The 72,089-nt window shown below is 44.4% G+C and overlaps 1 long non-coding RNA gene across 2 annotated transcripts; it reads left to right on the top strand.

The window, feature by feature from the left end:
• Positions 1–27,068: 27,068 nt before the first annotated feature.
• LOC147114926 (uncharacterized) lies at positions 27,069–56,844 on the top strand. 2 transcript variants are annotated; one of them, XR_015079011.1, is made up of 4 exons: positions 27,069–32,028; positions 32,147–32,175; positions 33,715–36,950; positions 52,836–56,844. It is a non-coding gene; the product is annotated as an uncharacterized LOC147114926 (long non-coding RNA). The 2 variants fall into 2 exon arrangements; XR_015079010.1 differs by having other exon boundaries at positions 27,130–32,028; positions 33,715–33,870.
• Positions 56,845–72,089: the final 15,245 nt, after the last annotated feature.

Raw genomic sequence — 72,089 nt, 5'->3', positions numbered from 1 at the left:
TAAAGGCTGCAACAGCCGCTGTTCCCAGTGGAAATGATCTAGCATGCAGCAAGGGTTGGATTTTGTCCGAAAAATGAGGAATCCATTTAGCGTAGTATGCAAACAGACCGAGAGCCCGACGTAAAGAAGCCGGATTCTTAGGTGACGGGAGCTCTTGGAGCGGGCGAAGTCTTTCTGGGTCTGGCTTAATGATACCATTGCCTACGCAGTAGCCAAGGATGTTGATGGTCGGTTGCGACTCAACAGATTTGGATTCATTCAGGGTCAAATTACGGCGATGGAGGGCATCCCGAAATTTTTGGAGGTTGGAGTCGTGTTCCTGTTGATCGTGACCTGCAATGGTAATGTTATCAAGATAGGGAAAAGTGTCCCTTAGGTTTTCCTGCTTAACCAGGCCATCCATTGCCCGTTGAAAGACAGCCACTCCATTAGTAACCCCGAATGGGAGGCGACGAAATTGGTACAGCCGTCCATTAGCCTCAAAGGCTGTGTACTGCTTATCTGAGACCTTCAAGGGTAACTGATGATAGGCACTTTTTAAATCGTAAGTTGAGAACACTTTGTATTCGGCCAGTTTATTAACCATATCATCAATGCGTGGCAATGGGTAGGCGTCCAAGTCGGTATATTGATTGATGGTTTGCGAATAATCGATGCATAGTCGCTGTTTGTGAGGTTTTAGAGGGTTCTTGACAATGACGACTTGAGCCCGCCAGGGCGACGAACATGGTTCAATGATATCCTCTGCTAGAAGTCGAGAGATTTCAGCCGCAATAAAAGATTGGTCTTCCTGATTAAAGCGCCGCGATTTCGTTATTATCGGTTGGCATTGAGGCGGAATACTGGCAAATAATGAGGGTTCATCAAGTGAAGCTGCTGATAATGCACAAAATGGTAATTTAGACGGTATATTAGAAATAGTAAGTCCGGGTTTGGATCCACCAAACTCAATGGTGAGTTTCTTATGCTGTTTTTGGAAGTCCAGCCCTAAGAGGAGTTCACTACATAAGTCCTTGAGCACCGAAAGTCGGGTGGAGGGATACATACGACCATGAAGTGTCATATCAACAACACAAAAGCCGGAGATTCTGGTATTAAGTGATGACTGGGCCATCGCAATTGCCTGGTCCGATGGGAAGACATGTAGTTTCAATTTCGCAACAATCTGTTCCTTAATGAAACTATCAGTACTTCCTGAGTCAATTAAGGCATCTAAGGTATACCCTTTAATTGAAATGTTTGTGGCTGCATGAGACAGGTTCTGTGGGCAAGCAGCTGTAATTGGTGTCGTTGCACAGAGAGTGGCTAAAACTCTCGGTGTGCTTCTTCGGGAGAGAGCTCGAGAGGAAGCTTGATAGGTCCTAGCTGGAGCATCTTGATAGGCCCTAATTGGGGCAGTTCGGTAGGCCTTAGCTGGATTGGCCCTCGTAGAGGCCCTTGATAGGCAAACTTTAGCAAAGTGTCCTTTTTTCCCGCAATAACTGCAGATTGCATTGCGAGCAGGGCAGGTTTTCCTAGGGTGAAAAGCATCTCCACAAAAGAAGCATTCCTTCCTAGATTGCCAAGAGGCTGCTAAAGTGGGGTCGTCCTCCTCTTCTTCATCAGAATTATCAGAATTAGATTCCCCCATGATAGGGTTCACCTGAGACCGCTTGAATTGTCTGGTTGCAGCTACAGCAGCAGATCGAGATCTGGGCAGCTGATAGAGGTCTGCATTTCTCTTTGCCAAATCCAGTGAACAAGCTAGGTCAAAAGCTTTTTGTAGCTCAAGTGTTTTACTTTCTAGTAGACGCTGGCGTATAAATGGAGAGGCAATCCCGCAGATGAAAGCATCACGAATCATTTCTTGGTGGTACAGCTCAGCTGAGGCTGCCTGAAAGTTACAATCTACGCTGAGCCTGCGAAGTTCTTGCAGGAATTCGTCAATTGATTCCCCTGGCCCTTGTCGGGCTGTGGCCAGTAGATGTCTAGCATAGACCTCATTTGGGGTCTTCGCATACAGTTTCTTAAGTGCCCGAATCACCTCTTCGTAATTATCCCAGTCATCAACATATTCGAACACTTTTGGGGTCACATAATTGACAAGTATCTTCAATTTAGCAGGAGCATCCGCTTTACATTCATCCAGAAAATTCTCAAAAGTACGATACCAATGCTTCCATACCCTGCCAGCTGCTGGTGTATTCGGGTCCAAGTCCAGACGAATAGGTCTAAGGATTTTCTCCATGATGGGTGGTTCCCTGGATCCTTAACTTCCGAGTTTGTCTGAAGGTCTAGTATTTGTCAGTGTAAATACTAAGTTACTTAAATTGATGTAAGAAAAAGGAGACTTACCATCAAGTAACTTTAAAGTAAGCTTTAAGTAACTTATAAACACACTATATACAAGAGAGGTCTTTACCATGCCTCTGGTAGAAGCCTCTTACAATACTGAACAGACCAGTATTTATACCAGTCCAACAGGAAGTGACATATGACAGGAAGTGAGGTATGTACACAGTTCATAGTTCATAGTTCACAGTTCACAGGAAGTGATGACATAACTTCCCGGAAGTTATTATTTTTATCACAGGTAGCATTAGCCCCGGACCTTAAGACGGTCTAAGCCCAAGACCCCGTCCTAAAAGCAGTCCTCAGTGTAGTCGCTGAGGGAAAGGGAATAGAGGGTCTGTACGGCACAGCGAACCTCTCCGTTAGGGAAGGTATGCTGTTCCGGGGGGAACAGTGGGTTGTGCCGCAGCAGCACCGGAGGGAATTCCTTCAACTGGCCTATGAGGTTAGGAAAGGAGACGGTGGACTCGCCCCATAAATGGGCCGAGGTCCTACCGTTGGTTTTGATGGGGATCCGGGACAGCCAGTCTAAAAACACGGGGTATTCCCCGTACGAGCTAATGACTGGCAGGATTATGCGGACCCCCACCCATGTACTAGCCCCGGTGCTCACAGAGGGTCAGCTCAGGGAGGTAAACCGGGACAGGTTCGCCCGAAACCTCTTTGAGCACCTGAAGTAGGTCCATGAGCGGGCGGCTGGGAACATGGGAAGGCAGCATCAGAGTAACCGATTGCTGCTCGAACCAAGAAAGCACCACGAGTGGGAGGTAGGAGATCAGGTCATGGTGAGAAACTATGCCCGAGTAGGAAGTTTGGAACCATTGTACATGGGGCCCTACAGCATTGTAGATAAAGCCAGCCCCATGGTATACACCGTGAAGATGCCCTGGCGTACAAAATGGTTCCATATCAACCAGTGTAAGCTGTTTACACCTGAAAGGGGAGAACAGCCAGTTGGGGTAAGGTCTGAGGATAAAGATCCTCAGCCTGCAGCAGTTGCGAGTTCACAGACTGCACAGGCAGGCGGTGTGGCTTGCTTGAAGGGAGGGGCCATCCCGCCCATCGATTGGGACACTCCCCCACTCTTCTGGGATCCAGACAAGGGGGAGGGACCTGAGGTCGAAAACCCCACCCCGGACCCAGCCATGGGACCTGGGGGCGGAGACTCTCAGCTCGCAGCAGCAGGCTGTGAAAAGTTACCTGCCCCTGGCCCGGGTTCGGGAGAGGTCAAGCCTGAGGGAGCAGCGGTTCGGGTTAAAGGCCCAGCGGCCAAGAAAGCCCCACCCGCCAAGGCCCCCAGGAGGTCCCCACGGACGCCCCAGCCGAGAAAGCCATGGTCACCAGCCCTCCAGTTACCAAGGGCCGCCCCTTGAGCCAGGGAGAAGTCCAAGGACAAAGGTCCTCAGCCAACAGCCACGGGCTGCGAGGGACCAACAGTGAAGGATGGTGCGGTCACGCCGGGGGGGGTAGCGGCGAGCCGCAGTCCAACCAGGGATTAGCCTGGCCGCCCGGAGATGGGCGGCGGATGTATATAGTTTAGTTTAAGTTTGTGTTTATTGTTAAGTAATTATTTAGCTTAAGTTTGGGTGTTCTAGTTTAAGTTAAATAAGGTGATGGGTAGTTTTAAGTAAGTAATCTGCTAAGAATGTGTATATTTTGGGTCGAGGTCGTGGGACCCGACCACGCTTCACCAAGCCAGAGAATCTCTTGGGGACCTGGCTGCATGTTTTTGTATCTTTTACAGGAAGACTTTCAGGATGGAGGGGATCGTGATCCTATTCGCCCTGATTGGGATGGGCGTTGGAAGACGAGGCGACGTTCAGGATTCCCACATCTACGGGTGCTCGGGAGACAGGGCGCCCACAGCGATCGATGGAAGCGGTGAACGGGATGCGGAGGAGACCGCCGTCTACGTCCACGAGGGAAGGTGGCCAGGATGGCTGGGGTCCAATTCATTTCAGTACTCCAGCCAAACCGGATTCACGTACGGGGAGACCTCCCTCCTGTGCCCCAGGGTACGAGTCGTTACCACGAGGGTCAGCGTCACCGTTGGAAAGCGAATATGTTTAACGTGTAAAGGACACATTCCTCTGGATAGGTGGTGGTGGCTCAGAAAGCTGAGCAAAGATATGAGGAACCCCGAAGTTGAGTGGGAACGGTTGGGGAAGAACACCCACCGGACGATTACAGGGACTCATGGATGTTTAAGTGTGTGTTGGGACAAGTGGTGGGAACCGGACCAAGGGATTTATAACTGTATGTGGGGGTCAGAGGAGGTCTGCCCCACAGGCATATCCATCGTTTTCCACCGGCAGTGGCACGACACCGGGGAGGGGATGAGGTGGGATACCAGCCTGAAAGTGTGTGCGGTCCCATACACCCCGATCCCAGTCAATGCCACTGAGCTTGTGCCCCACCCACGGCGAAGTTACACAGGGAAGGTTGCCCCACCACTACCAAGGGACCAGGGAATGGGTTGGTACTAGTACCTACCGATCAGGTGCTGTACCAGGGGGGTACATTACGCGGTAGCCTCTGTGATTTTGAATCTCACCGAGGTACATTTACCAGAGTGGTGTCCCAAAGAAACAGAGCAGCTATACCAGGCCCTATTAAAGGACATGTTCAAGAAGTTTTACAAGTTCGATTTCGCCCATGTGGACAAAACCGAACTGTACACCACACACCGAGAGTTTTTGGGTAATGCAGGGAGGCAAAGAAGGGGTGTTTGGAATTATGTTTTTACTGCGTTTAACACTGGGTTCTCTGTCATCAACAGTTTGGATGACATAGAGCTGCAGACCCAGATAAACGGTTTAAAAACACAGTTAAAGACGATATTACTGGATGAGAACAGAGTAGTGGGCTCGGAGTTGCATGAGGACCAGGCCATGACTGTCCATTTAAAGGAAATCATAGCCGAGTTGGAGAAGCACGCAATAACGGTAAATGCTGTCATAAGGGAGGACAGAAATGCTTCTGACCAGGCTGCGCAGAATGAGGTGTGCATGCTATACGGGGCGTGGTTACTGGGCGAGGGCCGCAGTAATCTGGAGGACTTAAAACAGGGTTTAGTCCCCTCCTGGATTAGCAACAAGCACCTCGCAGCCCTCCACCTGTTTGAGAATGCATTAAGCCCGTGCCAACTCCGGCTAGCTTCCAAGGCCTACCCATTCCCCATGGATTGTGGGCGGTCCAACCACACAATCATGGGAGTAGTAGTTAGGATGCCGGTCATGGGTAGGAGAGCCCGACCCGCGCCGGTATACAGGGTTGAGAACATTGGAGTCATTCAAGGGGGTGTACACATTCGTTTCACAGCGGTCCCGCCTTACGTCATAAAGTGGGAGCACGCTATGACAGGTACTGACCTCTCAGGGTGCCGGAGCCGGGGAGCACACATAATCCTGTGTCCCCAGCACTTGAATGCCCATTCAAAACCGCAGTGTGGGTTGAGAGCTGCTGGCGCGAAACCTATAAATTGTACCATGGAGGCAATGGCACAAGGCCATGTTCCCCCGTGGGTAGCATATATAGGAGGTGAGACATATTGCGTCACCACCGGTGTGTCCCACTACCAGCATGGACAGCATAGCTGGTGTCCAGTCAGTGGCAGCAGTTTCTGTTTTAAACCCGAGGCAGAAGTTCAAGTGGCCCAGGAGCAAATTGTCCCCATTCCTGAACCCTCCACTGTTCACCTCACTGTGAAGGAGAATTTTACGAATTTGCAGAAGTATGTAGCGCACTTCGGCTACGAAATTCCCCCTCTCCCTGAACACCTTACCAAAATACTAAAAGCCGTTATAGTTTCGCAGAAACATTTTTACACTCTAGAGCAGAAAACAGTAGAGATAGGGACTAAGATATTGGATATTGTGATTCCACCCTGGTGAGACATTTTCAATAACATAGAGGTCCCTTCATCGATCAGACTGGCTTCCCACATTCTCGTGGTTTGTCAGATAGGGATAGTGTTGTATATAGTTTGCATTCAATGTAAGGGAAAGGGTCAGTTGTTAGGATTCCAAAACCAGAAGATCTGGAAGGAACATTATGTTAAGGTGGAGGGAGATACGCCTGTTTAAGTCTTTTTCCTTGTATATTTGATTAAAAGGTTGGTTTTTTTTGTGTTTGTTATTTTTAATAAAGGTTTTTTCTGTTTTTTTGCAATGCATTTAATAAAGATGTATGTGTACCAAGTGGTGCAGTGGTGTTGGACCCCCTCCATGCTTGGATGTGTGTAAAGTCTGTAATTTGCTCTCTGTATGCTGATGTACACTACATTTTTGCAGAATGGGAAGTGCATGTTTTGTGGGTGTATTAGATAGGTAATCAGAGGGGAAGGTTGACTATGGAGGGTCAGAAAATTTGGCTCACCTTGTAAAGAATGATACTTCAAGCAAGTTTTAGTATCACAGGGGGGAGTGTAAGATTCGCAAAATTTCTACATTTCCCCAAAGGTTATTATTAATAAAAGGGACCCTGCATGGACATTTTTTTTAAAAAGGGTACCCAAAGATGGCGTTCGCACCTCGTGGCCAAAAGCCTGCAATATTTTAAAAGCTTGGACTCTGTGGCACAGGCAGCTTTTGGGAAATCGAAACCAAAGCTGCAGTTTCTGTGAAGAGAGACTTTTGTATTTTGAAAAGCAGACAGGACTTTGAATTATGCATTAAGCCAAATCACAGACAGACCAAAACCAGTTAGGCCTATACTTAAGGCCATCAAGTTGTTTGCATAAATAATCGGGAACAGCTTAGGGAAGCCATCAAGGCTGGTCAGGCCGATTAAGATGCATTAATAACAAAACAACTTGATCATCAGGCCAGTAGGTGCGATCACCGGCCATCTAAAAACAGTTAGTTTAGATTGCTACAATTATTTAAACTAGCCCGCCAAGATTGGGACAATGAACTAACCTGATTTGGCGCGCAGATAAGGGTTATCGTGAGGAGTATAACTGAAGGCGGGTAGCAATCTCTCTCTCTTGCTCTTGCCCTTGACTCTGCTCTCTGCTCTCGTGGCTCTGGCCTCTTGGGATGCCACTCGTACTCGTGCCCTGGCCTCGTGGCGGGTTCTCTCCCCGGAGCAGATTTTCAGTAGCCAGTAACACCATACCAACTGCTAGGAAGGGGAGCGAGGCCCAAGTCCACAGCCATCCAGGATGCCCAGGCTGCAGAAAGGGGCGAGACAAAGTTGAGCAGGTAGCCCAGGACTCGTATAGTAGTCCGACGAGACGAGACGAGTGGAGACGAAGAAGACGATAGTAACTCGATAAGGGCAGAGCAGGGCAGCGAAAAAAACGTATCGATAAGTAAACCAAGCGCCTAGTTATAAGCTGATGCTTGGGGAAGAAAGTCCTTGAGGACGGTGAAGACAAACACCTTGTTGAACAATGCGATAACGCAGGTGTCTACGCCACAATGAATATACAGGCGTTTGATGCACGGCTAGTAAAATCTAAACGGTAACGACTGATGACTGTCCGATAAATATAATGTTACCGCCGACGACCGCCCGAGGAAGAAGAAGAGGAGAACCCATCAAGACGAGGTGACAACGGTAGCGGAGGGGAGAAGGTGTGTCGCAGTAGCTGACCCAGCAGCGCACCCCTGAAGAGCACGTGGCGACGGGGTACCTCGAAGGACCAGAAATCAGACTTCAAAACTCGCACTCGTTAACAGTTGGCTTTTATCTTTGGATTGGTGAGCATGAATTCTGGCCCCTCATAGCTTAATCTAGTTAGGTATAAGGGGTGGGATAAGGATAAGGGGATTGTTAAGATAGTTTGTTTTCCCTCGATGTGCCGTGTGTTCCCCATTCCCTGTATAAGTATATAGTTATTTTGTATTTGCCTGTAATTTTATTCTAGTAATTTTCATTAGATTGTGTTAATTTCTATTTCAATAAAATCCTGGTTTTCTCACATCCAAACCACCTGTCTACTCGAGTCTTTTCTGTATCGCCGCCTGTACCTAAGTCCGATGTCGAGAACCCAGGGGCGTGGGAGCAATTCAAACCGCTCATAAACAGTCAGAGGCATAACTGACTGGGCACACACGCCACCCCACACCACCCCCTACACTACAGAAAGCGGGGAGGGGAAGACACATTTGGTGGTGGGATCAAGTTAGAGCTCGCGAAAATGGTGGAAGATGATCTGGCGAATATGAAGACTGGTGAGGTGGAAGGTGATGGCAAAGATGATCCTAACATGGTTGTGAGAGGAAGGTTAAGGGCTGATTGGCAGAGCCAGTTGAGGCTCTTGTCTACCACAGAGAAGGGAAATCTTCGGTTGCAGAAAAAGGAGGATATTTCAGAAGCTCTGGTTTGAAAAGTGGCATCATCAGAGCAGCTGTGCTAGAGATGGAGAAACTAGGAGAAAGGAATAGAGTCCTTACAGGAAATGGGGTGGGAAGAAGTATAATCCAGATAGCTGCAGGAGTCAGTGGGCCTGTAAAGATGTCTGTGGAAAGCACGTTTCCAGAGATAAAGAGAGAGAAAGAAGTCTAGGAAGGAAAAGGAGAAGTGTCAAAGATGTACCATGCAAAGGTAAACAATGGGTGGAAATTTGAAACACAACTAATGATTTTATTTTAAATCAGAGCGAGAATAGGAAGCAACACTAACACAATCATCACTGTAACAGAAAAAGAACTGAGTAGGACTGTAAAAAAGTGTTCAACAAATCCTACAGAAAGACAGGCTTAGCTAGGATTCATGCATGTTCCATTAGTGACACTTTTTATTTGTAGGAGGCATATGGAGTTAAAGCAGAAGTTGTTCAAGGTGAGAAGTTTAACCAGATGGAGGAGGGTGATGATGGAAGCTGAGGGGTCACAGGCCCTCTAGTAAAGGGTAATGGAGTAGAGGGACTGTATATCCATGGAGAGAAGTTGGGACCAGAAAACGATAACTCATTAAAGTGCATAGGGCGTCAGAAGAGTCACTGATGTAGGTGGGTTGGGACTGGACAAGGAGGGGTGGGCAGATGGGGGGAATAAAATAGTGTCAACTTAAAATGAAATTAGTTCAATGGGACAAGAACAGACTGGTCTACCAGGACAGTCCTGTTTGTATATCTTGAGAGGAGATAGAAGTGGACAGCCCTATTTGGACAATTTTTATTCTTTTTTCCTACCTCTAGGTCAGTAACTACAGCAGTCATTTTGGGGATTGCAGCAAAATCAGCATGCTATGCTGCTTCAAATGTCTGCAGTTCTCCTAGCTGAATAATTTTATCCTTAGTATATGATAGATTGCAAGGTTTTTTATCCTTAATCTGCATTGCACTATTCCACTGTATTGAGATTTGTGACCAAGATCGCATAACAGGACAAGGCATGGCAAATTCCTGTATGTATTATCATTTATACAATAGAATGAGCGAGAGTGTGATGCACAGTTTATAGAATAAGATGAATGACGTTGCATTACAATCCATCTTCTATCAGCTGTAGTCTTGCTGTACAGTTACTTGGACAGGATGCATTAACATAGTTGCCAACTTAACATACTATTTAGCCCAAAAATGAATGCCAGTGAAACTGGTCAAAATGAAGCCTTCTCACCCTCTCTGTCACTCACTGGTTTGGCAGAGTACAGACACTTCCTATGGGAGAAATTTTAACCCCAAAAAATGGGTGGGTTGGGGTTGGGTGGGAGGTTAAAGAGTTAAAAATCTGAATCCCGAACTTCAACTCGCCCACTTCCAGTTTTAACTGAGGCAGGACGGGGTGGAGGTGGGGGCGCGAGCAGCCAAACCACTCCCAGGAGGCAGGTTGGAATATAAATATTATAATGAGGCTCCGTGCCTCATGATGACCATTGTAATGTATACAACATTAAAGGGACTACTTTGTTTTGCGGATGTACATCCTTAGTTGCGAGCGTATATAACAGACGCGTATCGATTTGTATAGTCAGTGCCGAAGTTCCAGTTAACCAGTAAAGATCACTTGAAGTTACTCTCAGTCGCTGCTGCTTTATTATTTTATGTAGTTGTGTATAGCGGTACAAACACAACAAATTGGCAACGAGAATTATGAACCTACGTCTTCCTATTCTGGTATCGCATCCAGAGAACACCGAAACTTGGAAGAAAGGAGGGAGAAGGCAGAGAAAATGGAGTACGCTTGCTAAGCTAGGCAGGGGATGCATAAGTCAAGTGAAAAGTGCACAGTGACTTGCATGACGCTAGCTAACTAGTAAAGAAAGAAAAACGGGTTTGGAAAAAAAAATGGTGATGATTGGCACTATTGCAGCATTTCATAGCAGCATTGAAGACTGGGCAACTTACATTGAAAGAGTAGAGTTGTACTGTGAGGCTAACGGAGTGGAGGTAGAAAAGAAAGCCACTGTTTTGCTGAGTGTTATGGGTGCAAAGACATATGGTCTGCTACGTAGTTTATTAACCCCTGAAAAGCCAGCAAACAAAACATTCAAACAAATAGTGGACACACTCCAAGACCATTTAAGCCCCAAACCACTGCTCATAGCTGAAAGATTTAAATTCCATAAACGGAACCAGAGCAAAAATGAAAGCATTTCTGAATATTTGGCAAAGTTGCGCAAATTATCAGAACATTGCCAATTTGGAGTGGGCTTATCAGACGCATTGAGGGACATATTTGTGTGTGGCATGCAAAGTGAAAGCACACAAAAGAAGCTCCTGTCTGAAAAAGACCTCACATTGGAGAAGGCTCTGAGTATCGCAATATCAATGGAAGCAGCAGCACGTGGCGCTTTAGAAATTCAACAAAAATCCCTGGAATATTCAACTACTAAAATGTCACTGAAACAAGAAAAGAAGTGTTATCGCTGTGGCAAAATGTCACATGACCACAATGACTGTTGGTTTAAAGACAAAGACTGCAGACAATGTGGCAGACAAGGGCACATTGAAAGAGTCTGCAAAGCAAATAAGAAGCAGAAAACTGATACAATACAGAGTAACAAGAAGGTACATCAAGTGACTGAAAACAAGAAACCTTTCAAAGAAAGATACAAGAAGGTACACCACGTGACTAGAAATGGTTCAGATAAAAAAAAAGTGACACAGACTCAGAGGAAGAGGAATTGGCTTGTCTGAAACTACACAGTGTGAAAGAGACAGAGGATCACAGAATAATATGGATTACTCCAGAAGTGGCAGGAGTTAGGCTGAAAATAGAGTTGGACACAGGCTCAGCTTTAACAGTGATCTCTGTACATGACTACAAACGACTGTTTTCACACATACCGCTAAGGCCAACTAAAGTACTGTTAAAGACATACACAGGACAAAGAGTGTGCCCCAAAGGTAAAATAAAAGTGACAGTGACATACAAAGAAAAAAAAATACCGCAATTGAACCTCTATGTACTGAAAAATGGAGGACCACCATTGCTGGGACGCGAATGGCTCAGGAAAATACAGTTGGATTGGCACACCATCCAAGCACTGTTTGTGTCAGCAAAGGAGGTCAGCAATGCCACTCCTGTGAGACTGTCACAAATACTCTCTGACTCTCAGGAAGTGTTCAAGAAGGGAATAGGAACACTTAAGGGCATGAAAGCAAAAATTAAGATTGAGGAGAACGCAAATCCAAAGTTCCACAAGGCCAGACCAGTGCCTTATGCAATTCGCCCTTCAGTAGAAGCAGAGCTGGACAGCTTGGAGCAGTTAGGGGTCCTGTCCAAGGTGGATTGGAGCGAATGGGCCACACCTATAGTTCCAGTGATGAAGAAAACCTCCAGCACAAAACCAGGAAAGCCAAGAAAAGTGCGCATCTGCGGAGACTTTAAAGTGACTGTTAACCCAGTCCTCCACACAGTACAGTACCCATTGCCTCGCATTGAGGACATCTTTGCTTCCCTGTCAAGAGGGGAATGCTTCACAAAGATTGACTTGGCCCAGGCCTATCTCCAAATGGAAATTGATGATGCATCAAAGAAGTACCTGACAATAAATACGCACAAAGGCCTTTGCCAGTACAATCGGCTGGTATTCGGAATAGCATCAGCTCCTGCAATCTGGCAAAGGGCAATGAACCAAGTCCTGCAGGGGATCCTAGGTACTCAGTGTTATCTTGATGACATCATCATTACTGGCAAGAATGACAACGACCACCTTTCCAACCTCGAACAGGTGCACATCAGGATACGGGAGTATGGGCTCCGAGCGAACCGAGACAAGTGTGAGTTTTTCAAAAAGGAAATCTCATACTGTGGACATGTGATTGACAAGGACGGTTTACACAAGTCTCCAGACAAGATTGAAGCTGTGATTAATGCACCAACACCTGAAAATGTGTCTCAGTTGAGATCATATCTTGGACTGGTGAACTACTATCACAAGTTCTTGCCCAACCTATCCACAGTGTTACATCCACTAAATGCACTGCTATAGACAGGGTCACAATGGAAGTGGAGTGACAGCTGTGAACAAGCTTTTCAAGAGAGTAAAAGACTCATTACTTCCGAAGAGGTGCTAGCTCATTTTGACCCATCCTTACCTATTCGACTGGCATGTGAGGCTTCACCACATGGCATTGGTGCCATGTTGTCACATAAGTTCCCAGATGGCTCAGAAAGACCAATAGCCTTTGCCTCAAGGTCATTGACTACAGCTGAACGCAATTATGCACAGCTTGACCGAGAGGCCCTCAGCCTTGTGTGGGGAGTCAAGAAATTCAACCACTACTTGTATGGTCAACAGTTTACACTGTTAACTGACCACCAGCCTCTCATTTCAATCTTCAACCCAAGGAAGGGCGTTCCAGTGATGACGGCACAATGGCTGCAGCGATGGTCACTCTTCCTAGGGGCTCACCTGTATGACATTGAATACAAGGGGACCAAGCAACATGGCAACGCCGATGGTTTGTCACGTTTACCACTGCCGACCTCAGAGAGAACTACAACAGTTAACTCAGCAGAGGTATTTCACACAACAATAGTTGAGCAGCTACCAGTGACAAACTCCCTCATTGAAAGAGAAACACACAATGACCCTACATTGTCAAAAATTTATGACATCACTGTGAAGGGATGGCCAGCGCATGGTGACTCATTGTTTCCAGCATTCTCCGCTAGGAGGGAGCAGTTATCAGTGTGTCGGGGAACACTGATGTGCGGCTCACGAGTTGTGATTCCTCCCAAGCTTCGTAACCGAGTGATAGATGAACTGCATGAAGGCCACTTAGGTACGGTAAAGATGAAAAGCCTTGCCCGTGGATACGTGTGGTGGCCGGGAATTGACAAACAAATCGAGGACCTGACAAAGAGCTGCTCAGGATGTCAAAAGCTCCAGAACGCACCACCACAAGCCCCTCTCCATCCATGGGAATGGCCCTCATCACCATGGCAACGTGTGCACATCGACTTTGCTGGACCGTTCATGGACTCCATGTTCTTGACTGCAGTCGATGCACATTCCAAATGGCCCGAGGTCATTAAAATGAAATTAACCACATCTGAAAAGACCATTTCAGTTCTGAGGACCATGTTCGCTAGAAATGGCCTAACAGAACAAATCTGCACAGACAATGGCCGACAATTTGTCTTTGACGAATTCCAAGGTTTCATGAGGAAAAATGGAATCAAGCACTACACATTTGCCCCGTACCATCCAGCTACAAATGGCTTGGCAGAAAGATTCGTACAGACTTTCAAGAAGGCCATCAAAGCAATGTACAGCGAGAATCTACCACTGCAACACAAGATAGACAATTTCCTCTTTGCTTATCGGAACGCAGTGCACGCAGCCACTAATCAGACTCTGAACAGGAACCTGAGATCTCGCATGGACCTTCTTAAACCGAATGTACGTCGTGATGTAGAGAACAAACAGTTCAAACATTTGAATGCTAAGCCAACAAGAAGCTTCAGTGTGGGACAGTCAGTTCTTGCTCGTGATTTCCGGATGGAAAAGTGGCAACCAGGGACAATATCCACAAGAGAGGGACCACTGATGTATACTGTGGATGTGGGAGAGAACGTTTTGAGACGTCATGTGGACCAAATTCTGGATGTCCAGGTGGAAAACACCCCTATACCTCGCCCAGACTCACCCGACATGGAAACAGATACTCCTGATTCATCAGCATCAGCACCAGCCTCATCCTCAGCTGAGAGCTCTACCTGTGCTGATAGCTCACCTGATGCACCTGTACCTGTACAGTCTCATTCCCCAAAGCAAAAGAGTCTGGAGAGACGTTACCCAGAGAGGCAGAGGAGGCATCCCCAGAGACTTGATTTGTAAAAGGGCTGCTGACAAAATAAAATGTTATGTTGGAATTTGAATTTTGTTACTTTTAGGAAAACAAAAAGGTTACTGTAAAGACAGGCTCTGTAAGTTAATTATCGAAATTTTGCATTAATATACTATTAAACTAAAGGGGGAGGAAGTGTAATGTATACAACATTGAAGGGACTACTTTGTTTTGCAGATGTACATCCTTAGTTGCGAGCGTATATAACAGACGCGTATCGATTTGTATAGTCAGTGCCGAAATTCCAGTTAACCAGTAAAGATCACTTGAAGTTACTCTCAGTCTCTGCTGCTTTATTATTTTAAGCTGGAGTGCCCGGCGGTGCCGAGGGTTTTTTGAGGGCATGATGTTATGAAAAAAGTAGAAATCATTTTTATATATATATAAATGAGTTTGTCTGTCTGTCTGTCTGTGTGGGAAGGAGAGAGAGAGAGGGAAAGAGAGAGAGACTGGGGGGGAGAGAGAGGCCCGGGGATCGAGAGAGAGACTGGGGGGAGAAGAGAGAGACGGGGGGGAGAGAGAGACTGGGGGGGAGAGAGCGACTGGGGGGGAGAGAGAGACTGGGGGGGGGGAGAGAGACTGGGGGGAGAGAGAGAGAGAGACTGCGGGTGAAGAAGGGCGGCCGCCATTTTGTGAGGTCGGCGGGAAGTTCCCTCACCCTCTCTCTCTCCCTCCCCCTCTCTCCGGCCCCCTCTCTCTCCCTGCCCCTGTCTCACCCCTCTCCCCCTGCCCCTCTCTCTGCCCCTCTCTCTCTCCCCCCCTCCCTCCCCGCTCTCTCTCCCTCCCTCTGTCTCCCTCCCCTCTCCCTCCAACTGACCACGGTACCAGAACGGAGCATGTCCGACACCGGGAGTCTGGGTGCCCATCGTTCCGAAGCGAGTCCGGGGTTCCTCATGGTTAATGCAGCGGGCCTTTGGACCCGGTTGGCCGGGTGGCAGTGGAACGCCTTTCGCTGCGGACTCCCGTGTCCGATATCGGTCGGGGACGGCTCGTGTGAAAGCCCCGGTTTTCCCAGTCCCGCACTCATGGCAAGAGAGAGAGGGGGAAGGAGAGAGAGAGAGAGAGGGAAGGAGAGAGAGAGAGAGGGAAGAAGAGAGCGAGAGAGAGGGGGGGAAGGAGAGAGAGAGAGAAATTTTTTAAGCTTCAGGCCCGGCCGGTCAGTAACAGCAGTTTGAAGGATTAGGCCCCACCCACAAATGCCATGAAACGCCCCCCGTGATGCACTGATTGGTCAACCATCAGGTCACTGAACTGTAGGATTGGTCAACCATCACGTCACTCAACGCTAATGAGCGGTAGGATTGGTCAACCGCTAATGAGCGGATTTTTTTCCATTTTTTGTCGACTGTCCGAACAATTTTTGTCTGACCAAAAAGTAAAGATGCCTAGTAGACTCCCCTAATCATAAGCTTTCTTTTCATATGACATATGTGTAGGTACGCTCTATAACTTTTGAGTGATGCCCAGACAGACAGACAAACAGAACTATCCTTTTATTCATTTATTATATATATATAATATAGAAGATGTAGTTGTGTATAGCGGTACAAACACAACAACCATCATTTCAAATTTAACTGTGGGCGGCATCGAGGAACGCAGCAGCTAAAGGGAGGCGAGGACTGCAGGATCCAGGAGGTGTGCCTTTCCACTTACCTGCTGGATTCAGCGTTCCTGCCTCGCCAAACCCCATGATCCGGCACCTCACCAACCCTTCGGATCTCCCCCCCCCCGACCTCCCCACCCCAGAAGCCTCTAATCTCCCCCCCACGAGGCCTCCGATCTCCGATTCCACTCCGGCCTTCGATCCTCGGTTCCCAATCCCCCCTCCAGACTTTGATTCCCTACCCCCGGCCCCTGACCACCACCTAGCCCCCAATCTCCCCTCTGTCCCCCAATCTCCCCTCCGGCACCCGATCCCGCCACCGGCTCCTAATCCCACCCATCCCACCCCCCAGCCTTTTGACCTCGCTCCTCCGGCCCACGATCACCCTGCGGCCGTCCGACCTCCGACCTCTGGCCTCCGATCATCTTCTGACCTCCCCCCTCCAGCCCCCAATCAACTTCCGATCTGCCCTCCTCTGGCCACCAATCACCTTCCGGCTTTCTGACCTCCGCCCTCTGGCCCCCGATCACCTTCTGACCTCCACCCTCCGTGCCCTGATCACCCACCGGCCTCTGATCCCACCCCGATCCCACCCTTCCTCCTCTTTGCGGCCTGGTGCCGCAGGCCTACCTGCCCGACAGCCAGCCAGCCATCAGGCTGGCTGCGGGCGGGAAACAGAGATTGTAAATGCTAATCAGGCCCTGCCGTTAAATTTGGCAGGGCCTGCAGGAAACCCATTCTCCATTCCCCCGGGTTTCTTGACCACTTTCCAGCCACCCCCCACCCCCTCCCGCCCCCCCCGCAACCCTCATTCCCACTCCCTACCCGTCTCCAAATTAAAATTCTGGCCCATATGTCTGAGGAGTTTTTTAGCAATTAAATTATTCATTTTCATAATGTTAAAAATGTAGCATGAAAAAGAAAAAAGTATGACCAGGACTCCACATACAAGCACACAAATAATGCAGAATGACAGTTAGAACACAATCAGTATGTTATAAATCAAAGAGACTAAGGCCTAGAAATTCAGTTGGTTGCGCCAGCGATTAGCACCTAAAGAGCCCGAGATTTGGGGCGTTACCCAATTTTCAGACGTGCGCAGAGATCCTAGCGCATCCTGCCATATTGAGTAGCCTGTTAGCGCCGGCGCTAAGTCTTTGCGCCCGCTCGCGGGCACAGCCAGATAATGATGTCATTTCATTGTGCAATGCCTTTTTGGCGCCCCATACCGGAAATTCAGTGGCGCCCCCCTCCGTTCCAACTGGTGCTATTAGTGACAGTTGGATGGAACGTTACCAGGTCCTTCTCGGACTCGGGGGGCGCTCTTTAAAGGGGACAGCACTAGTATAAAACCGGCAGCCATTTGGCCTGGCCATACTGCTCGCTGTTGTAGAGAGTTGCAGACCTTCAGTTACAAAGACTTGTTCTTATTGAGCCAGAGGAGCCTTGGGGCCTTCAGCCCTGTCCAGAACAGTTGGATCCAGAAAGCTGACTGCGTCTTACTCGTCGGCCAGAATAATGGGAACTGCTTTGGAGGGGAACGTCATCCTGGCTGAACAACTGGCAAGGGCACAGAGACGGAGGGAGAGAGGGCCGGGATTGGCCAGAAGGAGGAGGGCCAATGGACGTCGCCGAATCCGACCATATGCTGCCAGGGTTTTCAGGCAGCAGGTCTCCTACCTTACCATGTCGGAGGAGCAGTGTCTGTGAAGGCTCAGATTTGGTAAGGATGTTGTGACCGAGCTGTGTCACCTGCTTGCTGGGGATCTGCAGCCGGGGATACGGCGCAGGACCTCTCTGTCGGTGGCCGTGAAAGTCACTGTTGCGCTCAACCTTTACGCCAGTGGATCGTTTCAGGCAGCAGCTGGGGACATATCAAATATCTCTCAATTTGCGGTGCATTGCTGCATCTGGCAAGTGACAGCTGCCCTCTACAAAAGGAGGCGCGAATTAATCATATTCCCTGTGACCCCGGAGAAGCAGGGGGAGCGCGCACAGGGCTTCGCGGCTATTGCGGACTTCCCCGTGGTGCAGGGGGCCATTGATTGCACACACGTGGCTTTGCGGGCGCCATTACAGAATCCAGAGGAGTTCCGTAACCGAAAGGGGTTCCACTCCCTTAATGTGCAGCTGGTCTGTGATAACCGGCAGATGATCATGGCGGTGAACGCACAATTCCCTGGCAGCAGACATGACGCGTTCATCCTGTGGCAGACCTCAGTGGCTGACCTTTTTGAGGCCCTGGCTCACCCACGAGGCTGGCTTCTGGGCGACAAGGGCTATCCTCTCTGCCCATGGCTCATGACCCCGCTCCGTTTGCCCAGCACCCCGGCAGAAGAGCATTACAACAACAGCCATCAGGCCACCAGGAACATTGTGGAGCACACAATTGGTGTGCTGAAGCAGCGTTTCCATTGTCTGGACCATTCGGGGGGCGCCCTACAGTACTCGCCGGAGCATGTGGCGCACATCGTTGTTGTCTGCTGCATGCTCCACAACCTGGCCATTCGACGCACCCAGCCAATGCCAGCCGACCCTCAAGGTCCAGCAGAGCAGGCGGACGAGGAGGAGGAGGAGGAGGAGGAGCATGCGGGCGAGGAGGATCCAGAGGAGGAGGAAGATGGGAGGGCTCCAGAAACTGGAAGGGCCGTTCATCAGAGACTCGTAAGGACTCGGTTCTAGGCCCCTCGGACGGAATGGTGGCTGTGATTCGAACAGCGCCCTCCGGTTCGCTGTAAGCCTATGAAGGCCTCGATGATTGTAAATAGTGTACAGCTCGATTGTAAATAAAAAGTTTTCTTTATTTTCAAACAAGTGCTTCCTTCCAGCATGACAACGTAATGGTAACAGAAATCATAACTAACAAACTAACAGATAACTGTCTGGCAACCCGGCGAAACTAACCAAACCATAACAAACAAACACAGCAGGTGTGGACGGCCTTAAATCCAGAAAAAGAGACGTCTTAGCACCTCCCTCTACTGGTGACCCCTTGATGGAGACCGACTCCTCTTATGAGGTCGGCCCCTTCCCTCCCTGCAGCTCCTCCGTAATTGGACCCCAGTGGCTGCGTCAAGGCTGAGGGACGCCTGCTGAGTGTCTGGAAGCGCTGAAGCCCCTGAGGGACGGCCTGGATGACCTCTGGGCTTGGAGGTCCCGCAAGCAGGCTGCTCCAACTGGGCATGTCTGCTAGCAGTCTGCCGCGCAGGTGGTGGCAGCTGCTCTGCTGACGTGCCAGCGGTGGCATCAGGACTGCTCACATGCAGAGAGAGGACACCTGCACCGTGGTCGGCTAAAACACTAGCACTCTGATGGGGCCACACAGGATCATACGCCACAATCGACTGCTCCACAGATTCATGGCCTGCTGTGGTGCTGCAAGGGCCTGGGGTGATCCTGCCTGATGCAGCTAGGGTGGCAGCAGAGAGTGTTCGCGTGGCCTCAATTTGCGTGTGGATGAGGCCAGCAAGTGACTGCGTGGCAGCAGTGAGGACCTGCGTGGCAGGTGCCAGTGCTTGGGAAAAGCCATGGACAGTCCTTTCCACTACTTCGGACAAGGCCTGGACAGACCTTTCCACTGCCTCGGACAAGCCCTGGACAGACCTTTCCATTGCTGGGCCGAAGCCCTGGACAGACCTTTCCATTGCTGGGCCGAAGCCCTGGACAGTCCTTTCCATTGCTGCCCCAAAGTCCAGCACACTCTTTGCCAGTGTGTCGATCGACTCGGGCATCCTCCCCACTGCAGCCATCAGCTCAGTGTGCCTGAGCCGGGCCTGGGCGCTCATCTCGGCAAGGTTACGCACCTCCTCTGCACGCTGTGCAGCAGTCATGGTGGCCTGCCTCGCCCTCCGCGGTGACGGCCCCCGAGCGTCCCTACCCCCCAGGCGTTGCTGCAGGCCGCTGGTTCCTGCAACCGGCTCCTCATCAGAGCCACCCCCCCCCCACTCAAGGGAACTACTATCCCCAGTCTCCAGATGCGGTGGCTCCCCTGAGGCTGGCATGGATGGTCCGGCTTCCTCCTGGTCGTCGCCTCCGGAGGCACTGGCACTGGCAGCTTGAGGGGCCGGCTCCCGAGCTGTGATGCAGCATCTGAAAGCAGGGAGGTTGAAGAGTGGCTTTAGCAAAAGGACAGTTTGGCAGCAAGGGATGCAACAGTGCGGCAATGCTATGACATGGCTCCACATTGAGAAAGCATGCTGGCGGGGGAAACAACTGGAAGGTGACAGCTGTAATAGTAGAGAACCTTACCATCGCTGTGGACAATGGGGTCGGCAGCTGCAGTGGTGACAGGACCACTCAGACGTCCTCCCACAATCTGGTGGACTCTCTCCTCGAGATCCGTCAGAGGCTCCAGTTGAGGACGGCCTCCTCCGGTGCGAAACTGCTCCTTGCGGTTTCTCGCTAGCTTGGCCTGCAGGGCAAAGGACGGGAAGTGATGTTACATGATGCCCTGAATTATGATCTCATGCCCCCCATGGTGGAACAGCCCTTACATGATGCCCTGGGTTATCATCTCATGCCCCCCATGGTGGAACAGCCCTTACATGATGCCCTGGGTTATCATCTCATGCCCCCCATGGTGGAACAGCCCTTACATGATGCCCTGAGTCAAATGTGCATGTGTGTGACCAGAAAGGGCCATGGGTGCTTGCTGACAGATGGCCAGTGGGACATAGCGCACCCTGTAGCCATAAAGTCAGGTGCTAATGGAGGGATGCATAAGTTTACATTAACTCCACTCACCCTCACGACCCGAGTGAGGTTGTTGAATTTCTTCCTGCACTGCACAGGGCTCCTGGTCGCCATGCTGCTGGAGTTGACCCTCTGAGAAACATCCCTCCAAGCTCGTCGGTAGTCCTTATGATTAGGCCTCCTGCCATTGTCGGGGTAGAGGACATCTCGCCGGCGCTCCACTGCGGCCACCAATTCCTCCAGAGACTCATTGGTGAAGCGCTCTGCTCTCTGCCTCACCCTCTCCATATGCTCCAAGTTGTTTGCGCCAGAGAAGGGCCTGCGCCGATTTGCAGGCCTACAAGGCGCAGACTGTGGATGCTGGAGCTGCCTGACCCACCCCTTTAAGAGCTGGCCGGCACCTGGAAGTCTCGTGGTCATGGGTAATTGAGAGCACCTGCGCTGCAGCTGGACGCCCCGATATTGGGTTGCGCCGGCATGTTAGCGCCTTAGGTGCCCCGTGTAACGCCTGAACTCGCGCCTCAATCACCTTTGGGGCGCTGCAACCCAATATCGCACGAGGTGTCGAGAAGTTGCGTCTGGCTATAAAATTTGCGCTCCGCCAATTCTAACGCCCCCCAAGTGGGGCTATACCCAATTTCTAGGCCTAAACATATTCTGAGATCATTTTAGTGAGATTGTAAGTGCAGTCAAAAATATGAGACACATCAAAACTCAGGCTAGGAATTCATTATAGCCCAGGAATGGGTGATATCTTTAGAAAGTGTGAGAATTAGCGCCAGGTGCTAATGCTTTAGACTGCACACAAAATTAATTCTCACTGCTCAAAGAAATGATAAGGGCGTTAAATCAAATCTTAAAGGCCTAGCTCAGTGGCGTTACACTAAAAGGGTGGACCAATATCAGGTGCAGTCTAATCTCAACTCAACATTGCCACAGGCCTTTCCCAGTACTTAAAGGGGAGGTTCCTTGATACAGCAGCACCTCATTCTCAGCATTGCTGGCTGTGCAGCTGCCTCAGCAAGGAGAAGCACAAGGTGAAGGACCCGGAGGACTGAAGCAGGTGTGCTCATGGCAGATCCACCTCAGTCAGGTGGTCAGGGTGATTGAATGCTTCAACAAATGTTACATACCACCACCTGTACCACAATCTTCACACACTGCCCAAAGCACCACACCCCCAGCACTCACCCACCAACAATCTCTACCTACCAACACTCACACCCACATTTCACGCCTTGCACATAATAAGATATTCAACTATGGCAGGCACAAGGGTCATTAGTTATTAGAATGAATGTGATATGTGTGATATGTTTATGCATAAATTTATTAATGGAGTTTACAACATTTTCTGGTCTCCCTAATTTCACCTTTGCACCCAGCAGGACGCTGTGCTATGGCATGACGCAGGGATGGTATGATGGGCATGAGGTGAGCAAAAAGGACCTGGGGTTTAAGTTATCCTGGTGTGAGGCTGGAGGTCTGTTTGGAGGAGGTGGCAGAGTTCTGTGACCACCACCTTGGTGCTGCAGAGCCATCTAATACACTGCTCCTCGCTTAATTGAAGGTAGGAGATGTGCTGTCGGAATACCCTCGGAGGGTAAGGCCTCCTGGTGAGAGCCCTAATGTCCCTTCTCATCCCTCTGTGCACATGTTCCTGTATTTCTGGCTGCCTACGCTCCCTCCACTGTAGACCCTGTAGGCCGAGGTGTCATCCCAGTAGAGCCCCCATTAATGTTGCCAAGTGTAGCAGTTTGAATCTTTGAACAATAAATGTAGCCACTTTGCACTTGCCAGAAGACTGCTGATAAAAAAGCTAGAAATTACTCATACAAACTGCTCCACTGGCTGAAACTGGTAAGAAGCCACTGAAACTAACCTGTCTTAACAGCTGCAAGTGATTGATGCCTTTAAATAATGTCGCTGGAGCTGGGTTCCTGCAGCTGTGCGCCTGCTCTCTCTGTCACTGTCTGGTCGAGGTGCAAAGCTAAGTGGCGACAATACATTTTGCAGATGGGGCGCCCGGTGACCGTTGCATGCTCACTGACGTCACGAGCTGCATGGCGTTGAAGTCCCCGATGGTACCTCGTACCGGCGGCGCAACAGAGGGCCGGATTTGCCATGCGTCGCTGGATTTGCCTCGCCCCGACGCTACTGCATCAGCGCCCCATTACCGCCCTCTGCAGGTGTTAATGGGAGGCGCTAACCTACTAAATTTCCCCCCCTCCGTGTCCTCTCAAAAATCAGTCAACCTTGCAATGTTTGTCTCAACTTCACTTTGAAGTCAGGATTGTCTTTACTGTGTATCCACTTTAGGCCTCTGTTAAGTCATATCACTAATATCACGATCTGCACCTAAGGCCACGATTTTGCCAGCGCTCAGAGGGTGGGTTTGGAGGCGGGTCGGGAGTAAAAATCCAAATGATTGACAGTGGGAGAGACACTTAAGGCAGTTAACAGATTGTTAACTGCTTACATAATACCTTTTTAACTGGCTTTTCCCATTTTAAGAAATATTCAGCGGATTGCCTGTCGTCCGACAAACATGCCAGCTGATTGTGCCGGGTTTAGCAAGGATCTGAATTGTTGACAGCTGCTCCTGCAACATAAAAGTGGAGGTGCAACATGGCTGACTTTCAGATGACAGAACTTTGTGCTTTGAGGTTTTGGAATACATTTTGCAGGTCTTTTGAGCTTGTGAGTGTTTAAGCTGAAATCCATATGCACTGTGACCTCCTTGGAAGACACTCCCCCCACATTGACTGAGCGCTTATAACATCATAAATAGGGGTATTGAGTACAAAAGTAGAGAAGTTATGCTGAACCTTTATAAAGCACTGGTTAGACCACAACTGGAGTATTGCGTCCAGTTCTGGTCACCACACTTTAGGAAGGATGTGAAGGCACTTGAGAGGGTGCAGAGGATATTTACCAGAATGGTTCCGGGGTGGGGAACCTTAGCTACAAGGACAGGTTGGAGAAGCTGGATTTGTTTTCATTAGAGCAAAGGAGGTTGAGAGGTGATTTGATAGAGGTGTACAAGATTATGACGGATTTGGATAGGCTAGACGGGGAAAGGCTGTTCCCAATAGTTGATGGTACAGCGACTAGGGGCACAAATTTAAGGTTTTGGGCAAGAGATACAGGGAGGACGTGAGGAAAAACTTTTTTACGCAGTGAGTGGTGAGGATCTGGAATTCACTGCCGACGGAAGTGATGGAAGTGGAGACACTCAATTTTTCGAGAGGAGACTGGATAGGCACTTGAGGGAAATAAACTTGCAGGGCTAGGGGGATAGAGCGGGGGAATGGGACTGACTGGATTGCTCTACAGAGAGCCGGCACGGATTCGATGGGCCAAATGATCTCCTTCTGTGCCGTATGACTCTATGATCTCTTCCTCAACTGAGATATATACCAATGGAATGGGAACCATTTATACCCTCTCATCCTGGTCCTCAGAATCGTTGGAAGAGCAGCCGCGGCAACAGCAGAACTGGGCACAACAGCAGCAGCAACAACAGGAGCGTCAACCTCCTCCTCACCCACCTGATGCTGCACAGGGCAGAGAACGTCAGTGCAAGGCTGCTCCGCGGCGCCACAGGAGATATCCCCAATGCAGGGTTTACAGGCCGAGGATGAGCTTCCTCAACATGACTGAGCAGCAGTGCCAAAGGAGGCTGAGACTTTCGCAAGAGGTAGTCACTGACATCTGCACAATGTTGCACCAAGACCTGGAGCCCAGAGGAACGGATGGCCACTCCTTACCAGTGGCTGTTAAAGTCACCACCGCATTCAACTTCTTTGCTTTAGGGTCATTCCAGGGATCAGCAGACATCAGCGGCAACTCCCAGTCAGCCGCACACAGCTGCATCATGCAGGTTACCGATGCCCTCTTTGCAAAGTCGCACTTCTCCACGGATGAAACAAGTATAACTGCGCGTGCAGTTTGCTTTGCAAATATGGCAGGCTTCCTAAGGGTGCGGCGCGTCGTAGACTGCACACATGTGGCCATTAGGGCACCCCATCACAACCCAGCTGTATTTGTCAACCGCAAGGGCTTCCACTCCCTTAATGTCCAGCTGCTGTGTAATCACAGGAAGAACATTATGCATGTTTGCGCCAAGTTCCCTGGCAGTTGCCATGACTCGTTCATCCTGCGGCAGTCTACTGTGCCTCAGCTCTTCAATCCGCTAACACAACTTTCCGGATGGCTACTTGGAAAAGTGGCTAATGACACCGATGAGGAGGCCATCAAATGAAGCTGAGGACTGGTACAATGTGAGCCACATTTCCACCAGAAGCATCATAGGGCAAACCGCCACTTGCTCAAAATGCAATTCTGATGCCTCGGCAGATCTGGTGGAGCCCTACAGTACGCACCAGCAAGGGTCTCCAGAATTATCATGGTCTGCTGTGCCCTGCACAACATCGTCCAGGAGCATGGCTTAGCGTTGCCTGAGGAATAAGTGATTCAGTGCACAGCCTCCTTGGAATAGGAGGAGGAGGAGGAGGCAGCAGATGAGGGACGCCTTGCGGGGGCGGATGTACCAATTCCACCAGCACGCGAGCACATAGCTGGTCGTGAGGCAAGGGATGCACTTATCCATGCCAGATTCATGTAATTTGACGCATCAACCACATATGGCTGGCACATGGAAATTACTGTCTGGCCGACCTTCTTAACACACCATACACCATCTGTACAATAAACCGTGGTTTTCGATCACTCTCAGCACCATCATTACAAATGAAAGGCGCCCTGACTCCTCACTGTGCAACTTCCATTTTTGAACACAATTAGGCCAACTCTTTGAATGTTTGCCATCGCTTTTCTTTAATACATATATAACGAAAACAAACATTTGTTTCAGATGAAAACACCCAAGTGACTACGCTTGTGACTATTTTTGTGTTAACTTTATCTTATGCGTGCTTCTACATGGTTCTTCCCCTGTGGTTTCAGCAGATGTAGAGGCACCTTGCTCACTTCTATGCTGCGCCTGCTTTGACGCCTTTGGTGGGCGTCCTCTGGGTTTGCGAGCCTAGGAGGGCTCCGCAACAGTCTGCTCTTCCTGCGGCTGTGCAAAGGCTGAAATGGCCATCCCAGTTGGGTGAGGAATCTGGGGCTCTGCAGTGGCATGGTAGTGTGAGCGCTTGGAGAGGAGCCCACACTTCCTTGCTTACGACCACCAACATCCCTCTCATGGGTCACCCGCACTTCACTGCTAGCAAGTGGCTGGAGAGCACCTTGCTGCACATCAATGGGGCCATGAGGACCCGTCTCTGTACTTACAGTCCTCATAATGGGGACGTCCATGTACCTCTGGTTCCTCTCCTCAATAGATGCCCATCTATCCTCCATATCTGACCATCTATTTAGAAGAGTCACCATGCTCATTTGACTCTGGCAATTTATGTCCTCCATAGAGGTTGCCATCCTTTTCACGGCGGCACCTACATTAGCTATTGAGTGCACCACTACATTGCTCATGTTTGAGATGGACTTCTCCATTCCCTGCACACTCACAGTTACCATGGATGCAAACACTGTCAGAGACTCTTGCACTTGTTCCTGGAGTTCCAGCTCCGCTCTCTTTCTGGATGGCCCCAGAGGCACAGCATCGACATGCAGCTGAGCAGAGCTAGGAGCGTCCTGCGACCTCCGACGAGGACTCTCCACTGCTGTCACTGTCTGCACCATCTGCTGATGCTCACTTGTGAGCTGTGATACACCAGGTGACAACACTACTCTATGTCGCGAAGGACCCACCGAGGTGTGCGTATCTGCGCTGGTGCTGGATGCGCTGATTTCTGGTGACGCTGCTCCCTCAGAGGCTCCAGGTTCCTCTGAGGAGTCATCCGGCTCTTCCTCCTGGACAGTGGGGAGGGGGACTCTCGATGGCCCTGTGGGGGAGTAAAGGCATGAGTTAGACATGTGATATTTAGGTAGCAGAAACATCCTATTGTGCAGATAATCAGAACTCAATCTGTATGAACATCAGATGCCATTTCAGTCACTCATGAAATCTTAATGAGAGGGTTGCAAAGCTATTCTGTCACCAGCTTACTTGACTATGCCCGTCTCTCCATCCCTCACTTCCAACTCCTCTGTACCTCTGACTGTGTCGAGAGCAGCCCCCTCAGCATTTGTTAAAGTTGCGAGTGATGGTGGGCCTCCTCCTGTCCTCACTCTCTCCCTCTTATTGTGGGCTCTCTTTTCCTGTAATGAGGGACACAAGTAGAGTTTCAGCGAGATTGATGGAATGAGTGTAAAGATTCCATAACATAGAAGCTTAGAGGGAGACAAAGATGGAGTGAGGTGCCAAAACCAAAGTGCTTCCCCGTGCCTTGTTAGTTGTTGTCATTGCATAACAGTGAGAACAAATGTGAGCGGTGCATAGTAGGATGGTGAATTGATTCTGTACATAGAGAGGGATAGGTAAGGGTGCAAGGGAAGTAAGGGTAAGTTAGGATGTGGAGGAGTAGGTTGACAATGCTGAGTGCTGGTGATGAGAACAGATGGGAGGCAGATAGAAGGTAAGTGTGATGTTATACTCACTTTTGCTGAATGTAGCAGATCATTGAACCTTTTTTGGCTCTGCACTCAGGTGGGTGAACAAAACGACCTAGCACTTACCTCCTCAGCAATTTGCAGCCAGGCGGCCTTTGTCTGCTGAGGAGGCTTCCTCCGGCCATCGAGAGGGAACAGAATATCCCTGCGCCCTCTTACTCCCTCCACAAGAGAATGGAAGGAGTTTGTTTTTAATTTGTTTTCATGGGATGTTGGCGTCACTGGCAAGGCCAGCATTTATTGCCCATCCCTAATTGCCCTTCAGAAGGTGGTGGTGAGCCGCCTTCTTGAACCGCTGCAGTCCGTGTTGTGAAGGTACTCCCACAGTGCTGTTAGGTAGGGAGTTCCAGGATTTTGACCCAGCGACGATGAAGGATCGCCGATATACTTCCAAGTCAGGATGGTGTGTGACTTGGAGGGGAACTTGGAGGTGGTGGTGTTCCCAGGTGTCTGTTGCCCTTGTCCTTCAAGGCGGTAGAGGTCGCAGGTTTGGGAGGTGCTGCAGAAGAAGCCTTGGCGAGTTGCTGCAGTGCATCTTGTAGATGGTACACACTGCAGCCATGGTACGCATCAAATCTAGAAGCAGCCTTCGATCTTGCAGCAGTCATTTTTACAGGACCCGTTTTCAGGAGTAGCATAAACCAAATGAAATGCAAAAGCTACATGGGCCTCTTAAAAGCTCCTGAATGGAAGACGTCAGCAGGGGCGAGCAGCACACCCGGACCCACTGATTGAGCCGGGTAGCGCGCACGTCGGGCTTAATAAGCCCAGTTAAATTAAAGTCCTGATTTGGGAGCGGCTGAAGCCGGCAGCGGGACCGGAAGCCACCGACCACTCAACCCGACTCCAACCCGCCTCCGCTGGCAAAATCGCAGCCTAAGTGTTTACATACATTAGACACAATTATATAGCTATGCTCCACATTGACAAGGGTCATTTTCATACTGGTAAAATAATGTGGGGAGTCTTCTGATGTACTTAAATACAGTAAAGAATCAGGATCTATTACTGTAAGGAAATAAATCAATGTGATTTGTATGTGTAAACATCGTATTGTATAAATTAGAATACAGTAAAATGGAAACTGAGGTGTTATGTGATCATTTGCTTTCTCCGTTTACATTGATTTTGTGGAATTACATTCATATCCTATATTGATTATATAAATGCAAACCAGAAAAACATCCTGAACACCACTGGTATTGATTCAATTAATTATTATTACTGTACTTTTGACACCATATTGTCCTATTAATCCTTCAGGTTTTTGAGGGATTTTTTATGCTGCAAGTGCTTAAATCATTTGATAGACAATTGTTAATCAAAGAAATTAATGTGTCACATTGCCCACAGAACAACATAATTTAACTCAGTTCATTGAAAGTAAATGAAATATAATGAACATAACATATGATTATGTATGTTTTATGGTAATTAGGATCATCACCATGGTTAGCTTCGGTGCAGTTTGAATTATTTCCTCAGTTTGCTTTACTTTCCAGTATTACATTTTTTTTTTGCATTGCCTCTATTAAGTCTATATTGCTGCTCACTTAATAAGTGAGATTTTTTTAAAGTCTATCTGTACCCATTAACAAATATGTCTAGCTGTCAATTCTTGTTAAGTGAATACTTTTTTTGGCTCAGTTTCATATTTCCATCTCAGTTACATGCAAGCAGGTTGTGTCCTGCATGACTGGTGGGGTGCGTGTTATCATTAGACTTTTCACCCAATTACAGCAGGGACTGATTTCTGAATCACATCTACACTCTCTTTTTCCTCGCTCATTTAATTACTTATTCCAGCCATCATCAATGATTATTTGAACTATGCCCTTATTCTGACAACTCTTTGGTAATTTTTGGAGTCCTAATATAACAATTGTACTCATACACTAAGGTGATAATGAGTAACAGTGAGGGAATATGAAATACCTTAATAATTATGTTTCAAAGCATATAAATCATTGAGCAACTGACTGTAGCATAATTACCAAAAATGTTAGTGACCATTTCTAAAAGTAATTACATTTACTTTTGAACTATTTCTGTTTCAGTTAAAAATACATTGTAATATTGGTGGGGAACTCTTGTTAATATTTGGATGTGAGTTCCTCTGAAATGAATACAATACTCAAATTGACAAATACAATTTTGAGGCTCTTTACTTAAAGCTTGATTTGCCCTCCATTCTTCTTTTTAATAGTATTAAAATAAACTGCTGAAAACAAAATGCAAAATAGTTGTTTCAAAAATATGATTTTTCAAAACAAATTCAATTTACATTTTTTACATAAAGATTGATTAATTGTACCACTCATAGACCCAGGCAAGAAATCCTAAAATGGATAATACAGCTGCCTGATGAAACAGAGTTTATGGCCAGATTCAGAAATCACGCTTTCAACAAAAACACTTCACTTCTACATTCTCTTCTGTCATGCTGGTATGAAAGCTGACCCTGATTATATGGCTGTCCTCGTATGACGATGTTTCAGTGGAACTGACTGAATCCATTTGCATTCAATGTCCTTCCTTGATCGCGACCAGTAGGCAATCGATCCTTTCCCCAACAATAAAGAGGCAGTATTTCGTTATTGCGTGTTACTGGATAAAATTAATGAAGAACTACACATAGATTGGATCCTTTTTATTCCCACAAGGATTTTGCAAAAAGGTTTTTTTTAAACAAAAAAGAGTACACAAAAGCAGCTGATATGGTTACATTATTGTTAAGAAACCAAAAAAGCCAAAAGGTTTAAATAATAAAGTCACTATGTACTTGGATAACTCTGAAGTGTCGGACCCTCAAAAAAAATCACAGTAAGAAATGCTATGTAACGTAATGCGACCAAATCATTTAACCAAATTTCCAGCAGATCTTATAAAGAGCACAATGTGGGCCTTTTTACCCAGCAGCCAATTGAGATCATGGTTTATACTTTCCTTCTATTCCCATATAGGCAGTTTGAATTTAACGCAATTTTAAACTCTGACACTACTATTGCTGCATTGTGCATTCGCAAGATTGCTTCTATCCACCAAATTATGTCCTTTTCCTTGAATTGTTAGCAGGAAAGAATGCAGTACATGTGATATATAATTTGATTTAAAAAACACAGTTCAAGCACATCTTTGGAGTAGATCTGTGGCATTATTTTTTGTTTTTAAATGCAAATTATAATATAGATAAATCCTATCAAAGGCCCATCCTGCTGTATTCTAATGAACAGCAAATGAGTTCAGAGCTCCTGACTTTGACAAATTGCAGATGGGTTTTGTTCATTAACATGGTTGCTAATGTTTATTTAAATGCAATTTGCTGTTGCATTATTGATTAGCTGATGAGAAATTATCTGATAAGAAACATGTGTGACAAGAAAGTCAGGTGTTTTAAGAGATTTGTCCAGAGATGAACTCTACTTATTTAAGGCCGTAGGACATGGGTAAAGACTATTTGTTTATAGATAACCACAAACACTCAAAACAAAATAGAATTTAGATACAGAATGATGAAAAATGGCTTAGGATTAATTTCATTATTTTATTACACAGTTTGTGATGTGATAGTCAATGTTGGTTTAAATAGTTTCAGGAATGAACAGTGGTGTAAATGGATTGATACATTTGTACTAAACAGATGATTTATAAAGTAAAGCTTAATGAAGCAGTACAAAATAACTAATTTAGTGCAACTTTGCATTGAGACACTAAAATATGACCTTGAATAAATTCTTTATAATTTTATTTGTTATCTTTTTGTCTAAAGGATTATGAAGGTCACGTGATGAAGAGCTGTGAGATATATATCATCAGCAGGTTGATCTGCTAACTCATGAATAGCAAGTTATGGTCAACATCACAAGTGGGCTATCGAACATGCGTTCTCTTTATACCATATTTCAATTAAATAATTCAAATGAAGAATAATAAGTTAGATGTACATTTAAATTTTAAATGGGAACTAAATTGATGCATAGATTGTGGACTGACTCTAGTGACGCCATTATGGAAAATCTATTCTTCATGGTGCCATTTATTCTCAATTATGACATTACGTTGCTGACATGGGAAAAATATTTTATGGGCATTATGCCAGGACAAGTGGTATAACACTTGATTGTACACAAAGCATATTGCAATTCTAATTGTCTATCAGGTTTGGAACCACTGCAATTGGCCCTGTGAATGCTATACATTTATTGGAAGGTAGATTTGAGTGTTTAAGTACAAAACTAATGAAAAACAGTAACACATACTATATCTGAAATTTAGATCACTATGTACAATATACTAATGAAATACAGAAATTATCCAACATACTGCTCACGAAACAAAGCTAATTGCAGGAGATTTCCAGTGTCGTACAGTGAACCCACTCTGTACTGCTGTCGTGGAGGAGCCATGCAAAATGCATGTTATTATCAGAAGGATATTATTGAGAACATTTTCTCTGGTTTTAGAAACTGCAAACTGTGCACATTTTGTCAAGGATTGTGACAAATGTGAATGGCTGCTGGAGTTTCACATCTCACGTTAATCCAAGAGGAACACACTGCTCCAAAAAAAAGTCTGTATCTAGAATATATTTATCATTTACCTTTCCTGATATATTAAGGCTGTCATATATATGACAGTATAAAGTTAAACATGAATATAGTAATTGAATTTTTTTTATATATCAACAGACAACGACAATGGTGTCTCCTTAAAGAAGGTAACATTGAACCTGATGCCTCTTTTTAAAATTAAAACAGGAATTGAATAAACACTTATTGTATTGATGTTTATTTACATATACTTGAATGCAGACTACTGTAATTCATGACATCATCAAGTTTTCAGTGAGCAGGTTTGGATGCATTTTCATTGTTTTTCATTGTATGAGGCATGGTAACTTTAAGAAGACAAATAGCATCATCATTAGAATCTAAAAATAAGAAACCTTTGCATTTAAATTCCATGTTGAGAAAGTTTATGGCTCTTACTTCCAATGAAAGTTGCACAGACTACTAACGTGTGTTGCAATCATTCTTATTGGACCCCACCCCTCCCCCCAGTTTAAAAAACATTGCTGTGTTTAGAGACATGTAGAAGATGACGGCAGAATCCATTATTTAACTAGTGGGAGTGCACTAGTTAACAAAAGTATTATTACATTCCAATGTGATCAATAACTAAAACTGGTTACAAATATTTGATCACAAAAACAGGTATGCATTTCCCATAACGGAGATAAAATATCATCTGAGGTTACAAAAGAATCTAATACTTTTTTGAACCACTGGGTGAAAAAAATTGGACACCAGCTCCTACAAAGACAGCCCGTTAATCTACCCGCTGTTAATCCAGTCATTAGAATAACCCGGCACACTTTTGCACCTCATTTGTGTCATTTTCTGCATGTTTATTAAGCTGATTTTTTTTTCAAAGGATTTGGTCAGTGCTGCTCTGCCAGCTGTATATATGTCTGAAGAAAATTAAATAACCTCTATTCCTTTAAATTGAACCAGCTGCTTCTGTATTCCTTTGCAAGTCTTTGTCCTGGTTCTGCTCAACAATGGGCCCTTCTAACCATTTAAGGGCTGCAGTGATGCTTCTGCATCAAAGTACTAGAAATTTAGATTCTATTCAGAAAAGTTAGCTACAGAAATTTTTGAGTATTTCTGAAAATTGACTTGATAACATTAAGCACCATTCGCGGAAAATATATATAAGAGAAATCAAACATCTATGTGGAAATTATCCAGAACCTTCAGTTCAGACCTCCATTATGTTTAGGAGGTTCAAGGCCTAATCCTTCTGCGCCACTATTTGTAGCTCATTTGCCTTAAATCGGATGGAAAGATTGTAATGAAAAATAATAAATCAAAACCAGAAGTTAATGGATGCAGTCAAAAGCAAAATAAAAAGTGATGGTAGGAAAACAAAACTAGGAAATAAATGGCAAATCAGAAAACATGTACAATATTTCAATGCAGGGGAAGGGGGAGGTGCAATGGGGTATACAGGTGGGGCTATCATAGAAAGTCTGCTTTTATTGATTTTCCCATTTCTGTGACCCTGGCATAACTGAAGCCACTGTAGAGTTCTACCTCTTATATATAATAAAGCACTGAATGCCCGTACATTTGTGTAAATATGTGTTTATTTAAATTAAATTTTATAGCAAGATCCAAAACGTTCACATTTTCTAAGTACTAAAAAGAGAAGACCCGTAGACCGATTTGTAATTTCCTTTTTCCTTCTCTTCTAGATCCATCACTGCACACCTCCCTTTTCGATCAGAAAGGACAGCAGGACAGACTGAGACACAGACAACATCAGCCAACAGAGAAGTACTTTTGCAAGATGGTACCAATCCTGTTAGTTTCCTTCCCCACTACCTCGCTAGTTGAATAGCTCCGTGCAGGTTAGTTTAGCTGTCCAGCATGCAATGTTAGCTTGATGAATACCAGATACTGGGCTGTCCACCACTTTCTAATGCTGCCAAATACACACATGCCATTTGTAAATCTCACTGATTCAACACATTAATGCTGTATAAGCATATTTCTACTTTGCTTAAGCTTAGTAAGTACAGCCAGAAATATTCTTGTTATGCACGCATCTTATGAGTATGTTGTCCCTCTTAATCTACTGAATATGAGGATTCTTCTATGTTCTCAAACATTCTTCGAAAGGGTTAATGATTCTATAAATCTGGTTGAAGAAGAGCAGCTGATTCTCAACAGAATGGCAAAATAAATGTCTGATTCCCTCCCACTTCTTTTTAGAAAATGATGTAGTCATGTTTCTGGTAATGTTCGAGCCTCTATATGACCTGCTTTGTGATGTATCTCTTTGACTGCATTGTGTTTAAAAGAGAGAGGAAGAGAGAAGAAGCTGCACTGATCCCCTCCAGTGCTGCTGCCTTGGGCAGCTACTGTGAGCGTTAATGTGCACCAATTTGTCAACACAACTCTTAACAATGAATTGCAGTTTATCGACAGGTGCACATGAAGCTAAGAAAGACCAGTCAAAAAGACTCAATAAAAGTGAGTGATAGCCATGCTGAGATGTTAGTGCTTCCTAATTTCCTGTAATAGACTTAGATATTCTGCAAAATTTAATTTAAACTAAACCTGGTAGGCCCTGGGATTTGAGAAGAAGTGCTCCCTGTCTGACATATTACAAGTAAATGCATGGGAGGAGTTGCTAATGTAAAGCAGTGTTTCACATTAAACCTGGACCATCCACTCCAACTGTGCTGCTAATTTTGAATTTCCTTTTCATACCATAACAAAAAAAGATCAAGTACAAATATACAACATCTATGTTTGTATACCTCGGGCCTTCCATAGACCTGAGATTATAAATTTAATCTTCAAGGATGACAATAGCTTTAATGAATGCACTACTCTGATGCTGTCTATTCACTGTTCTCCTTGGGGCCCTGAATAATTACTCCATGGTAATATAATTACATTAACAAATGCATAGAACCTTGTGAAGGGAGCAAGGTATATGCAATGGAACAGTGTGCTGGTCACATAGAACCTTGTGAAGGGAGCAAGGTATATGCAATGGAACAGTGTGCTGGTCACATAGAACCTTGTGAAGGGAGCAAGGTATATGCAATGGAACAGTGTGCTGGTCACATTTGATTTGAGTGATTGTACAATGCATTTTAGCAAAACAACCAAAAGGAGCACTGCAATACAGCTCTGTATTATGGCCCTTTGGAGTAGTTTTACTCTATAGTCAAAATAGCGTGGCAAGGCTAGAATTCTTGTTTCAAGTCAAACAAGGCAATTTAAAGGAGTAATATTTTTAATTTCAAAGTAAATGTGACTATTCTTGTGAGCTTTTTAAAAATGTGTGTAGAAATTCAACAAATTAAAATTAGGATGTTAGTTGCTCCTTCCACAATATAGTACAATTAGTGTATAGTTTTAAATATATATCTAAAGTAGAAACACATATGCATTATCAGGTTATATAATGCCAAGGATGTAAGATGTTGGGCGATGTTGTTGACAGTCGTGATCTGCCCACAGAACCATAGTCCTCATCCTCTTTATCTAAGAACGTCTGATAAATTCAGACTAAACAGTGCTGAAGACTGTAAACAAGCTTGTCAGCATTATTCAAACTGTTGTTAGTCTCTGTAAAACAGCCGACAGGAGTGAGAGGTTATGAGGCGAAAGTCTGAATTGACACAAAGATAAATAAGAAAAATCGTTTGATTGCATTTAACCTTAAAAGTTCCCTATAAAATATTCATACTGAATTTATACATAGGAATTTTTAGAGAGAAGGGGACAGATGCATTCATGCAGTAAAATCGAAACAAGATTAGACTAATTTTTGGTATTGCAACCGTCTGCATCTACCGTAAATAATAACGTTTATTGAATAGCCAGCCTAAGTTTTACCGGATACAAAGGGTGCAGGTTTTGAAAGCAGCAAATGAAGTACTTGGGCAGTTATCAGCCACTGAATATCAAATGCTTTGCATTTGGGGTTGCTCTGTCTTGTTTCGTTGTTTCCTATGGCTGCGATCATTTTCAGGAGGATAATGGGGAGGAAATCTTACCCGTTACTGTGCAGGAAACACCTTCGAATATCAAATGGGGGGGTTGGTCTTTTGTGCAAAATAAAAGTTGTTTGAAGTTAAACGAGATGGTCGCTCTATGTCACTAGCGCTTCTGCGCTATGGAAGTGACGCGGTGTTGCTCGTGTAAAAGGGGAATAATAATGCTGGAGGAAAAAAAGCCCTCTCGCGTTTGCATTTGAAATGTTTGCTGCAGCGGGTCACGTTAACACTGGGAGACTTGGCGCCTCCTCCAAGCCCATGGGGGGAGGTGGACAACAGCTGTTTCTCAGTTCCGTTATTATCCCTGGCTGCTTTGGCTGAAACTGATTTGATGAAAGTCAAATATTACATTGCTGATGATTATGTGATGACAGGAATTTACCTACTAAATTAATCCTGTGGGCTGTTGATTTTTGATTAATTTCTCTCCGGCCACGCGTTCAGGCTGCACAGCATTAATCTGCTGGGGCTGTGCCAAATATCTGGGGGATGGGCTCCGACCACCAACAAGAAAGCGAAGGAAGGGGTAGCTTTCATGTTTTATTGAAGGAATTCGAAATATTGCTGAGCATTTGTAACTTTTGCATTTGCACAGCCTTTTAAGTATATTGACGCGGTCTACTCTGGATTTAAAGTCTTTTTGTGGGCATTCTCCTCCAATTTCACTATTTTAGTGCTAGCTGATATTGCATATTAAACAAGACCCTGAGCTCCCTTGGAGGATGCTGCGAATGAGGACTCTGATTTTCAGCCATTCATTTTATGGGACAGAAGAGAGGTGCTATTTCCCCAGTGATCTCTCACTGGGAATTCTATACATTTTGGGCGGAGCTGCAATCCTAATCTGCTTTCTCAGTGCTGAAAATTTTCCCCTTTCGTCGTCATGTTCAAAAACGTATATTTTTTTTAAAAAGGTAATGGTTAATAATTCTTAATCCTTCCAGAAATACAGCTTTGTAATATATATCTTTCTATTTTTATTTTATAAATCATATGAAATCTAATGTTAGTCCAAGCTTTTAGACGTGGATTGGAGCAGTCTTTTGACTCACAGTTCCAGCACAAGCAGGCTGACTCAGACATAACATGGATGCTTTACTCCAGCCTGTGTTAAATCTGTGGAAGGACGTTAGCTACAGTATGACTCCAGGATTTCCAGTAAGGTGCTGCAAACTGCCTTAGTAATGATGGTACAGGAACACAGGAGTGAGGAAAAGGTGGAACAGTGCATATTTTCAGACCTATGTTTGACAGACATAACCAAAATGCTTAACTTAAAAAAAAATTTGAATGAAGAGAACACAGAGAATGTACTTGCACTGCTTGTAAGTGTTAGGTAAAATGGAAAACTATAATATCCTGTTTGTAGAGGGAATCAGAAATGCTGCCAACATGTTCTAGAGTTACATTTTATTAATAAAACCTTCCTTGCAAATTGATCCCTTATTATTATGCAAGATACCAGAGTAACATTTGCAGGCTGTGAGCCAAATGCAGGGATCATTATGTGATTCTTTGTTAGTAAAGTTCAGCTAGTGTTATGTGCTGAAACTGCTGTATCCATTTCTGAATAGAATTGTTTTTAGACTTTGTAGATAAACAACTGCCCTACAGCAGTTTCCTTTAAACTTGGGCTTGGTGCTTTTAATCAGTTCTGCAAGTAAATTTGAAAAAGAATACTATAAACTAAAATATAAAAGGGATAGCTTGAAATGGAATGAAAAGTTTTGTATATTCTGATTATTTTAATACGTGGGTACAAGCACTTTACATCTATGCAGGAAACCCAGGTTTAAAAAGATTGGCACAGCAGAATTTTTCGCAGAAGGCACGGTACTTATTCTTATCCAGCATTAATCTGATTGCGCTGACATGTTCAGATTCATTTTTGAGCATCTGCTGTTATTTTGCTATATTTTTACTATATCCCTTCTCTGGTTTTGACCACCAGATGCTACATATACTTACCCCTGCTTCCCTTGTTTCCCCCATACATTGTGTACAAGATAACAAACGTTGATATCCTCCATCTTGAGTAGTTTTAAGAACCCCAGAGGTGCCCAGGGTTGCATTTCTGTGCAGTGCATTAGCCTGTTTTAGTATAAAGCTAGCTGCTCATTTTTTTTTACAAGTGAACTACGCTTCACTCAATGCAGGGTGAACACAGGTAGGAATTTAAACGGTCAGAAATTACAGTGCTTTTATCGTGCATGGGGCCTGAGCTTATTTGGTGAGACCCTGAGTGTCACAGAGCTCAGTTGGTGACAGATGGTAATACTGTCCTCGAAAATTTGTCACCTCAACATGACATGCTATATGTAAATGTCCTGATTGTGCAGGGGGAAGCTCCAAAAGTCCCAAGATAATTGCCGTGAATGAGCATTGCCTATTCATTATGTGGGTGCTGTGCACAAGGCACTAATGGATGTTCCCTCTACATTGTCAGAGAAGCCAAGCAAATCTGCAAGATGTGATTCGTGTATGACAAAAGCAGCACGTGCTAAATCACTTTACTTTTTTGGAGTTGCTTGCTTTAAATAATCCTTAAATTTAACGTATGGCTTTTCCTCAGTAACTTGTATTCACTGTTCATGTTCTATATTTGTTCTATTTCACTGACTGATGTAAGCACAGCAAGTCACACGGTGACAGCTTCAGGGCAGTGGACTCAGCATTCTAAATGTCACCAGCTTGACATACCTATTTTGCAGAAATATTGGTGAATCTGTTGCTACGGCTGCAGTTATGATAACACTTCCATGTTGATGCAAAATAGTTTCTGATGCACATATATGCAAAACAAGCAGTATAATTCATGAGTCAGGTAGGTGATCTCATTCACTAGCACACTGAAACTGGGAAATATGAGAACACTTTTGACTTTGCAGTGGGTTTAGTGCAACTCTGGTATGGCACTAAGACTGGTTTAAAAGTGCCCAGATGGTCTATTAGATTTCCTGGAAACTTGTTTTTAACTTAGTATGGAATATTTTTAAAGATAAGAGAAGTAATGCTCTTCCTCCTCTCCCACTGTCTCAAACTTTAAAAAGTAGCTTTCTAGGGAGCATGGCTCTATGGATGCATACACACGCTTCCCACTCTTCTTTCACTGGCCAGAGTATGAAATGCAGCCAGCAGTGTAACTCTGAGCATCACACTATACAGATACCAATGTCACAGTATAACAGTGGGTACTATATCTATTAATTCATATATATTCTCCAGTATGCCTTTTTATAAGGCACTTATGACACAAGAGTGTACAATGTCCTCTAGCAAATGTTAGCAAAAAAGTGTGCATATAACGTGGGGGAAATAATTATATTGACAAGGTTTTCATTAACATTAGCAAACAGAGGAAAATACACCCCAGGTTGAGCTCTGAAATAATGTACGTTGTTTATGGCTTTCAGACAAATAGAGAACCCAATAGAAGAACCCCTCTTATATTGTACACTTCCAAAAGATGGCATTTTAATACATAAAATGCATGCACATATACATGCTGAAATACATAGATAGAAAGAACACTGGAGTTCAAAGTTTTTTAAGGAAATATCTGAACAAGTGATAGTGAAAGCTTGATGACCTAACATGGACTATAAACTAACGTATCTATATTGTGGTTAGTGTAGTACAATAAGTATATTAAAATTGTCACCTTCATCAAAATGCTACTATCTTATACAATGTCCATGAATGAAAACAGTAAAATTACAGAAAACTGAGGAAGTGAAGGATATACATAACATATGGTGGAGATAAGGAATAACAAGGGGCAGAAAACACTGGTAGGAGTAGTATATAGGCCCCATAAAATTAGCTATAACGTTGGACAGAATATTAATCAAGAAATAGTAAGAGCTTGCAACAAAGGTAATGCAATAATCTTGGGGGACTTTAATCTTCATATAGACTGGAGAAATCAAATTGGCAAAGGTAGTCTGGAGGACGAGTTCATGGAATGCATTTGGGACTGTTTCCTAGAACAATATGTCATGGAACCAACTAGGGGACAGGCTATTTTAGAGCTTGTATTGTGTAAGGAGACAGGATTAATTAGCAATCTCATAGTAAAGGATCCTCCGGGGTAGAGTGATCATAATATGATAGAAATTTACATTAATTTTGAGAGTGATTTGCCTAAGTCCAAAATTAGAGTCTTAAACTTAAATAAAGACAATGACAGAGGTATGAGGGGCGAGTTAGCTAAGGTAGATTGGAAAAGTAGATTAAAGGGTATGGCAGTAGATAAGCAGTGGCTAGCATTTAAAGAAATATTTCATAATTCTCAACAAAAATATATTCCATTGAGAAACAAAAACGCCACGGGAAAAGTGATCCAACCATGGCTAACTAAAGAAGTTAAGGATAGCATTATTTTGAAAGAAGAAGCTTATAATGTTGCAAAGAATATTAGTAAGCCTGAGAACCTGCAAAGGTTGACCAAAAAATTGATAAAAAAGGAAAAAATAGAATACGAGAGAAAACTAGCAAGAAATATAAAAGCAAATTGTAAGAGTTTCTACAAGTATGTAAAAAGGAATAGAGTAGCAAAAGTAAACGTTGGACCCTTAGAGGCTGAGACAGAAGAAATTATTATGGGGAATAAGAAAATGGCAGAAACATTAAACAAATATTTTGAATCTGTCTTCACAGTAGAAGACACAAAAAGCATTCCAAAAATGGTGGGGAAACAAGGGTCTAAGAGGGTGAGGAACTTAACATAATTAATATAAATAGAAAAAAAGTACTAGAGAAACTAATGGGACTAAAAGCCGACAAATCCCCTGGACCCGACGGCCTACATCCTAGGGTTCTAAAAGAGGTGGCTGAAGAGATAATGGATGCATTGGTTTTGATCTTCCAAAATTCCCTAGATTCTGGAGAGGTTCCAACAGATTAGAAGGTCACAAATGTAACGCCGCTGTTTAAGAAAGGAGGGAGAGAAAAAAATGGAACTCCAGGCCAGTTAGCCTGACATCAGTCGTTGGGAAAATGCTGGAGTCCATTGTTAAGGAAGTGGTATCAAGTCACTTAGAAAATCATAACATGATTAGGCAGAGTCAACATGGTTTTATGAAAGGGAAATCGTGTTTGACAAACTTATTAGAGCTTTTTGAGGATGTAACTAGCAGGGTAGATAACAGAGAACAAGTAGATGTAGTATATTTGGATTTCCAAAAGGCATTCGATAAGCTGCCACATAAAAGATTATTACACAAGATTAGGGCTCATGGAGTTGTGGGTAATATAGTAACAGGGATCGAGGACTGGTTAACGGATCGAAAACAGAGATAAGGATAAACGGATCTATTTCAGGTTGGCAGGCTGTAACTAGTGGGATGCCGCAAGGATCAGTGTTGGTTTCTCAGCTATTTACAATCTATATTAATGACCTAGATGAAGGGACTGAGTGTAATGTATCCAGGCTTGCTGATGATACAAAACTAGGTGGGACAGTAAGCTGTGAGGAGAACACAAAGGGCTGGATTTTCATTTAGGAGGCGGGACTACAACTTTCGGGATTGTAGTCCCGCCCCCATCGAGTTGTTGCCAACCCACGCGATTTTGACTTGATTGACCTTGTTGAGCCTGCCCAGCGGGCTCAGCAGGCCAATTAAGGGCCACCCGGCAACAGGCGACGTCACAGATTGATATTTAATCTGTCAAGACCTTTTGACAAGTGAAATATCAGCGTTTCACAGCTGTTTGAAGCTGTCAAACACTGGCAATCTGCACTCCAAGTTAATTCCTTCCTCTCAGGATGATTTCGAGATCTCTCCGGAACAGAAAGCTGAATGCTGCAATTTTTGACAGATCGCAGCCATTCTGCTTTCTGTGCCGGTGAGATGAGGGACTCCCGAGACCTGAAGGAAGGAAGGCTGTAAAGGTAAGTAAAACTTCTTTAAACACTTTAAACACACCAAACACACTTACCTCTGCACTCATGCACCCATCACTCACCTGAACACCGGACTTCTCGACCCCTCCAAGCCCTTCAGCCCGACGGTCCGCCTCACTAACTTGGCGTGGTTTTGAGCCGTCGGGAATCCCACACTCCAAGAATGAAAATAGGGATTTGGCTAAAAATTGTTTGTTAACTACCTGTTAACATGCAGCTAATTGGCACTAATCCCCTTCCCGCCTCGGGGAGGCGGGTCCCAGTGCGGGGCGGGTACCCGCCTCCTTTGAAATTGGCATGGAGGTGGGTTGGGGGCGGGACGGGTTCATGCCCCCCCCCCCCGATTTCAGGATTTTAACCCCCCACACGCCTCCAATCCCGCCTCCATGGCCCAATGAAAATCCTGCCCAAAGAGTCTGCAAAGGGATATAGGTAGACTAAGTGAGTGGGCAGTAAGGTGGCAGATGGAATATAATGTAGGGAAATGTGAGGTTATTCACTTTGGTAGGAAGAATAGAAAAACAGACTTTTTTAAATGGTGAGAAACTTTCAAATGTTCAGAGAGATTTGGGTGTCCTCATGCAAGAAACACAGAAAGCTAGCATGCAGGTACAGCAAGCAATAAGGAAGGCAAATGGCATGTTGGCCTTTATTGCAAGGGGGTTGGAGTATAGGGGTAAGGAAGTCTTGCTACAATTGTACAGGGCCTTGGTGAGACCACATCTGGAGTACTGTGCATAGTTCTGGTCTCCTTATCTGAGGAAGGATATACTTGCCTTGGAGGCGGTGCAATGAAAGTTCACTAGATTAATTCCTGGGATGAGAGGGCTGTCCTATGATGAGAGATTGTATAGAATGGGCCTATACTCTCTGGAGTTTAGAAGAATGAGAGGAGATCTCATTGAAACATACAAGATTCTGAAGGGGATTGACAGGGTAGATGCTGAGAGGTTGTTTCCCCTGGCTGGAGTGTCTACAGCTAGGGGACATAGTCTCAGGATAAGGGGTAGGCCATTTAAGACTGAGATGAGGAGGAATTTCTGGAATTCTCTGCCCCAGAGGGCTGTGAATGCTCAGTCTTTGAATATATTCAAGGCTGAGTTAGATAGATTTTTGGACTCAAGGGGAATGAAGGGATATGGAGATCGGGCGGGAAAGTGAAGTTGAGGTCGATGATCAGCCATGATCTTATTGAATGGCGGAGCAGGCTCGAGGGGCCGTATGGCCTACTCCTGCTCTTACTTCTTATGTTCTTATATGCAAGTGTGGAGTTGGATAGACTAATCCCATATCACTCATATGACTGTGGTTACCTTCCAAAATGGATGCTGAAAATTTTAGGGCTTCTCTCTGCTACTGTTTGACAGGATCTACATGTTTGAAAAAATTCAGATTTTATAGTCAGTTCAGATTAATTACAGAATAATTAATCAAAACTGTTGTCACTGTTTTCTGCACTTCTCTGCTTTTCATGCCTTGTTCTTTTATGTTACTATTTTCCATCATGGGCATTCTGTAAGATGCTGACATTTCTACAGTGAGTGATGATTTCATTGACAAGATCTCACAGAGCTGAAGGTAAAAGTATCAAAAAGTCATGTTATTGATTAACATCAAAAAAAGGTTCATTATAGAAAAGCAAGACAAACAATTCCATTCTGATGGTTTAAGTTTAGATCAGGGCTATAATATTTTCTTAACCAGCTGAAGGTTTGTAGGCTGTACTTTCTGCAATCTAAATAGTTCACAAATGAGGATTTTTATTTTCAGAGCCATTGATAGAGTGTGGTCTGTGATATTACACATGGTTTGGCTGGAAATAAATTTTCAGACCAGAGCAATAGAAACTGGAGAGGATCAAAAATTAAACAAATGGCCTTTCAAACCCAGACAAGAGTGCAGTACTTTAGCTCATTATTAATTATTTAACAACAGTGGAATTGCAACTATTATACAGCAAGTTATCTTGATGGGGTAAAAAGTCTGTGATCTTACAGTAGCAAAATAACACGGAACATTTCACTCAAATATTAGCTTTTTATACAAAATCCGTATAGCACTAAATTGAAATCAGTTAATGTCAACAATTGAATAAAACATCACAAACAATATTTGGAATAAAATCCTATATTTAAATCACCTTTTCTATGCTTTAGCAATAAAATGGGACAAGAAACAATATTTAAAAATTAGGCAACAATTGCATCCTCTTTCTAAGGTTCATATGTTAACAGCGCAACTATAGAATAGCATTTTTTTAAATGTCTTGTTCTGAGGTTAAGTACTGTCATATGTTTCTGTCTCTAGCACTCAGCAATCAGTTTTAATATTTAGATTAATATATTGTTTGCAGCATTTTGTTATGTATTTTTAACCTATTCCTAGTCAAAAGTAGTCCAAAACAGTTGTAAAATTCTGAAAATAATAACTAGTAATTTCTGGGTGGGAAGACTTTAATTTAATAGAGAATGGTAGGTTTGCAGGACCAGACTATTATTTACTGATTGCAGTTTGTCATTTCCTGGACTTTTAATCCCAAACATTGGTGTAATCGCAATGTGCAAAAGAAAGAGCACATTTAAGGTTGACAGTATAACCTCTAAAGGCTGACTGAAGCATCCAAAAGAAAAGTCAGGATAAGTCACCCTAGACTCAATTTTAAAGTTAATAATTGAGTTTGGGAATCTAGGCCGCGATTTTCCGAGTGGAGGTGGGTTGGAGTTGGGTTCGATGTTCGGCGGGTTCCGGTCCCGCTGCCGGTTTAATCGGCTCTGAAATAAAGATTTTGGCATGAGTGGCCTGTCGTGCACGCTACCCGGCCCACTCAGTGGGTTCGGGTCTGCTGCTCGCCTCTGCTGACGTCTGTCAGCCAGCTGCATTTAAGGGGCCCATGCAGCCTTCCGGTTTTTCATTCCTATTCTTCTGCTTCTCGGTGTGGCACATTTTAAAATGACTGCTTCAAGACCAAAGGCATCTCCAAGATTCGATGATGACTCCCTCCATGCTCTTGTGGAGGGAGTGAAAGGGCACAAAGAGGTTCTGTTCCCCTCAAATGGACAGAGGCAGCCTGGCAGCAAATTACTGAGGAGGTGAGCGCCAGGTCTTTGTGTGCTCGCACCTAGGTTCAGTGCAGGAAATGGTTCAATGGCCTACTATGCACAGCAAAAGTGAGTATAACATCACACTTACCTTCAATCTGCTCCCCATCTCCTCTCATCACCAGCACTCTGCATTGTCAACCTACTCCTGCACATTCCACTTTACCCTTACATCCCTTGCACCCTTAACTATCCCTCTCTCTCTATGTACAGAATCACTTCACTATTCTACTATGCACCCCTCACACTCACTATCACTGTTATGCAATGACAACAACTAACAACGCACAGGGAGGGCCCTTGGTATTGGCATCTCACTCCATCTTTGTCTCCCTCTAAGCATCTATGTTATGGATTCTCTACACTCACTCCAACATTCTCGCTCAAACTCCACTTGTGTCCCTCATTGCAGGAAAAGAGCCCACAATAAGAGGGAGAGGGGCAGGACAGGAGGAGTGCCACCTTCGATTGCCCACAACCACCACTGAGGAGGCTGCTCTCGACATCGTCGGAGATGCTGAGGAGTTGGAAGTGGTGGACGGTGAGAGGGGCACAGTAGACAAGCTGGTGACAGAATTGATTTGCAAACCTCTCATTTTGATTGCATGAATGACTGATATGGCATCTGATGTTCATACAGATTGAATTCTGATCATCTGCTCAATTCGATGTGCCTGCTACGTTAATATCACATGTCTAACTCATGCCTTTACTCCCCCACAGGACCATCAAGAGCCCCCCTCCCCACTGTCCAGGAGGAAGAGCCGGAAGACTCCTCAGAGGAAGCTGCAACCTCTGAGGGTGCAGTGTCAGCAGAATTGAGTGCACCCAGCAGAGACGCACACCTCGGTGGGTCATTCGCGAGATAGATTATTGTTGTCACCTGGTGTATCACAGCTCACAAGTGAGCATCAGCAGATGGTGGAGACAGGGACAGCAGTGGAGAGTCCTCGTTGGAGACCGCAGGGCACTCCTAGCTCTGCTCAGCTGCATGTGGACCCTGTGCCTCTGAGGCCATCCAAAAAGAGAGCGGTGCTGGAACTTCAGGAACAAGTGCAGGAGTCTCTGACAGCTTTTTCATCCACGGTAACTGCGAGTGTGCAGAGAATGGAGGAGTCCATCTCAAACATAAGCAATGTCATGTTGGAGGCAATGGCGCATGAATGTGCCACCATGGAGAGGGTGGCAACCTCCTTGAAGGACATAAGTCACCAGACTCAACAGAGCATGGTGACTTTTCTAAATAGATGGTCTGCTATGGAGGATAGATGGGCATCTATTGAGGAGAGGAACCAGAGGTACATGGACATCCCCGTTATGAGGACTGTCAGTACAGAGACGGGTCCTCATGGCCCCACTGAGGTGCAGCAAGGTGCTCTCCACCTACTTGCTAGCAGTGAAATGCGGGCGACCCATGAGTGGGATGTTGGTGATCGACAACAAGGAAGTGTGGGCTCCTCTCCAAGCGCTCACACTCCCATGCCACAGCGGAGCCCTCGGTCAGAGCCCCAGATTCCTCACCCAACTGCACAGCCCCTGCACAGCCACAGGAGGAGCAGACTGTTGCCGAGCCCTCCCAGGCTCCCAAACCCAGAGGATGCCCACCAAAGGTGTCGAAGCAGGAGCAGCATGAGAGTGAGCAAGGTGCCTGTACATCTGCTGAAGCCACAGGGGAAACACCACGTAGAAGCACACGTAAGAGAAACTTAACACACAAATAGTCACAAGGGTAGTCACTTGGGTGTTTTGATGTAATACAATTTGAAGATTATAATCGTCATTTCAATTGTAATAAAGAACTGCGATGGCAAACATTCAAAGAGTTGGTCTATGTGTGCCCAGAAATGGAAGTGCCACAGTGAGGTGTCAGGGCGTCTTTCATCTGTGATGATGGTGGTGAGAGTGATAGGAACCCACAGTTTATTGTACAGATGGTGTATGGTGTGTTAAGAAGGTGGCAGCCACATGTGTTTGCGTCTTAAACTTAAGCAAATCTGGCATGGATTAGTGCATCCCTTGCCTCACGGCCAGCAATGTGCTGGTGGAACTGGCACATCCGCCCCCGCAAGGTGCTCCTCCTCTGAGGAGGAGGCTGTGCGCTGAGCCACTTGTTCCTCAGTCAGCGGTAAGCCACGCTGCTGTGAAATGTTGTGCAGGGCAAAACAGACCACGATGATTCTGGAGACCCTGGCTGGTGAGTACTGTAGGGCTCCACCAGATCTGTCGAGGCATCTGAATCGCATTTTGAGCAAGCCGATGGTTTGCTCGATGATGGCTCCGGTGGAAATGTGGCTGGCATTGTAGCGCTCCTCAGCTTCGTTTGATGGCCTCCTCATCAGTGTCATTAGTCATGTCTTCAGGGGATAGCCCTTGTCTCCAAGCAGTCATCTGGAAAGATGGGGTGGCGGATTGAACAGCTGAGGCACAGTAGACTGCCGCAGGATGAACGAGTCATGGCAACTGCCAGGGAACTTGGCACAAACATGCATGATGATCTTCCTGTGGTTACACACCAGCTGGACGTTAAGGGCGTGGAAGCCCTTGCGGTTCACAAATACAGCTGGGTTGTGATGGGGTGCCCTAATAGCCACATGTCTGCAGTCTACGATGCCCTGCACTATTGGGAAGCCTGCCATATTTGCAAAACCAACCACACGCGTGGTTACACTTGCTTCATCCATGGAGAAGTGGATGTAATTGTGCGCCTTTGCAAGGAGGGCATCAGTAACCTGTGTGATGCAAGTGTGTGCGGCCGACTGGGAGATGCCGCTGATGTCTGCTGATGAGCCCTGGAAGGACCATGAAGCAAAAAAATTGTGGGCAATGGTGACTTTGACAGCCACTGGTAAGGAGTGTCCACCCACTCCTCTGGGCTCCAGGTGTTGCTGCAGCATTGTGCAGATGTCAGCGACTACCTCTCGCGAAAGTCTCAGCCTCCTTTGGCACTGCTTCTCACACATGTTGAGGAAGCTCATCCTCTGCCTGTAAACCCTGTGTAGGGGGTATCTCCTGAGTTGCGGTGCAGCCCTGCGCTGGCTCCCTCTGCCCTGTGCAGCATCAGGTGGGTGAGGAGGAGGTTGGCGCTCCTGTTGTTGCTGCTGCTGTTGTGCCTGGTTCTGCTGCTGCCTCGGCTGCTCTTCCTCCAATTCTCAGGGCCAGGATGAGAAGGTATAAATGGTTCCCATCCTGCTGGTACATATCTCAGTTGAGGTATAGATGTTATAAGCACGCAGTCAATGTGGGGAGAGGGTTTTCCAAGGAGGTCACAGTGCGTATGGATCTCAACTTAACCAGTTACAAGCTCAATAGACCTGCAAAATGTGTTCCAACACCTCAAAAAACAGTTCTGCCATCCGAAAGTCAGCCATGTTACAGGTCCGCTTTTATGCTGCAGGAGCAGCTGTCAAGAATTCAGGCACTTGCTGAACCCGGCACAATCAGCTGGTGTGTTTTGCGAACGGCGTGGGACACGCTGAAAATATCGTGAAATGGGAAGAGCCTGGTAAAAAGGGATTATGTAGGCAGTTTTCAAGCTGTTAACTGCCTTAAGTGCCTCTCCCGCCGCTTGCTGACAGCTCCGATCGGGACTCCAGACCCGACACTTTGCAAAGTTGTGTGGAGGCGGGTTGATGCCAGGTTCGGAACCCGCCGTCAATCAAAACCAATTTAACCTCTGACCTGCCTCCAAACCCGCCCTCTGAGTTCGGCAAAATCGCGGCCTTAGTGTATTTAACTATTTCCACCCTGATATTTGATATTTACAAGCTTGATATTTGCATTCAACTTAATTGGATTTAACTTAATTCTTAAAACAAAAAGCAAAAACCTTAGTTAAATAATAAAGCATTTCCTACAGCTCTACCTCAAGTATGAATGCTCATTAATTTGGTTGTGCTGTTATCTAATAACAGCAAATAGTATTGCTTCTGATGCACCCATTGATTTAATACAGTTCAGCCAATACCATGAAATCCTTTGCAGCTCAATGTCAAGTGGAAATGTACACTCATTATCAGTCACATCTCCGCTTTCATTATACAGAACTACCAGTATCTGTAATTGTGGTGCCAATGTTCTTGTATGTTAAAGAGATGCAGTTACCATTAAGTAACAAAGAGATCATTGATTGAGAATATTAATAAGGCAATTTCCATCATATGCAAGTATTTTAACTTTCTAATGCAAGCTTAGATATTTTTGTTAGTCCTTAATTAGAAATCACATTCAGAGAAGTAATAATGGAAATATATTAATGGCTTGTTTTACTCGCAGAAAGATCTAAATTACTTGCTTATATCTGATTATAATCTTAAAGTTCTCTCATATATATTGCTTGTATTATAAGGTGTAACTCTACAGATGCTTCAGTATTTCCTACTTTATAAGACCATGCTTTGCATATTTTAACTCAAATCTTATGCATAAAATTATGATTTTACATTAAAGCAATGTCATACTGTGACTGGAGGCCAAACATGGTCATAGTAAAATAATTTATCAAGAAAATAGGAAACATGAAGCTGAGAATGTATGGAATGTTTATTATTAAAAAATATTAATATATAAATGATGATTTAAAAAGTCATTTCAAGAGATCTTTACCAACAATGTTAACAATGTGGTTTCAGTGACTAGGCCAGATTTTGTAGCACAACCCCTGCACTACTTGCGAATGGTCTGATCCATTGACTTAGTGGAGTGCAGTACACAGTGCAATGCGGCAGGACCGCTCAAATCTATTTTTTTGTACCAGTACTTACAGTACCATAGCAGTTTACCACATTATTTCAGATGTGGTATTCACCTCCCTTTTTGTGACACGTTGACACACCCTTACTCTCCACCTTGTGTTTTGTGGAACAGCAAGCAGTGCGCCTGTGCACAGTGCACCATTCTACCATAGAAGACAGAACTGCAGCAGTTTCACCTGATTGGTAAAAGCTTTGTTCTTGCTGCAGGGTTGAAAAAGCTGACAAGGCATTTAATCTCTCCTCTTAATAATTGGAAATGACATAGCCCAGTGTGTGCATTCAGCTTTATGGTACTGCAGTAAATCAGATGTTAATGCAACTTGCCCCATCCCCCAACCCCCACTCCACCATCCACCCCAGTGCTGAAGGTTATTTCCATGCAAACTCTTAGGCCGATTAAGGACTCTAATCTTTGTTTTGGTCAAAAAGCCCTTGGTTTGTTTACAAATGCAGGAGAGGCACAGAAGGCAGCATGGTAATCCTCTCTGAATTTGCCTGAATCTTTTCTGCAAGGATACACTCGTGCATCTTTAATATTTTCCTTTCTCCAAATCTTCAGCTATTTCCCCCACAACAGAAGGGGGACAACAGAAAGTTAGATTACATCTGTCACTTGCCATTAGACCCATAACCCACTTTTTTCCTTTTTTACTTCTTGTTAAGACAAACATCGCATGGATTAGAGGGAGACTTAAATCCTGTCTTAACATTTATTTTATTAAAGTGCCAGAAAAATTTGGGGAATAAATTACCATTTGTGTGGGAGAAATTTTTAAATATTACTCAGCCATGACAAGCTGCATTTTCAAGATTGTTTTAAAAAATAAAGTCTGCGACAACAGAGATTTTAACCTCAATGCCTTTTTTTGTCTGATATGTTGCAACTTTGAGTTACAGCTACAACGTTCTATAATTTTTAAAATATATTTTAGAATTAGTACTTCCTATAGAAATATTTTCAACTTTAATGGAGGCAATTTAAATAGGTTTTCAGAAGAAACTGGTTGGATTTCATTTTTGATATTTATTCACCCAGTACATATAAACAAAGGGCCCCATTTAGTCCCTGTGACCTCATCACACAGCTGCATAATTAACCATTTTACAGACATGGCTTCATGATTGATTCACATTTCTCCTCCTCTTCCTAAGATAAGTTTATTCTCGATTGCAGTATTTTAAAATTGTCTGCTTTCAAATATAAATGTTTCATTAGAAAATACCAGCTAGGTAAATATATTAAAAGTGTACATAAGTGTGGAATGCTTTGACATACAGAAAATGGTATTAGGAATAAGAAACAGTTCATTCAATTAAAAAAAAATCATGCCATAATCCATAAATGATCTTATGTAAGTAGAATAAATGTTACATTTTACAACTCCCCATTGAGTGCTGAGCTACAAAGTGGTTTGCATGTAAATTTACAGTAAGTATATTCAAAGAGACATTTTCTTCATGAAAAGGTGATTAGCAAACATTTTTTTTGTTTTGAGAAGACCCCTGCATTTTCATCATGGGGAAAGTGTGGAGAAGTGGGAGTGAAGTAGATAGCTCCAGTGTGCTTCAGCACAAGAACAATTTGCATCCTTCTCTGCTGACATTTGTGACACAATGTGGTTTGACACAATTTATGTCATGTATTTGTAAACAAGGAAACGTTTCCCCATACTTCTTTCATGAAGATGACGTCACTTTAAAGCGGTGCATTAGTGCTCCATTCATCATGCCATCAGGTGTTAGGTTGTACTTTCATGTTCACATATGTACATTTAATAATCCTGGTAGTTTCAGTAAGAGATCCACAGTGGAGGTCAGGTACAGCCTATAGGAAAGGAGGGAAAGTCAGAGGCTGAATCATCTAAGTTGCGCTCTGCATCTCCTGGCAGCCAGCTCAAGAGTAGCACTGGAAGCGTTTTAGGAACAGCATTCTATTAGTTGGGAATGATGTGCAACACGGGGAGAATTAAAGAGCAAGGCAAAGAATAAAGAAATAAAAAGATCCTATTAATTGTGTCAAAATACTGAGTAGAGCAACAATATGATATTGTGAGGAAACTCCTATAACATCAGAAATACTATTGTTGTTCAACAACTTTTATTTGATTGTGGCAGAATAACAAAATATATAACACTTATGTGTGCTCAAATTGTATCCACTTTTCTTCATCTTATTTTCCCATATTTCCCACAGTCTACCAGAAGAGAAAGAAAATTAGCCTTACTGTTTAGATTTTATCCCCCATTTTATTTCCTCAGTGGAATTCTTTATACAGAGCCTAAAACTGCCACTGACATGCTCATAATGGCTGTCAGCCATGCCTGTACTATTAAATTTGACAGACTTGCTGTTTATAATTCTTTGCATTGTCTAGAGCATTCAAAATGGCTGACAAAGGCTTCACTGCAATATTTAAAGTAGCATCTGGCCCTGCCCATACCAGTAGACTTATTTAGTTTCTTTTATAAAATGACTAATTAATTGAAGTTGTCTCTCTAAAAATGGTTGTCAGCAATTTCCCCAAATTAAACATGGTTAAAAACAGTACTGATACCTGATGATTTTTAAGATCATTTCATTCATAAAATATTTTTTGTAAAATACTGATTTGTTTTTAAGGTACAGAAATTAACTAATATGGTGGATTATGCTTCTTATCATCATCTATTATCTTTCTGTGGTTTCCTGGTGATGTTCATTTATTTTAGAGGGAAAAAAATCCCATCAGAACTGCAGGGTACCTGTTTTTCAATAGCAAGTCCATAATGTCACCATATTGATCAGCTGAAATACAATGGTTAGGAACAAAGGGCAGCGAAGAAAAATGTTTGCATTTTATTCTGCACCAACAACAATAAAGGTGTAAGTGCTTTTAACTAGCAAAGCCTGGGCATATCAAGCCATAAATTATTTTAACACAAACATCAGTGTCAAAAATTATCTTTTTAGGATAAGAGCACGAAGATTCAAAAAATATACTGAACTGGAAGTCCTTGTATTGGGATAAAAGAATAATTATTTGCTTTATGTTATTACTATTACAGGTGGAAGCCTATGGGCAGCAAACACCTTCTACAGAAATGAATCAGACGTAAGCCAGCTTAAGTCAGTGATTGTGAAGTGAAATGGAGAATGAGGGCACACACAATCAATGAGCAGGAGTTTCTTTGTATATAAAATACTGAAATCCCTGGTTCAAAATTCAAAGACAGGGACAATTTGTATAATTGTCAAAAATGTAATTATTTTCCTAACTCCAATAGTATTTCAGCAGCAAAATCCCAGAACATAGCAAACACAAAATATTTTACTTTATTCTGTGAATAACATAAATTAAGTAATGCTCTTTGTTTCTGGATCATTTTCATTTTACATAATTCATTATTGCAAATGTTATGGAAGATATAGGAAGGGAAATAGATAGGTATTTTGAAAACATGAAGTGGCTCCTTCAGTATCTAAAGGGTTAAAGGAGCAGCAAGAATTGTGTTTTCACATTTATATTAATAGAAGCTGCAGTTATTCAGAGTGTAAGGAGTATTTTAACACTTTTTAAACTACTGATCGACTATGTTATCATGTTGACACCACTGTATTAAAAAGAAATCAAAGTACAAGATAATGTTCAAATTGTATATCTTTACCCAGAATTGTAAATAGCTACAGAATATTCATGGCCTTTTATGGATTATGAATGTATTTTTGCACCAAAACAAATAATATAGCAAAGTCAGGTATTTCAATCAATTCCCATGCAACATAGTAAGAGGAAAGGTTTACTTTCTCTTTTTTTATTTGTTTCTTGAGGGTTTAACTATGGATGATCAAATCCAATGATTTAAACTCCACTGAGATTCACTAAGACTGCTGTTTAACTCCATGTCATATTGTACTGAAGACCAGTCTTTATATTTGTACAGAGAATGCTGTGACTGAGGAGATAGGCTATTACCTTTGCCAAATACTGTACCTCCTAATGGTCAATTTTAAATTGGAAACAGTACTAAGAACTGACGCTGGTCTTTATTATGCTGTGGTACTGAGATGATAACACAGTCTATAAATGGTTTAAGAAAAGTGTGAAAGAACTCCTTACACTGGGGATGAATGTGGCATCTATTAATACTGATCTGAAACCCACGTTCTAGCTGCTTCTAGATATCGCCCTCTGTTGTAATTTAACCCTATGTCTACTGAAGAAGCTGTGATAGCTCTTGAAGTACTTATCTTTATCCTTTCATATATCTGTGAAAATTGATTTGCTTTCTATGTGAAATGACAAATTTAGTAAAATAAAGAAAATACAATAAAACCAAAAATCATTGATTGCACAGAAAATGATCAGAAGCTGCTGCAACAGGAATTCACACAAATAACCTAGTATTGTTATTGCCATTCTTCTTTCTGTTATGAAGCTTTATAATGTTATGTGATATTGTTTCCTGTGGATATTCAGTAATGGAAAGCATTCATTCTGCATAGGCTACATTGTAAACTGCTTAAGCTGTTACACAGTCCAGGAGTCACTTCAATATCCTGGACTGGGATGGACAGACACTCTTTTAAAATAATGAAATTAAAGTGATTTGCTATGGACACGCAAAACTTGTTGTGATTGGTGACCAGCATTGATGTTTTGAGTGCTATAATGAATTGTTTTCAGTTAAAATGAACCAAGTTCTACCCACTCTGAAGGGACAGGCACACTGCACCCAGTTGCCAAGAGCTAGTGTCACATCTTCCTCCAGCCAATGAGACAGGTGAATGCAACTATATGTGTATGCGTGTATGTACACGCACACGCACACACACACACACACACACACACACACACACACGTGTCTATGTCTGTATGCACAATACAAAGAAAATTGCCTACATACAGCTGAGAGTTGTATGCAGTGTTTCACTTTCCTAGATCAGTATTGATTAGCCCATTGATGGTTACTGCAGCCCTTTCCCATCACAATGAAAAATGCAGCAAACTGAGAATGGTTGAGTTTATACAATCATTTGATCAGTGAAGAAATTATACTCATGTTTAAATTCATTTCCAAATTATTGTAGCACTGTATTTACCATAAGTTTAGGAGTAGAGCATTAAAAAAATGATTTAATACATGAAGATGGTCCTTTGCATAAGCTTTTGATAATGCCCTCAATAAGGGTGAAAAATTCTAATCTGTAAATATTTTTTAAAAACAGTTTGAGGGTACAGTTTCTTTTTTCAGAACTTTATAGATCCCAGATTATAAATCTATCAATTCCTCACTATACCATTTCTCAGTCCAGCTGTGGGGGCGAGGTAGATTGGGTAGTCTAGTCCCAGTCCCACAGAAAACTCCTGCCTTGTTGACTGACCATGGGCTATCATTGGCCATTGTTGGTGAGACATTTGTTCCAAATGCATTGTAAAAAGACAAAACATGTCACCAGACAGCAGTACTGGGAGAGAGGGCAATCTAACACTCGCATACTAGGGAAAACATATTAAAAAACTTAGCATCTGATTACACCTGCTTATGTTCCATTTCCTCATTTTACCTAAACAACTGTACTGATGTTTAGTAATGCATCTGCTAAAAATGATGGGGACTCTGAAACCTTATTTCAAAGATGACCTTTTTTTAAAGGTTTACATTAGACTACAATTCAGATTTCAAAAATCTAGTTCCTACAAATTCCTACAAACATCTTTTAAAATACTAAAGCATTCTCAAAAAGTTCCATGCTACACTTTAACAAAAATGCAATTGATGAATATTATTTACATGCAACAGTAACACTCCAAATCATTTGTTTTGCCATGATGTAAATTAAAGCAGTTGTGTTCCATCAACTCTGGTCTCGACTCCCACGTTTGCTGCGGTATCTCAACACTATTTCATTTTATTATTTTTAATTTCTTAATTCTTCAGATACATATTGAACAATTTCATTATGTTCATTATGTTCAGAGATAACCAGGGTGCCTCCCTGTTCTTACTATGTAGTATGTTTCTGTCTGTTATCTATGACCTTCCCTATCAACTTCAGAGCTCCAAATGGAACTGCCAAATATTTCACTTTGCAAGAAATGGAAAGGTCATTTTTTTCAAACTCTTGCTATGCATTTTATGCTTTGAAATCTTCAAAATATATATTCAAATGTGATTTTTTTTGATGAGATGTAATTGATTTTTATAGATCTGCAGATTAAGACTTTCTCCTGAGTCATTTGTTTTATCTTCACTTTATTAAACAACCTTCAAACAGAAGCTCTGAGAGCATTGTGTAAAAGTGACTTTTTTAGCCTATATTAAACAGAAGCTAACATGAAGGACCCACTTTCCCCTTTTATAACTCGTTTGAAAACATAATAGTAACTGCTGAGCCACATGCTTGTAGATACATTGTGGGGTGACAGTCTGACTTTTTAAGAGAACATTACAAATTATAGGGTTAATTAAATACTGATATTCCTTATTCCAAATTTAGGCAAACTAAAAATTATAGATATTTAATTGGAATGTGTTTTGAATTAGAATTGAAGATGTTCCTCAACAGTTTATATCCACCTACATGGATTATATAAAATATATAAAATATAAACTCTGTATCTGATCGATCACATTTCTATTCTGCTTTGTATTTTCAATTTTTAAAATGATCTTTGGTGTAAAATAATGTATTTCTATAGGGAACAATTGAAATGACTTTTTTTTAATATAAAAATGTGAGAGATGATAAATAGTTTACACAGTGAATTTCCAAGGATTTATTGCCTTTAATGGTCAGGTTATTACCAGAATTGACCTTAGACAATATGTCTCAAGAGACAGTTGGATCCACTGAGTGACCTATGCCTGGTAAATGAGTCGAAGGACCTATAGGGCTTCTTCTCAATGTTCCTTGGGGGGAGATTTTAATAGACAAAAATTATGCAGGCCTTAACACTTCTATGCAACTTTCAGCTACCGCAAATGAAGGATTTCCTGTCTCAAGTCTGCAAAAATATTAAAGAATATTGTTTTTTAACTGTAGAAGTTTCATTTAATAAAGAAAATAAATTGGCTATATTGCACTGAATATATTTTCTAAATAATCGCATGCTTTGTAAAATTTAATCTGCTACAGCTTTTTTTAACTAAAGTGATGTTGGTGAGCCATACTGTACAGAATAGAAATCACACCAAGCCAAACATATCTTCTTAAAGTACTTCTATCAGGGTTGGAAAGCAAGTTTTGTTTTACAATTGTTAGCAGTTGACTAACTGGTTATATACTTTTTTTTTTACAGTATATCACATTCAAACTAAATTATGAAGGAAATGTTTCCTTGCACACTGAAAGTGATAATGGATATTGTCATATAGAGTTGCATGAGCTATATGTCATTTAGAAGGTTCACATGCAGTAACCTTGTAATGTTCCATTATTTTGTTGAAATGATGGACATGTAGGTTAATGTAGTCCAAAGGTGGGAGCAGCCTTTAGGCAGTGTATGAACTCCCATCATTAGAACTTGTATGTTGTAGTGAAGTCATCTAAATAACTAGGCTCCAATGACAAAATCAGGATCCAAATGCAATTGTGTGTTCATAATTGTTTAAGCCACCCTTTTAACAAGTGAAATCAATGACTAGAAATCCAGTGTGCTTTCAATGTTGTTTGATTGAACGATTGAATGAAGCGAAGAACTTGCTACAAAAAGAGACCTTTTTCAGTGGACAACAATTTCGCTTTTGCTATTCTTTATTAAAAAGTAACATCTTGATATCAAAAGGCAGTGATTTTCTTTAATTTTAATAAAAGCTTAAAATTATGACCGGAAAAAACCCCTCGGTCGAGTAATGAGCAATTGCATGCATTGGGGTGTTTGGCGGTTGCAGTGTGTAGAGGATGTGGGCTCTGTTACTGTCTGTCTGAATTTCTCTTTTTTTCTATTGCTTGTGTAATTAGATAAACTCGACCTTTTTAGATGCTCCTGGTTTCATGATTTCTGTTGCTGTGCATCCCAGTACAAATGTGGTATTAAGCATATTCCAATTATTTTGAAGTTTGAAGACATTTTTAAATCTGCTTTGCCGCTGAGGATTAGGTTTCGTTATTAAAACAACTGATTGGGTTGTCGCTGGGATCCAGATTATCAAAGCTATAAAATACCAGTTTTAAGATCATATTGGATGCAAAAACATCATCCTTATATATAATGTTACTATATTATAATATTCCTTTTCTATCAACAAAGGCAGTTTTTCTTCCACCATTAATGAATGATTAAACCGTTCAGTGTCTAAATTATGAGAAGATAAATTAAAATAACCCAGCTGATTTTGATAAGAGTTGTAGCTGGAAACACTGCCTAGCTGAAAAAGGAATCGAAAGCTTTTACAAGGTAGTGTGAATTTGTTCCTATTAATAGCTTTGGTGAATTTTGACGTTCACTTGTACAGAGCTACGACCCATTGCACCAAGTGTAGGACAGTGGCCCCAGCTCGAAAGCGTTGTATATGAAAGCGCTCATGCATATTTACATCAATCATAGATGCTTATGTCTTAGTGTTCGTTCTGCTTTCTCTTACTGTTGGGCAATTTAATTTCGAAGGTGAAGCTAAGGATTTATTTTGTAAACACTTGCGTTCATTCATGAATATTTTGGTCTATAATCAAATGACACGTTATTATGATGGTGCGATTGTGTTATTGGACGTCTCTTATTTTCCGGATATTAGGTTACAAAATAAGATTTTATTTTTGTGCCGACCCAGAGGCTATTTCAAGGCTGTCAAAAAAATCCACTATATCGTCTCTGTTTGTTATTTTCACAAGATTAATACAGATGAGGAATGCATTCAGTTTCATTCCGAAAGATGTATTTTAAACCGTCTATCTTGAAACCAACATGTAGCATTTGAACTGTAACGGTGAAATTCGTTAAAAGATGTGTCCGTGTCTTTTTATATTGCTGTGGAACAGATTCAGACGGGACAGTGAATAGAAAAATAAATCTAGGCACGCCTTCATAAGAAAACTGCATTAACTCACTGGACTGAACGCATCTAATGCCTTTGATGAAGGTCGAAGCAGGTCAAAAATGTAGCTCGCGTGGATTATGTCTGTGATACATTTTTAAGACACAGCCTGGAAAAGCCAATATGGAATGGGGGAGGGGGAGAGTGGTGCGGGAGAGAGGAAAATGTAGCTTTAATTTCCAGCTTGGTGGCTGTAGTTCATAACCGTGTTTCAATTTGGCAAAATGAACCCAAAATGAATGTGCTTCGAATGATTTAGTTTAAAGGACAACTTATTTTGTTGCAATGAGATTAAATGCATGTAAAATAAATATTTTCTGTTGAATTTTAAATTAGTTAATAGACTTCTGTTATTGTTTAACGATTATAGTAGCTGCGTTATTACACTAGTGGTAATAGAAAACAAGAGATTTCGGAATATTAGCTCTTTATAACTTTATATTTGTCAGTTGTACCAAACAAGATTTCAGTATCCAGCTGTATTTACACACACATATATATATAATGGAAAATATTACATCTATTTCACAGTTAGATAGATATATCTACAGACTTACAATTTACATTTTTATCTTCATGTCGATATTTGTACATATACCTACATATTTGTATCAAAACACCCTAAAATTACTACTCATATATAAATATATGTGTGTGTTTGTATGTTTATGGGAAAACCAGTAATCCAAGAGAACTGTAAAAGGCTACTCATTTTTAAAATACCATATATGCATGCATATGTACACATGTATGTATTTATGCCAAAACCACTAGCCCCCCAAAGCCTATATATTAATTATTTCTTCATTTCACCTCATGACATATATTGGTGTTTATAGGATCAACAAAGGGTAAAATCAAACCACAGGGTGAATGCAATGGCCAAACGAATCTGATTGTTGCGTAACTGGAAAATGGAAGTGCTGTTTTAATGCCAATCAGTTAATTACCTTGAGAAAAACCTGTCTATTGGGGTTTTTAATTATTTTATTTACTAAGTTAACAACTAGTTGTGCAAACTTTCATTATTACATTGTCCTGCTGTTGCATTAAAGACCAGATGAAGGAAGATAATTATAGACTTAATTAGTTTTTGTATATGCTTCATATTCCATTTGTTTTGAATATTTTCTTTTCTGTGATGTTGTGATTTATAAAATTACCACAAACTAACTAGTTTTATATCAGAGGGTATGAGACCATTGATTTATTGATGCCACAGACAAGACAGCAATATCATTCAGTAGGCAGTGTACTAGGAGCCTCTTGCAGTTTCTTTGCAGGAAGGTACTGCTACATATAGCTGTCTTTTGAGTACCTGTTCCAGTATCATTTACTGCGACTTTAAGCAGCAGGCTGATCCCAGTCACACTCACTTTAAAAAAAATCTTATTAGTGAAGTCAAATGTCAATGATTAGAAGTGGTTTTATTATAGAAGGAAAAAATAACCCTTTGGTAGCTAGTCAGTAGTTCACCCCATTTCTTTGATTGTGTTATATAATAAACATGACAAATGTAACACAACAGAGTAGCCGCACACAGCCAAGACTGGCCAAATACAGCTCAATACAGCTACAACTAGTGGAACGTAGGTGTGACTGATGAAATGTTAGCAGCAACTGGCAACTGGCAATACATAGCTAAGAATAGCCAAACACAACTATAACTAGCAAAACATAGTTATGACTCATGAAATACAACTGAAAATGGCAAATTACAGCAGAGACCAGAAAAAAATAACTTATGCCACTGGAAGACTGCAGTGACAGGCAAAACATAACCTAGATTAGCGAATATTGGGCTTGGCAATACAAAGGTATTGATAAATGGAAAAGCTCTATCTGAGGACAGTGACTAGTGGAGTTCCATAGGAGCCTCTCCTGAGACCAGTACTATTTATAAATGGACATGGAGAGGGTACTTATTGTAACAATATACATTTTGCTGATGTAATTCCACATTGTTCTTTCTGGAGGGCCCCTGGCCCCTGTGAGTAGAGGACCTCTCTTGCAGTGTTGACCCCCTGCACAAAGCTGGTGTGCTACATGCGAGACCCTGAGTGCCCCTTCCCTGGCTTGCTGAGCCATTTATGTTAAGCACTTTTCCCATTTTTGGAGGTTGGGAAGGGAATTCAGCTTTAAGAGCTGAATATTCACATTTGAGACTTCTTTCTAATGTTAATTTTTTTTGATAGGCAGAAAGGGCTGAAAACTGCATTGTTTCACTGGATTGTAATTTGCATTACTTCTGATTGCATGGCCCCTTTAAATCACAGGCCTTTTCATCACCCACAATTCCTTGCGATTTCCACAGCCTCGCTTCCAGAGGCTGTGTGAAGCTCGAACGCCGCACCTGTGTGATGAAATATTCCATTCATCACTGCCTGTGACTGTGGTCGGTTTCAGTGTCATTTCCCTTCCCCCAGTCCTCATTGTATTGTTTATTGGAATGTGCTGGAATGTGCTGCGTGTGTAGGGCTCCGCCCATACCTGGCCCCTTTTGTAAGCTAGCTCAGTCTGGCCTCAGTCTCCAGAAGGGAGATACCTCTCTCTCTTACGTGTTACTTTCTAAGTTAATAAAAGCCTTGTTTTGTTTCGCTAACATCGAGTCTCGGAATTATTGAGGCACATCAATTTTATTAACTTATTTTTCAACACTATGGATCAACTCCTGAAACCCGAACGTTTGGATTTGGATCAACATGCTCCGGACGCATCAGCACGCTTCGGACACTGGTTTGAGTGTATGGAATTCTTCCTGGACAATTCCGCAGCCGTCAAAGACGCTACGGACGCTGCGAGGATGAGACTCGGAATTCTGCGGAATTGGGTAAGCCACCGGGTTTACCCCCTCATCCAAGACGCCGATACGTACCTGGCTGCCTGCGACATCTTAAAGGCGCATTACCAGCAGCCTACGAATGAGGTGTATGCTAGGCATCTGCTCGCTACTCGCGCACAGCGACCTGGGGAATCGGTGGAGGAGTTCCTAAGCACCCTGAAAATGCTTGGCAAAGACTGCAAGTGCCGAGATGTAAAAGCCGCAGTGTACACTGACGAGCTTGTTCGCGATGCCTTTATCACAGGCCTCAGCTCCACTTACATCCGGCAAAGACTGCTGGAAAAAACGGGGTTGGACCTGAAACAGGCTGCGGACACCGCGCGATCCCTGGATGTGGCCCAGAGAAACTCGGACGCCTACTCTTCAACCCGCGCCGTCCACGCCGCCACGTGTGCACCGAGGGCGCCGCCATCCTGGAAGGCATCTTCCCCGCCCGGCAGCCCGACACCGGCGGGGCCCCGCTCTCCCCCCAGAAGCCCTACGACAGCCGCGATGCGTCAGGGACCCAACTGCTACTTCTGCGGGCAGCCAAAACACACCAGAAACCTGTGCCCGGCGAAAGGCACCACCTGCTTTAAGTGCGGTAAGAAGGGGCACTTCGGGAAGGTGTGCAGAGGGAACCCCGCCGGAAAACCAACCGCCGGAAAACCCGCCACCGCCGCGTGTGCGCCGTGGGAGCGGCCATCTTGGACGCCATCTTGCCCGACCTCGTGGCGTCCGCCATCTTATGAGCAGACAGCGTGGACGCCATCTTGTATCGATCAGGGCCCTACAGTGGCATCGGTCACAGTGGACCAGACCAGGCCGCACCCGCTATCCAAATCAATGGTGGACATCGAGGTAAACGGGTGCCGGGTTAAATGTTTAATTGACAGTGGAAGCACGGAGAGTTTTATCCACCCTGAACTGGCACAGCAACTCTCCCTAAAGGTGGTCCCTGCTCAGGGTACCATCTCTATGGCTGATAAAACCCAGACATCGACCATTCTGGGTTACTGCACAGTACAATTGGGCGTTAACGGAACTGTATACGATAATTTTAAAGTATTAATCATGAAGAACCTATGTGCGAGCGTGATCTTGGGCCTGGATTTCCAGTGCAACCACCAAAGCATCACGCTCAAGTACGGTGGGTCCCAGCCGCCCCTCACAGTGTGCGGTCTGGCTACCCTGAAGGGAAAGCCGCCTTCGCTATTCGCGAACCTTACCCCTAACTGCCGGCCAATAGCGACCAAAAGCAGGAGGTACAGCTGGGAGGACAGGCGGTTTATCGCGACCGAGGTAGACAGGCTCCTGAAAGAGCGCATTATTGAACGCAGCAACAGCCTGTGGCGCGCCCAAGTGGTAGTGGTAAGGGGTAGCGAGAAGAAACGGATGATGATCGACTACAGTCAAACGACCAACAGGTACACCCAACTAGACGCCTACCCGCTACCCCGCATATCAGAAATGGTGAGCCAAATCGCCCAATACCAGGTGTTCTCCACCATCGACCTCAAGTCAGCATACCACCAGCTCCCTATCAGACCAGAGGACCGCCCGTACACCGCCTTCGAGGCGAACGGACGCCTCTACCAATTCCTCAGAGTCCCCTTTGGGGTGACGAATGGGGTCTCGGTTTTTCAGAGGGAGATGGACCGCATGGTCGATGACCACCACTTGCAGGCAACCTTCCCCTACCTCGACAACGTCACCATCTGCGGCCACAATCAGCAGGATCACGACTCGAACCTCGAGAGGTTCCTGGAAACCGCACAAAAACTCAACCTCACCTACAACGAGGACAAGTGCGTTTTCAACACCACGCGCCTCTGCATACTAGGCAGCGTGGTGGAGAATGGGGAAATTGGACCAGACCCCGACTGATTGCGCCCCCTACGGGAGCTGCCCCTGCCCAACACTCCCAAAGCCCTGAAAAGGTGCCTGGGGTTATTTTCTTATTATTCCCAATGGGTCCCCAACTACTCCGACAAAGCCCGCCCCCTCTTGAAAGCATCCTCTTTTCCGCTCTCTGCTGAGGCCCACGCCGCCTTCAAAAGCATTAAGCAGGATATTGAGCGGGCCACGCTACAGGCAGTGGACGAGAACACTCCATTTCAAGTGGAAAGTGATGCGTCTGACTTCGCCTTGGCGGCCACCCTCAACCAGGCGGGACGGCCCGTAGCTTTCTTCTCGAGGACCCTCCAAGGGCCCGAGATCAGACACTCCTCCGTGGAAAAGGAGGCCCAAGCCATCGTGGAGGCAGTGCGCCACTGGCGCCACTACCTAGCCGGCAAACGCTTCACCCTACTTACCGACCAGCGGTCGGTAGCATTTATGTTCAATAATAAACAGAGGGGGAAGATTAAAAATGATAAGATTCTTAGGTGGCGGATCGAGCTCTCCACCTTCGAGTACGACATCATTTACCGGCCAGGGGCCCTTAACGAATCCCCTGACTCCCTCTCACGAGGGATGTGTGCCAGCGCCACCGGGGATCGGCTACAGACCCTCCACAACGACCTCTGCCACCCAGGGGTCACGCGGCTGTTCCATTTCATAAAGTCCCGTAACTTACCCTACTCGATTGAGGAAGTTCGGTCTCTGACCAGGAACTGCCGCACTTGCGCTGAGTGCAAGCCTCGGTTCTACCGCCCAGATAGAGCCCACTTAATCAAAGCTACACGGCCCTTTGAGTGGCTCAGCTTAGATTTCAAGGGCCCCCTCCCGTCCGTCGACCGCAATGTTTACTTCCTGAACATTGTGAACGAATACTCCCGGTTCCCATTCGCCTTCCCCTGCCCAGACATGACCAGCGCCACGGTCATTAAATGCCTCAACAGCCTGTTCTGCCTGTTCGGTATGCCGAGCTACATCCATACGGATAGGGGGGCGTCCTTCATGAGTGAAGAGCTACGCCAGTACATGCTGTCCAAGGGGATCGCCACGAGCCGTACCACCAGCTACAACCCCCGGGGTAACGGCCAAGTGGAGCGAGAGAACGGGACAGTATGGAAAGCAGTCACTCTAGCTCTAAGGACCAAGGGCCTCCCTATCTCCCGCTGGCAGGAAGTCCTCTCGGATGTGCTCCATTCGATACGGTCGCTATTGTGTACGGCCACTAATGCCACGCCTCATGAACGAATGTTTGTCTTTCCCCGGAAATCCGCCTCAGGCGTATCCATGCCATCATGGCTCTCCACCCCAGGTCCGGTACTCGTGCGAAGGCATGTGAGGGGCCACAAGACGGACCCTCTCGTGGAGCCAGTACACCTACTCCACGCCAACCCCCAATACGCATATGTCCGGCACGCCGGCGGAAGGGAGGACACCGTGTCCATAAAAGACGTCGCCCCAGCCGGCATCGACAACAACCATGGCAATAGCAGCAACAACGATCACAGCAACTCTTACCCACCCACTACTTTTTCATCACCCCCGGAAGAACATCGACCAACGGCACCCCCACCAACTACCCCTTCAACAACCCTGGCGGCACCCCCGGCAGAGACGCAGGAGACTACCAGGGACACCCAGCCAACACCCGCGGCACCACAACAGCCACGTCGGTCGCAGAGGACTATCAAGCCCCCGAACAGACTAAATCTATAGAAGGGGTGAATGTGATGAAATATTCCATTCATCACTGCCTGTGACTGTGGTCGGTTTCAGTGTCATTTCCCTTCCCCCAGTCCTCATTGTATTGTTTATTGGAATGTGCTGGAATGTGCTGTGTGTGTAGGGCTCCGCCCATACCTGGCCCCTTTTGTAAGCTAGCTCAGTCTGGCCTCAGTCTCCAGAAGGAAGATACCTCTCTCTCTTACGTGTTACTTTCTAAGTTAATAAAAGCCTTGTTTTGTTTCGCTAACATCGAGTCTCGGAATTATTGAGGCACATCAACCTGGACAGGAACTTTGGGTCAGATGTCTTCACTAACGCCACCAGGAGGGCATTGCATGGAAGGTAAGCGCTGTGCCACCAATATCCAGCCCTCCCCCTCCCCTCCCCGACGAATTTTGTCCCGTTAGCGTTGCGGCCATTTTCAATTGCCGTTAACTCCAGTTGCCGGTGCCACCAGCATTTTCCTGGCAAACACGAATTTCTGCCCCTACGTTTCTTCATCACAGTACCAAACTGTTTCTTAAATGATTCCAAGGTTTTTCCTCCACTTTCCACTAAGGAGTCCATTCAAGGTGTTGATCACTATGTGAAGAATAACTTCCTGACAACAGTTCTAAATTTGTCTATCACTAGTTTCAACCTGTGCCCCCTTATTCACTGAAAAAGTTTAGTTTGAAGTAGTGTTCAGCATTTCCTTATTTTACACAATTTATTATCTCATGTAAGCCTCTGTAAGATTGATATATCTGTTGCATCCTTTCAGGGCTGAAAAGCCCCAATTTTCCAGTCTTTGCTCATAAATCAGTCACCCAGGATCAGTCTCATGGTTCTTCTCTGCCCTTCATTTAGGGTGTCTTGGTGGCCATAACTGGAGATAGTACTCAAGGGGTAGAATGACAGTTTAAACATGACTTCTTCCAAATTGCCCCTGCTGTTTTGGTTAGTGCAGCATTCTATTTGTTTTGCTGATGCTCTGTAGTATCAATGTCCTTACTTCTATCATCATAAAGATAAAAGTAGGGCTATTTTCTGATGATTCCACAGTGTTCAGCTCCATTCACAACTCCTCTAATAATAGAGCAGTCCAGGCCAGCTTATAGCAGGAGCTGAATTACATATATGCTTTGGCTGACAAGTAGCAGGTAACACCCACATCAAATAAGTGCCAGGTAATGACCACTCAAAACAAAAGAAAACCTAGCTATCTCCCTCTGGCCTTCAACAATACCACAATCACCAAGTACCCCACCATCAGCATCTTGGGGGTCGCCATTGATCAGAAGTTGAACCAAAGCAGTCAAATCAACACCATGCCTGTAAGAGCAGGACAGAGGCTGGGCACTGTGTAATGAGTGGCTCACCTCCTGACCCCTCAAAGCCTATCCACCATCTACAAGGCTCAAATCAGGAATGCTCACTACTGGACTGGATGGGTGCAATGGCTACAACAGTCAACCAGCTCAATGCCATCCAGGACTGAGCAGTACAATTGATCAATGCCCCGGCCACTGGACTTAATAGCCATCCCCTCCACCACCGGCACACTGTGGCTACAGTCTACGTTCCCTCTAAGCTGCGTGGCTGCGCAGCTCTCTACCATTCCAGCGCAGCTCAGGATCGGCTTTATCAATGTTAAGTTTCACGGAAACTGTGAATAGGCCCTGCACCCCCCAAAAAATGAGGGGGAACATTCACTACAGTATGTACAATCTACAGGATACACTGCAGCAACTCATCAAAGTTAGTTCAACAGCAGCTCCCTACCACCAGGAAGGACAAGGGCAGCAATGTCATGGGAACACCATTACCTCCATGGTACCCACTCTAAGTCTCACACTATCCTGACGTGGACATAATGCTACTGCTCTTTCATTGGGTCAATATTACATAGAATGGCATAGAATATGCAACACAGAAACAGGCCATTTAGCCCAACCAGTCCATGCCGTGTAGCCTGATCCTGCTCCTATTTCGTGTGTCTAATTCTGTTAGATTCAGGAGATGGTTCTGTGATAGTAGATTGGCGGTTAGGATCAGATCAGCCATGATCTTATTGAATGGCGGAGCAGGCTCGAGGGGCCGATTGGCCTACTCCTGCTCCTATTTCTTATGTTCTTATGTTCTCTCTCTGTATCTACTCTATCAAAACCTTTCATAATTTTAAAGACCTCTATTTCAAGAGAAAAGAGACCCAGCCTGTTCATCCTTTCCTGATAGGTATACTCTCACATTTCTGGTATCATCCTTGTAAATCTTTTTTGCACCCTCTCCAGTGCCTCTATATCCTTTTTATAACATGGCGACCAGACTTATACGCAGTACTCCAAGTGTGGTCTAACCAAGGTTCGATACAAGTTTAGCATAACTTCTCTGCTTTTCAATGCAATCCCTCTAGAAATAAACGCTAGTGCTTGGTTTGCTTTTTTTATGGCCTTGTTAACCTGTGTGGCTACTTTTAGTGATTTGTGTATTTGTACTCCGAAATCCCTTTGTTCTTCTACCCCATTTAGATTTGTATTTTCCAAGTAATATATGACCTCCCTATTTTTCCTACCAAAATGTCATACCTCACATTTATCTGTGTTAAATTTCATTTGCCAACTACAGTATATGTCCATTCTTCAAGTTTATTAAGGTCTTCTTGTAATTTGTTGCAGTCTTCCTCAGTATTGACTGATGTAAGAAAAAGGAGACTTACCATCAAGTAACTTTAAAGTAAGCTTTAAGTAACTTATAAACACACTATATACAAGAGAGGTCTTTACCATGCCTCTGGTAGAAGCCTCTTACAATACTGAACAGACCAGTATTTATACCAGTCCAACAGGAAGTGACATTTACAGGAAGTGAGGTAATTACACAGTTCATAGTTCATAGTTCATAGTTCACAGGAAGTGATGACATAACTTCCCGGAAGTTAGCATTTTTATCACATTCTTCCCTCCTGCAGGATTAGGAGGCTGTGGTCTACCTTTTGGTCCGTAGCCGCCGAACAAGGAAGAGTCGCACCCGTTTGGATTCCCGTCGTAGAGGGTCGCTGGTCCGCTTACATGCGGTTGGCCATTGGTCAGAGTCTGTGTGGCCTGGATTGCCCTGTGAAGGGTCGGGGAGATCATGGCTTCGAGTACGAGCCCCAATAGGTTCAAAGTCGGACTGCCTCTGTTCAGAGGGAGGTGCAGAGCTGGTCTGTGGCGGATCAGTACTTTCATGCGCGGTACTGGGAGGGTCGTAACCTTGAGCACGGGGTTCTACCGGCACCAAGCTAGTTGGTGTCCGATCAGGATCCTGGAGAGGGGTACCTGATAGGTCCCAAGAGTTTCCTGGTGAAATGCCATCACCCGATGTCCCACTAGGTCCTGGTGGGCAGGGAGCCAGATCCCGTAATGATACGGTAGATTCTCGGCCGTCGGAATATCGTATGTTTGCATAGGTGGGGTTGGCATCGGTTAGTTCGACCTCGTCTACAAGAGGGTCATTTTTAGACGTCCGAACGTATCTTCGGAGTAATACAGGTCCAGGAGTAGTTAGCCATGACGGGAGTGATGTTCCATGAGATGAGCGACGCTGGAATCCAAAGAACCGCTCATGAGGTGTAGTATTTGTGGCTGTAGAAAGCAGGGACCGTATAGAGTGCAATGCATCCGGAAGCACTGTTTCCCATTGCTGGTCTGGTAGGCCCCGAGATCTTAAAGCGAGACGTACGGAATTCCAGATGATACCGTTATACCTCTCTACCTGCCCATTTCCGATGGGATGGTATGGTGTTGTTTTGCTTGTAGCAATTCCCCGTTCTGAGAGGTAGTCCTTGAGTTCCCTTGACATAAAGGATGGACCCCGATCTGAGTGAATATAAGCCGGCATGCCACAGAGAGAAAATACCTGCTCAAGGCAGCAGATTACTGTGGACGCCAGCATATTGGAGCAGGGGAAGGCAAACGGAAAACGTGAATATTCGTCGATCATGGTGAGCAAATATGTGTTCCGAGTTGAAGAGGGCACTGGGCCCTTAAAATCGATGCTAAGTCGTTGCATCGGTTGGGTTGCATGTATGAGTATACCATCTGAGGGGCGGAAGAACTGAGGTTTTAATTCCGCACAAAGCCGGCATTCTGAGCATATTTTTTTTACATCTCCAGTGGAAAAAGGGAGATTCCGTGATCGTACGAAATGTAGCATGCGCGTAACGCCAGGATGACACAAACCATTGTGGACATCCATGAGAGTGGAGGATGACATAGTGGAGCAGAATGCCCGTGTGAGGGTGTCCGGGGCCACATTCTCCTTGCCAGGCCGATAGAGAATGGTATAACCAAAAGAGGCCAGTTCCATCCTCCAAAGTTGTATTTTATTATTCTTAATTTTGGTTCGTTTTCGATTATCGAGCATGAAGGTGACTGATCGTTGGTCCGTGATCAATGTAAAATGCTGGCGAGCTAGAAAATGGTTCCACTTCCGTACTGCCTCTATGATGGCTGTGGCTTCTTTCTCAACCGGAGGATAATGTAGCTCGGCACCTTGTAAGGTCCTGGACATAAATGCTACAGGACGACCTTCCTGATTCAGAGTAGCCGAGATCGCCACCTCCGAGGCATCACATTCAACCACGAAAGGGAGATTCTCATCGATGGAGTGAAGAGCCGCTTTCTCCAACTGTTTTTTGAGAAGGTTAAAGGCTGCAACAGCCGCTGTTCCCAGTGGAAATGATCTAGCATGCAGCAAGGGTTGGATTTTGTCCGAAAAATGAGGAATCCATTTAGCGTAGTATGCAAACAGACCGAGAGCCCGACGTAAAGAAGCCGGATTCTTAGGTGACGGGAGCTCTTGGAGCGGGCGAAGTCTTTCTGGGTCTGGCTTAATGATACCATTGCCTACGCAGTAGCCAAGGATGTTGATGGTCGGTTGCGACTCAACAGATTTGGATTCATTCAGGGTCAAATTACGGCGATGGAGGGCATCCCGAAATTTTTGGAAGTTGGAGTCGTGTTCCTGTTGATCGTGACCTGCAATGGTAATGTTATCAAGATAGGGAAAAGTGTCCCTTAGGTTTTCCTGCTTAACCAGGCCATCCATTGCCCGTTGAAAGACAGCCACTCCATTAGTAACCCCGAATGGGAGGCGACGAAATTGGTACAGCCGTCCATTAGCCTCAAAGGCTGTGTACTGCTTATCTGAGACCTTCAAGGGTAACTGATGATAGGCACTTTTTAAATCGTAAGTTGAGAACACTTTGTATTCGGCCAGTTTATTAACCATATCATCAATGCGTGGCAATGGGTAGGCGTCCAAGTCGGTATATTGATTGATGGTTTGCGAATAATCGATGCATAGTCGCTGTTTGTGAGGTTTTAGAGGGTTCTTGACAATGACGACTTGAGCCCGCCAGGGCGACGAACATGGTTCAATGATATCCTCTGCTAGAAGTCGAGAGATTTCAGCCGCAATAAAAGATTGGTCTTCCTGATTAAAGCGCCGCGATTTTGTTATTATCGGTTGGCATTGAGGCGGAATACTGGCAAATAATGAGGGTTCATCAAGTGAAGCTGCTGATAATGCACAAAAAGGTAATTTAGATGGTATATTAGAAATAGTAAGTCCGGGTTTGGATCCACCAAACTCAATGGTGAGTTTCTTATGCTGTTTTTGGAAGTCCAGCCCTAAGAGGAGATCACTACATAAGTCTTTGAGCACCGAAAGTCGGGTGGAGGGATACATACGACCATGAAGTGTCATATCAACAACACAAAAGCCGGAGATTCTGGTATTAAGTGATGACTGGGCCATCGCAATTGCCTGGTCCGATGGGAAGACATGTAGTTTCAATTTCGCAACAATCTGTTCCTTAATGAAACTATCAGTACTTCCTGAGTCAATTAAGGCATCTAAGGTATGCCCTTTAATTGAAATTTTTGTGGCTGCCTGAGACAGGTTCTGTGGGCAAGCAGCTGTAATTGGTGTCGTTGCACAGAGAGTGGCTAAAACTCTCGGTGTGCTTCTTCGGGAGAGAGCTCGAGAGGAAGCTTGATAGGTCCTAGCTGGAGCATCTTGATAGGCCCTAATTGGGGCAGTTCGGTAGGTCTTAGCTGGATTGGCCCTCGTAGAGGCCCTTGATAGGCAAACTTTAGCAAAGTGTCCTTTTTTCCCGCAATAACTGCAGATTGCATTGCGAGCAGGGCAGGTTTTCCTAGGGTGAAAAGCATCTCCACAAAAGAAGCATTCCTTCCTAGATTGCCAAGAGGCTGCTAAAGTGGGGTCGTCCTCCTCTTCTTCATCAGAATTATCAGAATTAGATTCCCCCATGATAGGGTTCACCTGAGACCGCTTGAATTGTCTGGTTGCAGCTACAGCAGCAGATCGAGATCTGGGCAGCTGATAGAGGTCTGCATTTCTCTTTGCCAAATCCAGTGAACAAGCTAGGTCAAAAGCCTTTTGTAGCTCAAGTGTTTTACTTTCTAGTAGACGCTGGCGTATAAATGGAGAGGCAATCCCGCAGATGAAAGCATCACGAATCATTTCTTGGCGGTACAGCTCAGCTGAGGCTGCCTGAAAGTTACAATCTACGCTGAGCCTGCGAAGTTCTTGCAGGAATTCGTCAATTGATTCCCCTGGCCCTTGTCGGGCTGTGGCCAGTAGATGTCTAGCATAGACCTCATTTGGGGTCTTCGCATACAGTTTCTTAAGTGCCCGAATCACCTCTTCGTAATTATCCCAGTCATCAACATATTCGAACACTTTTGGGGTCACATAATTGACAAGTATCTTCAATTTAGCAGGAGCATCCACTTTACATTCATCCAGAAAATTCTCAAAAGTACGATACCAATGCTTCCATACCCTGCCAGCTG

This window comes from Somniosus microcephalus, chromosome 7 (assembly GCF_052327205.1).
Source record: "Somniosus microcephalus isolate GS21.2 chromosome 7, FLI_Smic_1.0, whole genome shotgun sequence".
NCBI classification, from domain to species: Eukaryota; Metazoa; Chordata; class Chondrichthyes; order Squaliformes; family Somniosidae; genus Somniosus; species Somniosus microcephalus.
Note: the sequence above shows the minus strand (reverse complement) of the source record. Positions and strands in the feature narration are given on the sequence as shown.